We start from the raw sequence: 70,504 nt of genomic DNA, 5'->3' as shown, positions 1-70,504 counted from the left end.
CGCCAGTAGCATAAAACAAGTCACGCGTCTGCGTGACCGACGCGACTGCGTCGATTAACTTAAAGCGCAAGTCGTGCGAACGCGTCACCCATGCGTCTGCGTCACTTGCGCCGCACAGCTTACCCTAAATTGCCAAATATCTTATCTTTCTTTTCTCCCTAATCCTATTTTCTCTTCTCCTTCCTTATCTCTTCCTTCTTCCCTCTTCCTTCTTTCTCACTTTCTACTTTCTCACCACCATTAACAAGGTTTTTCTTTTCTTCTTCCTTCCTTACTTTTCTATGATTCATTTTTATTTTTATGTTTTCTTATTTTCTTTTTACTTTCATTATCCATTTTTTCTTTTTCTTTCTTTCTTTTAATTGGTGTTAGAATTTATTTGAGTCATTATTTCTCATTATATGCTTGTGGATTGTTACAAAATTATTTGGCAATTATATATTATTTTTTTAAGGGGTTGCTTGCATGTTCAAATCATTATTTTCAATAGTTTCTTCGTCATGCATGCTATGTGTTTGTGCAAAAGCCCATATGGCATTATGCATTTTTCTATTCTACTATTCAATGCTTGCTTTTCACAAATTCTCTTTACTATTGTATTAATTGAATTTAATTGTCAATACAAACGTGATGACTAGTTTGTTACGAGTGATAACACATTCGATTAATTAAATGCTTGATCTATGCTACTCATGCCTTTGCCTGCATGCCAATAAACACCTTGCATTTAATTGTCCTCAAATGCACTTGCCATATTTCCATTGGTGAACTTTTCACATGTAGTCATGACCATGTGTTCACGACATCTTCTTTACCGTGCATTGTTTATCACTTATACCATCCCCTTCCTTGCTCTATCTCTTTGAATTTAAGTTACTTTCTCTTCCCCTTTTCAGGATGGCCACCAAGAAAGAAAAAGAGAAAGCTACTCCCAAACCACCAGCAAGAAGAGGAACAAAAAGAGCATTAGTGGCAGAGCCTTCTTCAACTGCAGTCAAGCCCTCAACAAAAAGAATTAAGAGGATTATAAAGGTTGATGAAAAAGAGAAAGCCTTCCCAGCAAAGGACACTGCGCGATTTTCCAATCGCTACTGTGAGCAGATGTTCCCTATCCTGGCAGAACGGAGCTATAACAATGAATACCTTCTTATCCTCCTGCCCAATATTGCTACCTTTGTTGAGCCGCAAATTGAACGAAGACAATGGGGTTTCCTCCAGAGACAGCCAAGGCAGGCTAATCTTTCTTGGGTAGTTGAGTTCTACTCTAATTTCCACCTGCTAACCCTACAGTTTGTCTATGTACGTCAGAAGCAAGTCCCCATTACAGAAGAGGTCATTCAATAAGCTCTAAATCTTTCCCCTGCTCCAGAAGGATTGGACGCCTTTCAAGAAGCCGCACTCAAGTGCCAGATGTACCAATTTGATTGGGACGCCGTTCTCAGAGTTATCGCACTACCTGGCAGCAGATGGATCTACGGATACCACCGTTCTCGTCCTAAGGGAATATCGGCTTCAGCACTTACCTTAGAGGCTCACGTATGGGCACAAATCATGTCCCATTACGTCTTTCCGAGCACTCACGAATCCTCCTTCACTGCAGACATGGCTGTTCTACTATGGTGCATCCTTACAGACTAGCCTCTGAACCTACCAAGACACATCCGGAATGCCATGGGACACGTACAGATTGCGGGCAACTTACCTTTTCCCACCTTGGTCTCAGATATCGTCTCAGCAGCCGGAGTCTCCTACAGAGCTGGGGACACCAAAGCCATGCTTCCACGAGATGATCAATACGTCCCTAACGGGAAATATATTAGACTCCCAGCAGCCACTACTAGCCAGCCTACTGAACCGGCTGAGGACATCCCTCCATCAGCAGCACAAGCACTTACAACAAACCAACTGCTCCATTAGATACTTGAAAAGTTGGATCGGCATGAACAGAAAGCCAAGATGAGAGAGCGCCGTAACAAGCGCCGATTCACATACCTTAAGGAGCTGATTATGGGAAAATTCAAGAACTCAGACACCCCGGACTCCACTTTCTTTACCAGCACAGGGAGCCATGATGGCCCTGACTGTGGAGATACTGCTACTAGCCCACCCCTGTTCCTGACAAATGGCACCGAGGACGGTGCAAAGCCTTAAGTGTGGGGAGGTCGGTCAGTACCTGACTTCCGGAGGTAATTTCTCTTCCCTAACACCAATAAATTAGGATATTTAGTTAGATTTTTCTTTTGTAGAATAGGATAAATTGCACAGTAATAGATTAGTTGCATGCATGTTCTACTTGATTGAAAAGACAATAAGTTTCTTCTAAGACCCTATCTTTGGAACAAAATTTCACTAATTTTAATTAAAACTTTTATGTTAAATTTGCTTGAAGTTGTATTTGGAACATGATTTTTGAGCTAAAGAACACACAACCTATGAGATTTGAGCCTTTATGCATGGTTACATTATTTAACCATAATTATTTTATTCTTGTGTGTTTACTTCTCTATGATTGTAATCTACATTTTGTTTCATCCTATATGTCCAATGTTTAATATATTTATATGTTTGTATATGATTGAGGCCATTATTTGTTTAAACTCACTTATCCAAATTAAGCCTACCCTTTCAATTACCTTTGTTAGCCACTTTGAGCCTTTAAATCCCAATTGTTCTATATTTTACCACATTACTAGCTTTAAGCAGAAAAACAATTATATATCCCAAATTGAATCTTTGGTTAGCTTAAGATAGAATTGTGTGTGTTAAATTAAGTATGGAAAATTGTGGGAACAAAAGATAATGAGGGAATGTGTCATGATAATACAATGGGAATTTGAATACCTACTCATGTGAAACTATAAGAATAAAAAAAAATCTATGTGCATTGATTAGCTATGTTTATTTTTATGTTTATGTTGAAAAAAAATCCAAAAATATTCAATAAATAATTAAGGGGACAAAATTACCCCAAATGATGAGTTAAGAATTCAAGAATCAATGCATGTATGATAAGAAAAAAATTAAATTAAAAAGTTGATACATGAGTATGGAATGTGAAAGAGAAATTTTGGGTAGCGGGTATGAATTTTAAGTTTTATATATATATATATATATATGTGTGTGTGTGTGTGTGTGTGTGTGTGTGTGTGTGTGTGTGTGTGTGTGTGTGTGTGTTGAAGCTTGGGTTAATTAAAGATTCAATTTATAAGCTTACTTGGCCATATATGTATCCTTACCCTTACCTTGGCCCCATTACAACCTTGAAAAGACCTCATGATGTTTGCATTAATATATTAAATGTTGTTGATTGGTTAGGAAAAGAACAAAAATTAGAGAGCATGATTAGAGAAGGATGGAGTGATTACCCTATACACTAGAGAGACTAGAGTGTACATACATCATCAGTGAGGGTTTAATGCTTGAAATTCTGTATTCCCTGCTTTCATGAGCTATCTTCTTGCACTTTTATCTGTTCTTACTGTATAAGAATTGAATTAGTGGAATTTGATTTGTAATTGTTTTGAAGAGCTTATTTACTTTTGATCAAGTGGACAAGAATCATATAGTTGCATTCACATATATAGGTTGCATTGTATTGCATGAGTTTTACATGTTCCTACTCATTTATTTTATCTCCTCCAACTAAGTATGAGGACATGCTAATGTTTAAGTTTGGGGAGGTTGACAAACCATTAATTTATGGTTTATATTGTGTTTAATTGTGTGGTTTTATCAACTCTTTACCCACTTATTCATTAAAAAAAGCATGCATTTATAATTCCTTCCTAAAAATGCTTTATGGTTGAAAACTTGCTTCCTAGAGACTTTTAATTATGTATTTTAATTCTCCTTTATTCCATTCGATGACGTGATCTGTGTGTTAAGTGTTTCAGGCTTTATAGGGCATTAATGAGTTGGATATTGGAAAGGAAGCTTGCAAAAAATGGAAGGAACACAAGAAATTGAGGAGATGACCAGCGAGAAGTGACGCGGACGCATGGCTCACGCGGCCGCGCGATATAGATGAAATTGCAGTGACGCGTACGCATGGCTCACGCGACCGCGCGGATTAGAAACTGCATCAGTGACGCAAAGGCGTGGACGACGCGCACGCGTGGCAAAGCAAACGCTGAATGACGCGTCCGCATGAATGATGCGATCGCGTGATATGCGCGATCTGCATAATCTGCAGAATTCGCTGGGGGCGATTTTGGGCCCTGTTTTGACCCAGTTTTCGGCCCAGAAAAGCAGACTAGAGCCAGGGAACATGCAGAAACGGGAGAGAACATTCATTCTACACAGTTTTAGTTTTTAGATCTAGTTTTACTCCTCCTCTAGGTTTTTCTCTCTACACATTCATAGTTCTTAGGATTTCAATTATTATTGTTTTTGCATTGGGATATTGAGAAAAGTTATTGCCTCAGCAAGACTTCGTCATTCTAGTTCGTTCTCTTTACTTGTCTCTTACTCTTCCATGTCCTTAATTTACTCAATTTTACTATTGGATTATTTTAGAATTTATTAATACAAGAATTACTTTTATTTTTAATTGATTTCTTTGATTATTATTTATCATGTCTTTCTTTAATTCCCTTTCCTATGTTATGAGTTCTACATTCACAATGAGCGAGTAGTTCCATAACTTGGATGGGAGTTGATTGAAAGGAAGACCTTGAGTTGGAATGCTTAAAAGAAAAATTGTAATTGGGTTTATTGTTGGATTGCTCTCTGGTCACTGACACCAATCCTTCCAAGTAAGCGGATTGGGACTTGTGAGTAGAAATAGCTTTCCAACTTGTTTGACTTTTCCTTACCTAGTAAGGGATAACTAAACAGAATAACCCTCGATTATCAATTAATCTTGAGAGTACTCCAACAAGAATAGGGCTTCCAACTAATCTACTCCCAGCCAAGGCTTTCATTTAAAATTACATAAATTCTCTAATTTAATTTCTTGTTATTCAACTCAAACCATTTTTGAAAACATCTGACTAATAAAATAGCACACCTTTCTGCAACTCGTTGGGAGACGACCTGGGATTCATACTCCCAGTATTTTAATTTTAATTTTTGTGACAACCCTTCTAAATTGATAGGCGGATTTCTGGTTGGTTGAGAACTATACTTGCAACGCATATCTTATAACAATTCTTAACTCACCAATTTTCGCCACGTCAATCACCCCTACTAGATAATCACTCATCCCCAACTTATTTATACCTAAGCTCTAACCTAAATTTTTAATGTAAACTAAATCTAATCTTATCTTTTCTAGAAGAATAAAATAAACCTAACAATATTTTAAACTTAAGCAAACACTAATCTTATCTTCTCTAACAATAACTTAAACTAACTGCATTCAAATCTTGAACTATTGAGTGTGTGTGGACCGAGTCAAATGGTCTTGATAAAATTATTAGGCTTGGATTTTTTCGTGTGCGTTGGACACCTCTTCTTTTGTTCCTTATGGGCGTTGGTCTGCATGGCGCTTGGTGTTAGGATTTTTGTTGTTTTTCTGAACTTGGGTGTTGAGAGTTACTCTTTGTTTTTTTTTTCGAAAGTGTTGGATGCCAAGTTTAGGCGCTGGGGGCCAAAACTCTAAGAGTTAAAAAAATTTTGGACATTGGGTGCTGGGCGCCCACTCAATCTTTCTTGCTTGGACACTAGGTGCCCATTCTCTTCTTCATTGCAGGCACTGGGCGCCACAAAGAGGGCGTTGGGCTCTCATTCCTTGGCTGCTTCTATGGGCGCTGGGTGCCATATTATGGTTTTTAAGTACCCAATTTTGTTGCTTCCTGGGTGTTTTTTCTAATTGCTCATCTTTACCTAAATTCTTTAAAAATAACCCAAACACATAAGAATTTTTAAACTCCAAATGACATAGATTAGCGGTAAAATTTTTAATAAAACATAAAAAAAAACCTTTTAAAAAGATGGAAAAAACTACTAAAAATACCAAGAATTCAAAGATCTAATTACCTTATAAATTATAATGAAATTTATTAAAAACTTATTTATTTTATACGTATGTTAAATACTTTATTGTTAATAATAGAAAAAGCAAGCAGTGTGATAAAAATGATACTTAAATTTTTTAAAATAATAAAAATTTATTAGAACTAAAATATCTAATTTGAGATTCGTTCAGAATCAATTTAGATATATTCTAACTATTGTTATTTGTATTTGTTACGATGGGTAATCGAAGATTAGTGAACTGGACTCGTTGGGTTGGCCCAATCGTCTGAAGGAGGAAGCCTCTGACTAGGTTTGGGTTTGGAAGCCTTCGTCTGACTCATGTGTATGAAAGAATGAGGGGTGGTACCTACAAAGACACTCCGATGCTTAAGTTAGCAAGAGTCTAAGCAAGTTTAGAGAGTATTGGAACTTAACAATACCTGAGGGGTGTCAGTGTATTTATAGTGGTGAACCAATAACCACCGTTGGAGTAGTTCCACCTTTTTAGGTGGATAACCGTCCCTTCATCTTAGGGAAGTTGAGATATGGCTCCTGGAAGTGGGTTGAGAGATTTTAGGGGCAGTTACTTATTTGAATGTGTGTTATCTGCTAGCTAATCTGATATCCCGACTTCCTTAGAGCAAGTCGTCATTGGATCCGACTTCTTGAGAGAAGGTCGGTGTCGAGTGAGGCCAACCTTTAGATTGGGCCTTTTATTTAGACGTGGGCCTTAGTATTGGGCCAGGGTATGAACAGTGTCCCTACTCGAGTATAATCTCTCTTCCTTAATAGTTGGATTCGAGTATTTTACCTCGGGCTTGTAGCCGACGTGAAGTGGGAACCGACGTGATTTTTAAAACTGACGTGATTTAAAAATTTCCAACAGTCGCGTCTAATCAAACGTCGCATCCGTTAGGGGCTTCGTATTTACACGTGGGGTGCAGTTACATTGGTAATGACACATCACTTTAATGACCGCGTCGATTTTACCCTTATGCCCCTGGAGTGTTTATAAATATTTTTCCCTCTCTTTCTTTGTTTTCTTTCTGAAAAACTTTTTTCCTACACTCTCTGTTCGAAAGAAACTTCTTCCTTCTTCGAGTGCCTTAGTCGCTGTCGCATCTGCTCTTCTTTGCAAGTAAAGGTCAGTTCTTTCTCTTCTCATCTTTTATTAATGAATGCTTTTTGTTCGCACATTTTGTTTAGAGGAGTGTTCATAGCGATTCTGGCTGTACTGTAGGCCTAGTGCCTCTGTTTTATTGAGGAACTTACTTTGGCCCTATAGAGACCCTGCTTTTGACCCTTCCCTTTTTCTTTGTAGGTCTCGTCACCCTTTTTTTTTTACTAAAAAGATGTCTTCTCTCAAGTCTCTTTCACAATGGGTGGATGTTACTGTTCTAGGGGAAAAACCCTTTGTAGATACTGACTACATTACTGACCTCCGCTCCCACCATAGGATTTGTGGTGATGAGGCTGATGAGCCTAAATATGAGTTAGTTGCCCCGGGTCCTGAAGACTGGATCTGCTTTGGGAGGGCTACCGATGCTGACCCTCATTTCTTTTTTATGTATGAGAGCCTTTTCACCCGTCTGGGGGTTTTTCTACCTTTTACCGAGTTTGAGATAGAGGTTCTAAACCATTACCGAGTTGCCCCTTTTTGATGAATCATTTCATGACTTCAAAAAAATTTTCTTTAAAATTCAAGTTGTGGAGGGTCACCACCCCTTTTTCCTGGATCAAGATTCTTCTCCCCTCTTTCCCCTTTACTAGTTAGAGGCTTCTCCTGTGGATAAGTACGGCCTGGATAACCTGGATGAGGTCGAGGAGGCTGTTGTGGTGTTCCTCCGAGAAGCTTGGGGGAGGGCCCCGTATCTGGACACAAAAAATTTTCTCCAAGGGTCTCCGAGTTTTGTTCGGACCCAATTAGGTAGCTTTAGATAATTTCTGACTTGTTATCTACCGACTTGTTACTTCTGATTTGTTGCTTTCGATTTGTTGCTTTCGACTTGACTTTGTAATTTTACTTTCTATTTTCTTTTTCAGAAATGGTGAAGAAAAGTTCCAGTTCCTCCTACCAGAAGGTCCAAGATGCCAAGAAGAGATCTCGGGCTCGAGTTGATGCCGCAAGAGCTGTTGGCAATCTTCCTCCTCCTCCTCCACCTCCTCCTCCTCATAACTTGGGGTCCTCTTCTCGTCCTATTTTGGTATCCTCTTCTTCTGCTTCTTCTCTTCCTCCTCCTCCGCCCCGATCTTCCCCTGAACCAGAAAAGAAGAAGTGCAAGACTTCAGAGTCTGACTCTTCTTTTGATGGGGAGGCTAAGTTTAATGGTCCCCAATTTGTTCAGAATCATATTTATCCTCATACTCGAATAAATATGGATGATGTTTTCGTTCGAAACCATCTTAACATTCTGGTCCAGGGGAGTGTCCGTGCGGCTGGAGTATGTACCAAACTTCTTAATATTTTGGAGAAGACTTCCCTTAGCTCTTTGGATTCTACCCAAAAGGTTGAGGAGTTAGAGAGGAGGATCTTCCTTTATCAAGAGGAAGAGAAGAGGCTTAAGGAAGACGTCGCCGAGTTGAAGGAGGAAAAAGACCATCTCCTGGAGAGGGAGAAGAGGTTGATGGGCCAGTGTGCCATGGCGGAGGGCCTTGAGGAGAAGGCAGAGCAGAATTGTATAAGGCTTTATGGGGAGAATCTTGATTTGAAGAAGGAGCTGTCAGGATGTCGGGAGGCTTTTCAGGACTTGGAGGATTCTGTGGCTGAAGGTTCCGAGGGTGCTTGGAGGGTCTTTAAGGAATAGGTTGGGGTTATTGCTCCCGACTTGGACCTTTCTCTTCTAGACCCTGACAAGATTGTGGTGGATGGAGCCATTGTTTCCCCTCCCTGACCTGAGACTGACTCCGACCTGAAGACTCGGGGGCAGAGGATAATAGAATCTCCTCCTTGACAAGGTGGTGATCTCCCGTGTTCTTCTGAGGTTCCTTCTCAAGGTCCTGAACAGTCTGCTCCGTCCTCCCTTGTTGCTGCTTCGACTTCTTTCCCTACTGATCCTCCTTCTGGTGGTGGTGACCTTCCTTCCGGTGGTGTAGATCTTCCTTCTAACTGAAATTTGGCTATTGGGGCCCAGCCTGTGGGCCTTTTATTTTTAAACAATTTAATCTTTTGTTTGTTGTTGTGGTAGTTTGCTCTTAACATTTCCTGGCTCTTTGTGGCTGTAAACAAAATTAAAAATACCCTTTTTTGGATAAGGGTTTAGGATATTTTTGGTGTGTGTATGCTTTAGGTTTTAAAAACCTTTTTGATCTTTTTTCTTTGGAAAATGTTTTATCTTGGCTTGCTGTCTTTTGTCTAAGTTATTTTGAATTTTTCAAAGACTTGGGACAGCGTTTGATTTTTGATGGATTCTCTTATCTCCTTTCGTATTCCTTGTACTCAATTTTTGTTTTATTGAGCTTCTGTAACTTAGGTTATTTTCGCGATGCATTTCCATTCTTCTCGGTTTTGCCGACTTGTAAGTCGATAAATTTCTGAGTTTATCATGATCTACTTTTATAACCTCTTTACTTCGACTTGTACCTCGTCGTTTTATCCTAACGACCTTCTAGGTCGGTTCATGAAATTTTCACGTTTTGTCAAGCTTAAGTCGGCGCATTTCATAGAAAGAGTGATAATAACGTAAAAGGAATTTATAAAGAGATGTAGAAAAAAGATCTTTATTTATTCACAAAGGCATTTTTTGCTATTAAGAGGTTTGGCAAATTTGTTGCCCCTTAGCCCTCACTTTGATGCCTCGTTAAAACCCCCTTCAGGAAAATCCTTCTTTTTAGGAAAAAACCATAAAGTCGGGAAAAAGAGTACATCAGGGAATGGAGCTCGCTTTTAACTATAGTACCTTTTCATATTACAAGCATGCCACGACCTGGGTAGCTCGGTGCCATTCAAGTCGGTCACCTTATAGTAGCCTTTTCCTAAGACCTCATTAATTTTGTATGGCCCTTTCCAGTTGGCAACAAGCTTTCCATCCCCAGATTTGTTAACTCCAATGTCGTTTCTGATCAAGACCAAGTGGTCCGGGGCAAAGTCGAATGACTTTTTTGTTGTATCTATTTGTCATCCTTTGCTTTAGCGCTGCTTCTCTTATCTGGGCTTGTTCTCAGACTTTAGGGAGTAGCTCGAGTTCTTCTTTGTGCCCCTATATGTTTCCGACCTCGTTGTAGAAGCTCACCCTTGGACTTTGCTCATTGATTTCAATTGGTATCATGGCTTCTATGCCATAAGCAAGTCAGAAGGGTGTTTCCCCTGTGGCAGACAGAGGTGGTCCGATAAGCCCATAGTACTTGAGGGAGCTCCTCAGCCCATGCTCCCTTGGCTTTTTGTAACCTTTTCTTCAACCCTACCAGTATAACTTTGTTGGCTGCCTCGGCTTGCCCATTTGCTTATGGGTGCTCTATCGAGGTGAACTGATGCTTGATCTTCATACTGGCTACTAGGTTTCTGAAGGTAGAGTCGGTGAACTAGGTGCCATTATCAGTGGTGATGGAGTGAGGTACCCCATACCTTGTGATAATATTCTTGTAGAGGAATTTTCGACTTCTCTGGGCGGTAATGGTGGCCAATGGTTCTACTTCGATCTACTTCGTGAAGTAGTCTACTCCCACTATTAAGTATTTTACTTGTCCAGGCGCTTGGAGAAAGGGTCCTAATAGGTCAAATCCCCATTTCGCAAAAGGTCATGGAGAAGTTATACTTATGAGCACCTCGGGGGGAGCGACGTGGAAGTTTGCATGCATTTGGCATGGCTGACACTTTTTTACGAACTCGATGGCATCTTTCTGCAAAATTGGCCAGTAGAACCCGACTCGGATGACTTTCCCAGCCAGGGACGTTGCTCCGAGATGATTCCCACAGATACCATTGTGGACCTCCTCCAGTACTTCTGTTGTCTTTGAAGTCGGGACGTACTTTAATAATGGTGTTGATATTTCCCTTTTGTAGAGGATATTTTTCACCAAAGTGTAGTTTTGTGCCTCCCTCCGGATTTTCTTGGCCTCTTTTTTCCCTTTAGGTAGGATGTCGAATTTCAGATATTCGACTAGTGGGTTCATCCATCCGAGGTCCAATCCAGATATTTCAAGGACATCTTGTTTGACTTCTGCCTTTGAGACAGAGGGTTCTTGGAAAGTTTCTTGGATCAGGCTTCTATTATTTCTCCCTGGCTTGGTACTTGCTAGCTTGGAAAGGGCGTCTGCTCTGCTGTTAAGATCCCGAGTTATGTGTTTGATCTCGGTCTCCGCAAATCGTCCAAGGTGCTCCAAGGTTTTGTCTAAGTACCGTTTCATATTGGGGTCTTTAGCCTGATACTCTCCATTTATTTGAGAGGTCACCATCTGGGAGTCGCTAAACACAACTACCTTTGTTGCGCTGACTTCCTCTGCCAGTTTTAATCCTGCAATCAAGGCTTCATACTCTGCCTGATTGTTAGAAGCTTTAAATTCAAATTTGTGGGAGACTTCTACTTGAGTTCCCTCCTGGTTAACTAGGATTATGCCTACACCGCTTTCGACTTTATTGGAGGATCCATCCACATATAGCTCCCATGTCGTGGAGGCTTCCTCTTGGTCTCCTGCATATTCTGCCACGAAGTCGGTGAGGCACTAGGCTTTTATTGCCGTCCGAGTTTCGTACTTGAGGTCGAACTCAGATAACTCTATAGCTCATTGAACCATTCTTCCTGCAATATCCGTTTTCTGAAGAATTTGCTTCATGAGTTAGTTCGTTCGAACTCTTATTGTATAAGCTTGAAAATAAGGCCGTAGCCTTCGAGAGGCTACTATTAAGGCGTACGCAAACTTCTCAAGTTTTTTATACCTTAATTCAGGGCTTTGTAGGACTTTGCTGGTGAAGTATACAGGATGTTGTCTGACCTCGTCTTCCCGTATTAGAGCTGATGCTATAGCTTTGTCTGCTACAGACAAATACAGGACAAGTTCTTCCCCAACTTTAGGTTGGGTCAGAATGGGAGGTTGGCTTAAAAACCTTTTGAATTCCTGAAATGCTTATTCGCATTTAGGAGTCCATTCGAACTGGCATCCTTTTCTTAGTAGAGAGAAGAGTGGTAGGGATTTTAATGCTGATCCTGCCAAGAACCTGGCAAGGGCGGCAAGTCGGCCATTTAGCTGCTGGATCTCCTTTAGGCAAGTCGGGCTTTTCATTTCTAGGACTGCTTTACACTTTTCGGGATTGGCTTCGATTCCCCTTTTTGTAAGCATGAATCCTAGAAACTTTCCTGCCTCTACCACGAAGGTACATTTTGCAGGATTTAATCTCATCCCATGCCTCCTTATGGTGCTGAAAACTTGAAAAAGGTCAGTCAGAAGGTCGGCCTTGTCCTTGGTTTTTACTAACATATCGTCTACGTAGACTTCCATCAATCCCCAAGGTGAGGTGTGAACACCTTGTTCATCAGCCTGTGATATGTGGCTCCAGTATTCTTCAGTCCAAAGGGCATGACCACATAGCAATAGTTTGCCCTAGGCGTGATGAATGATGTTTTTTCTTGATCCGGCTTGTACATTGGGATTTGATTGTACCCTGAGTATGCATCCATGAACGACAAGTACTGATACCCTGAGCTAGAGTCTACTAGGATATCAATGCTTGGAAATGGATATGGGTCTTTAGGACACGCCTTGTTCAGGTTGGTGTAATCGACGCACATCCTCGACCTGCCGTTTTATTTTTTGACTAGCACCACATTCGCCAGCCACGTCAGATATTTGACCTCTTTGATGAAGTCGGCTTCCAGGAGGGCTTGTACTTGTTCTTCTACAACGTGAGCTTGCTTTGGTCTGAGCTTCCGTCTTCTTTGTTGAACAGGACACGATCTGGGGTACACTGATAGCTTATGCGACATGAGTTCGGGATCTATCCTAGGCATGTCGGAGGCTTTCCAGGCGAAGAGGTCGGAATTCTCTTGTAGGAGCTTTATAAGTGAAGAACGAATGATTAACGGTTTAGAATTCAGAATAAATTCTCGTTGCAAGTATAGTTTCTAAACCAAGCAATCATCCTTTCTTACAAATGTTTTGGTTGTCACAAGTAACAAACCCAATAAAATTTATAAACCGAAGTATTCAAACCTTGGGTCGTCTTCTCAAGAAATTGCAGGGAGGTGTTCTTATTATTAGTTATGAAAAACAGTGCTTTTGGGTTTTGAAAGGTTTGAACAAGGAAAATAAATTGCAGGAATTAATAAATTAATATCTAAATAAAATTCTTGGTAAGGTATGAAAATTCGGAAGTCCTATCCTAGTTATTCTTATGAGAATTGAAGTTAATCCCACTTAGTTAACCTTTACGAAAGCAAGGGAAAATCAAGTGGACTAATTAGTTAGATCCCCAAGTCCTAGCCAACTCCTAAGGAAAGACTAGAGTTAGTGGAATTCAATTCAATTAGCAGACATAACAATCAATCACGATAAGTTCGATAACCCAAGAGCCTCCAGTTAATCAATTAAAGCCAAAAATAAAAAAAAAACTAAATAAAAATCATAAATCTGAAATACCTCAATTTATATCAAACAAAGAAAATCCTAACATGAATGGTTCATAAGCCAATTTGGCAACATAAGTAACTAAATAAAAGCATTAAGGTATCTGAAAGTAAAAGAGAAATATAAAGTAAAAGGAATATTGAACCTGAGAGGACGTTGAAATCCTTAAATCCTTTAAGAGGAATCCTAATCCTAAAACCTAAGAGAGAGGAGAGAACCTCTCTCTCTAAAAACTACATCTAAACTATGAAAAGTGAATAATTCAATGCCTGTTAATAAATGGATGCATTCCCCCACTTTATAACCTCTAATATGTGTTTTCTGGACTTGGATCTGGGCCAAAAAGGGTTTCAGAAATCGCTGGGGGTGTTTTCTGCAGTTTCTGGTGTGTGGCGTCTGTCACGCGTCCGCGTGGTTCACGCGGTCGCGTCATCTGGGAGTTTTCCTTATCACGCGTTCGCTTCGGTCACGCGTACGCGCCATTTGCGCTCTGCTCAAGACACGCGTCTGCGTCAGTCACGCGTTCGCGTCGCTGCCTTTTCGCGCTAGGCACGCGGCTGCATCGTCCATGCGCTCACGTCGCTGCTCTTTTCTTCAAAACTCCATTTTGTGCTTTTCTTCAATTTTTGTATGTTTCCTTTCCATCCTTTAAGTCATTTATGCCCTATAAGGCCTGAAAGTACTCAACACACAGATCACGATATCAAATGGTAATAAAGGGTAATTAAAATTGATAATTTTTAAGCATAGGAAACATATTTTTCACATACATCACATAATAAGGAAGGGAAAGTAAAACCATGCAATTTACATGAATAAGTGAGTGAAGGATTGAATAAATCACCTAAATTGAGCACAAAATACATCATAAAATATGGGTTTATCAACTTCCCCACACTTAAACAATAGCATGTTCTCATGCTAAATCCAAGAGAAAGAATAAGGTAAGGTTAAAGTGGTGGAATCTCATGCAATGCAATCTATTCTAAATGCAACTTCCTAAATGAATCATGCAATTCTAGTTTTTATTCACTTGCGTATAAAACTTACATGTAGTTAAATTAATTCATATCCTCAAGGAATCATATACATATAGCCAGACCCTAGATAATGTTAAAGCACTTTTACAATTGAGATGGGTAAAAATATTTCACAAACTTGCAAGACAATTAACAATTAAGCAGAGATATATGGTGATGAGCTATTGAACCCTCACTGGAATTTGTGTTTACTCTCTAGTCACTCAGTGTTTATTGGGTTAATCACTCTATTCTTTTTCTATCCTTACTTTCTATAACTTTGTTTTTCATCTAATCAATCAACAATTATAGAATACAGACATACAAAAATCATGAGGTCTTTTTCAAGGTTGTAATGGGGCCAAGGTAAAGGTAAGTGTATATGTATAAGGCTAAGTGAGCTAATAAGTGAATCCTTAATTAGTCCAAGATCTCACCTAACATACATACTTCATATAAATTAGAGTTTCTCAACCTATTTGCCCAAATTTTCCCACTTTGTATTGCAAACTCATACATTTTTGCCCCATGTGTATTGATTCTTTTTATTTTGCAATTGAAAAATTTTTGTATCCCCTTTATTTAAATACTGAAAATATTATTTATATTTTTTATTATTTTTTTTATACACATGGTAATTCAATTGTTTTGATTTCACACGAGCATGCTTCCCAAATTTTGTTTTTGAAACAACTCATTCTTTTTAAATTCCTACTTTGTTTCTGTCATCCCATGTTCCATTAAAATTCCCCACACTTAAATAATACACAATTTCTATCTTAAGCTAACCAAGGTTTCAACTTGGAATTTTTATTTTGTTTTTCTGCTTAAGGCTAGTAATGTGGTTTATAGAACAAGAGGGGATTAAAAAGCTCAAGGGGGCTAACAAGGGTGATGTAAAAGGTAGGCTAATTTTTTAGGATAAGTGAGAAAAAATTCAAATGATGGCCTCAATCATCTCTTGGTATGTATCTATATTCTATATTAGACATATAGATTAAAACAAAGTAAAGAACATCAGAATGAAAAAGAAGGGTAAAACACACAGGAATAAAATTTATGGTTTGAATGTAACCATACAATTAAACTCAAAACTCACAGGTTGTGTGTTCTCCAGCTCAAAAAGCATATATCAGTTATACATGTCATGCAAGTAAAAATCAAGAGTTCCCATTATTCTCAATGTAAAAATTAGGGTGGCCCTTAAAATCTTAGTGTTCTTCCTTGATGAAATGTTGTTAACTAACTAACATGTAATGCTATATATACAAGGTGTGTGGATTGTTTTAATTTACTAAAGTTTCTAGTTTACTCCTTTTATTTTCAATTAAACTAAACTATTATATGCTAAAAGGGTAAACTATACTAATTAATCCACATATTCTATAACTAATAAGTTTAGAATTGCAAACTAAGCTAAATGTCTAAGATATAAACTAAAGTGCAAAATGCGAAAATAAAGTAGAAATACAGCAAAAGAATAATGTATAAGTACTAAAGAATAAAAATAAAAATAAAGATAAAAATATAGAAAAATAAACAAAATAAGATAAAAAAGAGTCTGTAGTGGTTCACCAAAAAGATACGCCAGGGATGGCGACCTCCCCACACTTAAAATATAGCATCATCCTCGATGCTCACTCAAGCTGGGTGTGAAGAAGTGTCATCACCGGAAGGGTGAGCTGCTGGAGTCTCTGAGGTGGAAGCCTGAAGATCTGCAGACTGGATAAGTGTAGGAGGATCTGTCTGCTGCAGGGGAGGTACTGACTGGAGAGGGATCTCTGGGTCTGTGGCCTGAATCTGGTGTGGCTCCTCATGCTGTGGCACAGCCTGCTCTGGTCCTGCCTGCTCAGCCTGGGCATGTGTCTCTTCCGCATGATCGCTCGCCTCCGCCTCAAATGTATCAGAAGGGGTGTCAGGCTCGGAGAGGATGTCGCTGCTGGATCGGATCATCAACTTAAGGTGCTCATAGCGCCGCTTGTTGCGACGCTCTATACGATCTAGGCGGGCGAAGAGTCGATGCACCAAATGATAAATGGGCTCAGGGGCAGGTAGATGGGCAGTGGATGAGGCTGGTGCAGCAGTGGGTGCAGAAGGGGCAGCCGAAGATGTGGCTGCCTCAGCAAAAGCGGTGAGGAATGGGGGTCTGTGGCCTAAAGCCTGAAACTTCCTGCTGTGAGGGATAATCTTCTTGCAGTCTGCAGCAGGTGGCTTCTCATCAGCAAGCTCCCAAGGCACGTCAGCTCGACGGCCTAGCTGGGTGATCAGATAAGGGAAAGGGAGAGTGCCACTGACATAGACCCTGGCCATGTAGTGCCGGATGAATTGTGGCAGATACAGGTCTTTACCCTCCATCACACACCAGATGAGGGTGATCATAGCAGCGGGCAGCTCTGTCTCATGAGTGCTCGGCATCACATAGTTGCTCAGAATCTGGTGCCAGAGCCGAGCCTCATCATTCAGATAAATCAGCTTGATTCCCTTAGGCATCGTTGTGTTCTTTCCCATGACCCAGGGTACAGTAGGGTCAAGGGCTATTCTCTGCTTGACAGCATCCCAGTCAAATCTCATAAAGTACATATCCTCTTTAGCTTTTTGGTAACCATCAGGCTTATTCGATTTAGGCTGAAGGTGGAGGATGTCCTCAATGGCTTCCTCAGTGACCAAAATCTGTTTCCCTCTGAGGTGCACTGCATCCAGGGAAGTCTTGAAATAGTTGTAGTAAAACTCTCTGACACAGGAAGCATTGACCTCTGTCAAGTTTCTTTCCAAGAAGAACCAGCCTCTCTGTTTTATCTGTTCGGAGGTGTACTGCTGTAGTTCTTCTGGAATTTTCAGAGTCCTCTCCAGGTATAGGTTCCTGGAGGTGGCAAACACTGGATACTTCAGCTCACAGTATCTGTTTGCAAATTTAACTGGATCATTGGCAGTGAGGAGCTGGTCAGCCTTCTCCTGCGGGGTAAAGTGCTTTTCCCGTCAGGATTCGTCATGCATAATGTCCAGGATAGACATAGAGGATTCGCCTCTTTTCCGTTTGCCAGTGGTTGCTTTGCCTTTTCCTTTGCGTTGAGGGTCAGACATCCTGAAAAGCAGAAATTGCAAGATATAATTAAAGAACAAAAGCAGAAAAACAAGTAGGCAAATAGGATTTATAGCAATTTAAGCATAAAGGCAATCGAGCAGTAGAATTATGAAATGAGTGAAATATATGTATATTTCGGACTGTATTTGAGTTAAAAAATCTGAAATGAAAAATCACAATCCAAAATATATTATAAGTAGAATACATGTTAATTAGGAAAAACAATAATCATGCCTTGAGTTAGAAAGTTAAAGGAGTTAGTTAAAAAGCAAAGGGAGAAGTTAGAAAGTTATAAGTGGTTAGGAGTGAAAAGCAGTGAGTTAGGAGAAAGAAGGTTAAAGTAAGTAGCATGATAAATGTTTCCTAGGTAACAAGAAATTCCCAAATTTAAAATTAATCAACTCATATCCAAGCAAAAATTTCAATAATGCAATTTACTAGCCAGGGAATCAAAAAGGAATAAGAATGCTATCCCGTGCATTCATGAATTAGTTTGGTAAAAGCTAAGTAATGAAAAATTCAAAATTGCCAAAACCAATACATGAATGAAAATGAAACAATGTACAGAAAATTGGGCAGCATTCCGGCTAAAATTGGATATTCCCGGGTAATAAATAGCAGAAAAATCAGTTCATATAAATTTAAATAAAGCTGCAAAGAGACACAAATAACATGAACATGAAAGAGCAGTGTAACAGCAGCAAGAAACATGGAAGAACAATATATGAACAATATGATCGTCACAGCAAAATCAGAATTGTGAAATAGATAAAACAAGTAGCAAGAATGGCGCAATTATCAGGCCTAAATCCGCTAACACATCCTAGCTACCTAACCACCTAGAATCCACTACAAACATGCAACTCTAACTAGCCTAATTTGAACATAATCTGAGAAATAAGCAAATAACTATAAGTGATAGAGAAATTGGCGTTTGGTGGAACCTGGTATATGTAAGAGCAGAGGTGAGGGCTGAGAGATGGTGGTGGTGATGTGGCAGCGCTAGGAGGGGGCACGGCGGCGCGGTGGCGGAGCAGGGGGGTTAGGGGTTGGGGTTTGGGTTGGGTGATGTGGTAGAGGAAGGAAGAAGGAGGTGAGGGTTGTGGGGGCTGTGGTGGTGGGTTACGGTGGTCGGAGGTTGGCCGCGGTGGGGGGGGACAGTGGCGGAGGAGGGCGCGGTGGGTGAGAGGGAAGGTTGGGAGTGGTGGAGGAAGAAAAGAAAGAAGAGAAGGAGAGAGAGAGGGTGGTTTTCAGCGATTGGGTGTGGTGGTGGGGATGGCGGGGTGGTCGGCGGTGGTGGCTGGAAGTGGTGGTGGTTGGTTGGGGAGAAGAGAGAGAGCAGAGAGGGGTTAAGGGAAGAGAATGGTGACGCGGGAGGGATAGGGTTTCGCGTGGTTGGGGTTAGTGATTTTGAATCCACGCGAACGCGTGGAGCACGCGATCGTGTAATTTGGGGGAAATGGGTGTGACGCGGTCGCGTGATTGACGCGATCGCGTGGGTTGGGTAAAAGATGGATGACGCTGACGCGTGAGGCACGCAGCCGCGTCGCTGGAAATTGTGCTAGACGCACACTTCCAGCGTCATTTCAGGGCAACTCTCTGTCTCCATTTAGGGGCCATAATATCCACGCGACGCGGACGCGTCGCTTACGCTTTCGCGTGGGATGGGTGTTTTGCAAGGGACGCGAACGCGTGGACTGTTTTATGCTAATCGCACACCAGCCGCACGATTCCAGCCCAACTTTCTGGGCGTTGGATCTTTACGCCGATTTCCAGATCACGCGTTCGCATGAGTGACGCGGACGCGTGGGAGGTATTTTTCGCAACTGACGCGAACGCGTTAGCGATGCGGTCGCGTAGAACAATCTGTGCCAAAGGCACGCCTCCAGCCACGCTTTCGCGTGACTTTCTGTTCACTTTCCTTTTCTTCCTAATGCACTTGTGACGCGGACGCGTCAGCGACGCTTACGCGTCGCGTGCATTTATTTATTTTTTTTATAATCAATTATGCAGTATGTAATGCTAATGCAAATGCTACGAATAATATCCAGGTTCAATAAATATAATATAATATAAAAACAGACAACACGAAATAAAAATTAAAAAAGAAATGACCATACCATGGTGGGTTGTCTCCCACCTAGCACTTTTAGTTAAAGTCCTTAAGTTGGACATTGGATGAGCTTCCTGTTATGGTGGCTTATGCTTAAATTCATCCAGAAATCTCCACCAATGTTTGGAATACCAACAGCCTTCGGGGTCCCAAACTAGGCATGTAAAGCTTCTGAGCAGCTTCAAACAGATTCTCAGGCTCTCGGGGTGACGAATGTCAGAATATTTTCCAGGATTCCAAACCTTGCTTTTAGATCCGCCTTTGTCTTGATCTATATTCTTCCATCCGGGCGGTTTAGAAATTGGATTCTCACCAAGATGACCAAACGTTTTCTGAGACCCATTCAATTGAACATGATACCAATCCGTGCACTTCAAATTGAAGCGTGGAATCTTATTGAATCTTGCACACCAGCTCTTAGTACGAGCCATTTCCCTCTTACTCTTAAAGTCGCAGAGAGCTCTAAGCTGGCCATCTGTTTCAAGCAAACCATATTCGAGTGGAAAAGTAAAAATAAAGGTTAAGGATTGTACCCACTTGAAGCTTGTATTAGGTGGTAATGGCCTTGGGATAGGTGTTTCCAGTGGTTCTGTAAGCTTTACTCCCTTGTATTCTTCTGTGAATTTCCCCACTTCTTCGCAAGGTTCTTCAACTGCAACTGCGTCCTGATCAAAGTCTTCTATGTCTTCCTTGTCACTCAGGTCATACGTTGGAGGTTGAGAGAAATCCACTTTGACATCATCTTCGTATTCACTTGGATAAGGTTCTTCAGGCTTATGGAGTTCAGTTGCAGATGCAAGTTCATGACTAGGAGAGCTTGATTCATGATCATCACTGCCTAGGGAATCAATTTTTTGGTCTATTCCGTCCAATTTTTCACAAGGTATATGCTTCGGGGTTGTGCACTATCCTCCTTGGCATCAATTTCGAACTTCTCAGCGGAATTCTTTACAGTTCTCGATTCCCATGGAGGTTCAGCATCTCCTAAATCTTCAACCACTTCTTCCTCTACAACTATCATGGCTTCCTTCACTTGTTCCAATACAAAGCCATGCTCCTCATTGCCCACCGAAGTTTCTAGTGTCTCCTTCATGCTACACTCTTCTTTTGATCCTCCACATGTAGCCATGGGATTACTTTGAGTGCTCAGATGTAGGGAAGCTATTATATTTACTACCTCGGTTAAGGCAGTAGTGAGTTCCAGTATGTCCCTTTGCATCTTCGCTTGCCCTTGAAGAAGAACACGAAGTTTGTCGTCCATAGGAGGTTGGGGTGGGTATGAGGGTTCATTGGTTGGGAGAGAGGGTTCATAATAAGAATGTGGTGGTTCCTGGGAGTAATTGGATTGGGATTGTGGTGGATAAGGGTCATACGGTGGTGAATAGTGAAAAGGAACTTGTGAGTGTGGTGGTCCAAAGCTACGTTGAGAGGATGGTCTATAAGCACGGGGTGGGACTTGTTGGTAAATACAAAGGGGTCCACCATATCTATCAGCTTGGTATGCATTGTTGAGTGGTCCTTGCCCATGATATCTTGGAGGGTGTTGTTGCCTAAAGGGTTGATCAGATTCTCTTGGCTCAATCCATCTTTGATTGCTTAGACCTTGATGCATATTCCTGTTATAGTTTCCACTCCTTTCAATAAATTCAGAACCAAACTCAAAGCAAGAGGGGTGAGAATTCATAGTAGCTAATAGAAATAAAAGGGAAAAACAAAAACAAATAAACAAGTAAAAGAAAAATATTTACAATAACCAATAATAAGGCACACGTTTTCAATTCTCCGGCAATGGCGCCATTTTGAAGAACGAATGATTGACGGTTTAGAATTCAGAATAAATTCCCATTGCAAGTATAGTTTCTAAACCAAGCAATCATCCTTTCTTACAAACGTTTTGGTTGTCACAAGTAACAAACCCAATAAAATTTATAAACCGAAGTATTCAAATCTCGGGTCGTCTTCTCAAGGAATTGCAGGAAGGTGTTCTTATTATTAGTTATGGAAAACAGTGCTTTTGGGTTTTGAAAGGTTTGAACAAGGAAAATAAATTATAGGAATTAATAAATTAATATCTAAATAAAATTCTTGGCAAGGTATGAAAATTTGAAAGTCCTATCCTAGTTATTCTTATGAGAATTGAAGTTAATCCCACTTAGTTAACCTTTACGAAAGCAAGGGAAAGTCAAGTGGACTAATTAGTTAGATCCCCAAGTCCTAGCCAACTCCTAAGGAAAGACTAGAGTTAGTGGAATTCAATTCAATTAGCAGACATAACAATCAATCACGATAAGTTCGATAACTCAAGAGCCTCCAGTTAATCAATTAAAGCCAAGAATATAAAGAAAAACTAAATAAGAATCATAAATCTGAAATACCTCAATTTATATCAAACAAAGAAAATCCTAACATGAATGGTTCATAAGCCAATTTGGCAACATAAGTAACTAAATAAAAGCATTAAGGTATCTAAAAGTAAAAGAAAAATATAAAGTAAAAGGAATATTGAACCTGAGAGGACGTTGAAATCCTTAAATCCTTTAAGAGGAATCCTAATCCTAAAACCTAAGAGAGAGGAGAGAACCTCTCTCTCTAAAAACTACATCTAAACTATGAAAAGTGAATAATTCAATGCCTGTTAATAAATGGATGCATTCCCCTACTTTATAACCTCTAATCTGTGTTTTCTGGACGTGGATCTGGGCCAAAAAGGGTTTCAGAAATCGCTGGGGGCATTTTCTGCAGTTTCTGGTCTGTGGCGTTTGTCACGCGTCCGCGTGGTTCACGCGGTCGCGTCATCTGGGAGTTTTTCTTATCAGCGTTCGCTTCGGTCACGCATACACGTCATTTGCGCTCTGCTCAAGGCACGCGTCTGCGTTAGTCACGCGTTCGCATCGCTGCCTTTTCGCGCTAGGCACGCGGCCGCATCGTCCATGCGCTCTCGTCGCTGCCCTTTTCTTCAAAACTCCATTTTGTGCTTTTCTTCCATTTTTGTATGTTTTCTTTCCATCCTTTAAGTCATTTCTGCCCTATAAGGCTTGAAAGTACTCAACACACAGATCACGGCATCGAATGGTAATAAAGGGTAATTAAAATTGATAATTTTAAGCATAGGAAACATATTTTTCACATACATCACATAATAAGGAATGGAAAGTAAAACCATGCAATTTACATGAATAAGTGAGTGAAGGATTGAATAAATCACCTAAATTGAGCACAAAATACATCATAAAATATGGGTTTATCAATAAGCTTCTGCTTCAAATCTTCTTTTAGGTTGGCTCTTATGTTGGTGTTTTTCCGTCCTCTTTTTCGACCTGTACCTCTTCAGTCTTTCTCCCTGATTGTGGTCACATCTCCTCCTTAGCACTGACTCCTCCGAGCTCAATTGTGTGCACCTCCTTGCCTTTTCCTCTCAGGTTCAAGCTTTCATTGTAGCATTTCCTTACCAATTTATGATCTCCCCTAATGGTTGCTATTCCCTCTGATGTTGGGAATTTCATGCAAAGGTGGGGAGTGGATACCACTGCTCCGAGCCGATTTAGGGTAGTTCTGCCGATTAGGGCATTGTAGGCTGACCCCACATCGACGACTATGAAGTCGATGCTCAGAGTTTTGGATTTCGCCCCTTTTCCAAAAGTTGTATGAAGAGGTATGAATCCTAGTGGTTTTATTGGTGTATCCCCCAGCCCATACAGGGTGTCAGGGTAAGCTCTTAATTCCTTTACATCCAATCCCAGCTTATCAAATGCTGGTTTGAAGAGGATGTCGACTGAGCTCCCCTGATCTACCAGGGTTCTGTGGAGATGGGCATTGGTAAGGATCATAGTTATCATCATAGTTATCACCACTGGATCATCATATCCAGGAATGATTCCTTGCCCATCTTCTTTAGTAAATGAGATGGTTGAGAGGTCGGGAGCTTCGCCCCCGACCTGATAGACTTCTTTCAAGTGTCTCTTGCGAGACGACTTTGTGAGGCCACCTCCACCGAATCCTCCCAAGATCATGTGTATATGTCTTTCCGGGGTTTGTGGTGGTGGATCTCTTCGGTCCTCGTCATCTCGCTTCCTTTTCCCATGATGGTCCGACCTTGAGATATCTATCAAGCCGACCTTCTCTGGCCAGCTTTTCTATCACATTCTTAAGGTCATAACAATCATTCGTTGAGTGACCATATATCTTATGGTACTCACAGTAGTCGCCACGACTCTCCCTCCCCCCCCCCCTTTTTATTTTTGATGGGCCTAGGGAGAGGTAGCCTTTCAGTATGACAAATTTTCCTGTAAACATCGACCAGTGAAACTCGTAGAGGGGTATAGGAGTGATATCTCCTAGGCCTTTCAGGGTCGACTTCCTCTTTTTTCTTGGGCTCTCTTTCTTTCTCTTTTGATGAGTGAGAGTGCCCCGGTCGCCAACTCGGTTCTCGAAGTCTAGCATTTTCCTCCATGTTGATGTACTTCTCAGCTCTCTCTTGTACATCACTTAGAGAAGTCGGGTGTCTTTTCGAGATGGACTGGGAGAAGGGACCTTCTCGAAGTCCATTTACTAGGCCCATAATCACTGCCTCTGTGGGCAGGTCTTGAATCTCGAAGCACGCTTTATTGAACCTCTCCATGTAGTCCCTTAAAGGTTCTGAGACCTCCTGCTTTACTCCCAAGAGGCTTATTGCGTGCTTGACTTTGTCCTTCTGAATGGAGAAGCGCATTAGGAACTTTCGCGAGAGGTCGTCGAAACTGGTGACCGACCTAGGGGGAAGACTATTGAACCACTTCATCGCTGCTTTCGTCAAGGTTGTCGGGAAAGCCTTCCAGCAAGTAGCATCAGAAGCATCGGCCAGATACATCCGACTTTTGAAGTTGCTCAAATGATGCTTTGGATCGGTGGTTCTGTCGTAGAGGTCCATATCAGGGCTTTTGAAGTTCCTTGGAACTTTTGCCCTCATAATGTTCTCGCTGAATGGGTCTTCTCCTCCCAAGGAAAAATCTTCTCGGTCACTGCGGGAGCTTCGACTTTTAAGAGCAGACTCCAACTTTGAGAGCTTTTCTTCTAGCTCTTTTCGCCGCTCAATCTCGTTACTCAAGTTTCTTTCTGCCTCTCGCTGTCGTTCCAACTCTTGCTCCAACTGTTCCAGGCGCCCTTGGTGACCGTGGAACAATCCCATGAAATCAGCTGCGTGGGTTGTCCCTCCTTTCCTGATTCGCGCCCTTCAGAGGAGTTTGCTTTTGGGTTTTTTAACCTTGAGGTGCCTTCTCTATGTTGATTGGTCACCCCTTGGTGAGTGTCGATGTCGTCATTGTTGTTTCCAACGTCCTGATTTTTCTGCTCGGAATCGGACGCTATGTAGCCATCTTCGTGTAAGTCATCCGCCATTACTGGTTGATCTCTCGGTTCCCCAACAACAGCGCCAATGTTACGATGGGTAACCAGAGATTAGTGGGTTGGACTCGTTGGGTTGGCCTAATCGTCCGAAGGAGGAAGCCTCTGACTAGGTTTGGGTTTGGAAGCCTCTGTCCGACTCGTGTGTATGAAAGAATGGGGGGTGGTACCTGCAAAGACACTCCGGTGCTTAAGTCAGCAAGGGTCTAAGCAAGTTTAGAGAGTATTGGAACTTAGCAATACCTGAGGGGTGTCAGTGTATTTATAGTGGTGAACCAATAACCACCGTTAGAGTAGTTCCACCTTTTTAGGTGGATAACCGTCCTTTCATCTTAGGGAAGTTGAGATATGGCTCCTGAAAGTGGGTTGAGAGATTTTAAGGGAAGTTACTTATTTGAATGTGTGTTATTTGCCAGCTAATCTGATATCCCAACTTCCTTAGAGCAAATCATCATTGGATCCGACTTCTTGAGAGAAGGTCGGTGTCAAGTGAGGGCCAACCTTTAGATTGGGCCTTTTATTTAGACTTGAATCTTAGTGTTGGGACATAATATGAACAGTATTATAAAGTAAATGAAGAAAAGAATTAAAAATATTGAGGGTAAATCATCAAAATATAATAAAAAATTTATTATGATTACAAAAATAATACAAAAAAAAATATGAACGATAAATAAATCTGTAATAATTTAAAAATATGGAAAATATAAAAAATATCAATTTTTTTTATAGATGACAAAAAAATTTGTATTTGGTAAACCTTATGCATTTGATTCAATTTTTTTTAAATATTTAAATAATTATTTAAAAAATACATGCCAAAAGTTAAAACAAATTTATTTTTATATTATCTTAATATGAAATTATCAAATTTTAAAATTAAAAAATCACAAACTTTAAATAATAATTACAAACATAATATTAAAATCTAATTTTTAAATTTTAAAATATATATTTAATATTTAGTTATTTTATCATATTATTATGATTATTTTTGTTCAACTATATAAATTTTAGGATACAATTTTCATAACATGACGTAACCAATGGCAAACTGGCAATTCATACTCCGACAGTCTTTTACTACTTTATTTATTTATTTATCTTTTTTGTCTTAATCGATCATCACATATATTCACATCATCACATGTCATAAACTCATAGCTCATAAGACTGACTTTTCAAATATTACTTGTTATATTTATATATTTCTCTTTATTCTTTGAAGTCTTTTGTAAGCTTTACAGCTCTAATTTTTTATGGTATTCTTTGAAGTCATAAATGTGTTCAGTTCAGACTTCAATTCCTCTTTGTCTTCCAAGCAACTCTCTCAGAGGAGAACCTCTTCTACAGTTATCAACAAGCTCTTAAAAATGAACTTTTTCATCGCTTAATTTCGTGCTGGCTGATTCAAAAATCCTCTTCCTAACAGGTCTTAGTACTACTCTTTCTATGTTTACATTGTCTTTTTGGTTGGTTTTTTTTTTTTTTTTTTTTGGTTGGTATTATTATTATTATTATTATTATTATTATTATTATTATTATTATTATTTGGTTGCTGTTGCCCATTTAGGATATAAGCCTGATTCCATGTAGACGAGTTGTGTTTGTTTCAGAAACTAGAGATTGGATTATGTATGTATTCATTGCAATTAGATATATGATTAGGGTTTGTTTTTGCTTTGTTTCTCTCAAAGCTTTCATAGGATTTGTTATGAGGGAGTTCATTACTTCTTTCTTAATACGTGATCCATTTTAATGATTAAGAGGGGAATCCAAACCTACAAGGATGCATTCAAGTATTCAAACCCATCATAGATTTACTCTTTTTAATTTCAAAACAAGCACTCCTTGGAATAACTTCTTATTCTCAATGTTTCTGTTTTATAGTTATAAAAATGTGATAGTTCTTCGTCTTTGAAAAGAAAATTTGCAGCCAATTTGAGTTTCGGTAAAGATTAATAATATGAGTATATGACTAATACATGCAACTATGGAGAAAATCGTATCTTTAGGTAGTAATGATAAGCTATGCGAAATTGGGGACAGACAGATTTTCTTATAATATTTTATAGGGTTCAGCTGCTATGGCCACATGTTAAGGTTATGTAGAATTTAAATTTTTAATGTATTTGTTATTTATTTATTAAAGCAAAATGTTAAGAAACTTCTATTAATAGTAATTTTGAACACATACTACATCCTATTTGGGTTTATATTATGTGTAAGGATTTAAAAAAAAAATACTAATTTTTAAACGGTCTCATCTCCAAATTTGAAATTATTACCAAACACACTTTTATCTCCATTTTTGTCTCCGCTATTTTCTGTATTTGGACTAATAAAGCCTTATGACACAGTCACTAGTTTCTTATAGTTTTATTATTTATTTATATTCTCCTACTTCAAGTTTCCAAAATTAAGATAACTTACATGATACATAGGTTATGTATTCAGTGGCAGGTTAATTTGGGAAGAAATTACAGAACTGGAAAGGAACCATGGCTAGTCTTAAAAATGATGAGCTGCCAATGCTGTCGAGAAAGGAATCAAAGGATGAAGAACAATATGATGAGACCCTGAATTCCAAATTGCAGAGATTCTTATCCAGGACACAAAGTTCAATTGCAATTCCTATGAGCACCCTGGAGTCATATGATAGCGAAACTAGTCTTGTTGGACACACTGGTCCACTGAAGAGTGAGAGAAAAACCCCCTTTCCACAAATGAGCGGTCCACTATATGCTGCCGGAACTGGAAGTCATTTACAGCAGAGGATGGTTGGTACAGGAAGAAAAGAAGATGAAAGAAAGACAGAAAAATTTGATGCTTTCCGTGGCACCGGTTCGAATAACTGGCATAATAACCATGATAAGGAAAATCAACACTTAATGAGGTCTGGACAACTTGGAATGTGTAATGATCCTTATTGCACTACTTGCCCGACATACTTCAAGTCTTCTCAACATAAAAATTCAAAATCTTCGACAATATTTGATCCCAAGGTAGCATCATAGTTGAAAATTTAATGGTACATAGCCTTTCATGGTATAGATCTTGATTCTAAATGCAAGTATAGCCTTCTAGATGTTTGATGAATTGACTTATGTGATTCTCAAGTAGCCTATATAATTTTCATAATTATTCATATCTTTTTTTTACCTTTTACATTGTTTCTATTGTCAGTTGCTTCAATAGATATACTTTAGTATCTATCTTGTAATCTGTATCATCGTAATATTTATATAATTTAGTATTTATTTTGTGTTATACATCAAGATGATGACTGGTATTTCTGTGAAAAGCACTTTCGATTGGTATTTACCTAGATCTGCATTCATAATAACAGGAAAACGGTATTAACCAAAAGGAACTAAATGTATCTTGACCAAAACCCTTTTAGTTACTCAAGCTGCGCCAATGCATCTTGTTCTCCTGACTGCTGAAATTACTTTTGTTGTTGCTATCACTGTTCACTTTGAGTTATTGTCACATGGGTACTTCAAGCTGTCTCATTGTTTATCAATAGTCAATAGAAATTTTTCTAAGACTATTCGAAGCTGAACCGTATCATTATTCTTTATCTTCATTTTATTGTAGATATTTATCATGTATTATCGGTCTATAACTTTTGCATAATGTAAGCTACTTTTGTTCATATTCTGAATGCCTGCAGTTCCACAATGCTCTCTATGGGGACGCCAAGGGATTTGCAACAAAGTTTTATTCCCTTTGTCGTTCGTACATTCCTGGAGTTATAAATCCTCACACTAAAGTCATACAACAATGGAACAAGATTTTGGCCATTTTTTGCTTGGTTGCTATTTTTGTGGATCCATTATTTTTCTTTGTATTTTATGCACGAGAGGTATGATTGTTTCTGATAATATTTAATTGCAACATCTTGGAAGCTGCAGTCTCTTATTTTTCCTTGATACTATGCCTAAGGTTACTCTGCACCTTTTTTCTTTTCACTGGTTGTAGGATCATAATTGTGTTGTTATCGACTGGTCAATGACAACAACACTTGTTATTGTTCGAAGCTTGAATGATTTGGTATATTTCTTTAACATTCTTCTCCAGGTATGTTCTCTATAACTACCATTTTAAAAAGGTTCCTTTGCACTCCTTCTAATTTATACAAATCAATATATGGTTGTGGAACATTACTGCATTGATAATACAAGTGGAGGATTTTCTGATATCTTGTTGAGTCACTCAACACAATCTTAGCCTCAATTCATCTGAAATTGTTCCATATATCTTTGAATCATAGATGTTTTTTCTGTTCCAATCCACAAACCTTAGACTTCAGAGTATTGATGTTTTTATCTTTTTTCCCCGTTGTTAAAGGATATTTGTTATTTACTGAAGTTAATATGACATACAGTAAATAACCTTGTTAAGGGGAATAGAGAAGAAAAATAACTATGCATTATGTTATGAATTCTAAGCATGGATGTTAAGTTTTCTCGTCTAGTTTCCAACTTTCTGTTATTAAAGGCTTACATATGCAACCAAATTGCCACTTTGCAGTTCAAATTGGCTTATGTTTCTCCTGAGTCAAGGGTGGTTGGTACTGGAGATTTAGAGGACCATCCGAAGGAAATCGCACTTCATTACCTTCGGGGTTATTTTTTTCTTGACTTATTTGTTGTATTTCCTCTTCCTCAGGTAGATGTCTTCCCATCTCCCTTTCTTTGCTTGTCATGTTTTTTCAATTTTCAAATACCCATTTTTTCATGATGTCTTCCCATCTCCCTTTCACCATGAATACTTTCAGACTCTATTTTTTATTTTTTATGAAGGCAATGAGATCCAAAAATGTATATTTTTCTAATATATAATGTATGTTCTTGCACAGTTAGGATTTTAGTTGCCATACATCTTTGATAAAAAAAGGAAAACACAAAGTTCGTTGGTGCTTCCATTATATTGAGATTGTCATTGATTAGTTTGACTTTATTGGAATTTTGTATTTCAACTTATTTGAAATTTAGCCATTTTGTAACCATACTCCTTTCCATGACATATATAGTGAAATATGTGCAGATAATGATATTGTTTGTCTTGCCAAAATCCCTTGGGGGAGCAAATTATGCTAAGAATCTTCTGCGTGCAGCGATCCTTGTGCAGTACATCCCCAGATTGTTTAGATTTCTGCCTATGCTAATTGGCCAGTCTCCATCAGGATTTATATTTGAGTCAGCCTGGGCAAATTTTATAATAAACCTTCTAATTTTTATGCTATCTGGACATGTTGTTGGCTCTTGCTGGTACCTCTTTGGTCTGCAGGTGAGTGAAAACAGCATTCGAAGCTTGTTTTCCTTTAAATATATAAAAAAATATGATACGCTGTGATTTGTCGCCCTCTGTTCAAGAGGTGGCAAGCTCTTGTTATTATAGGTTTCAGTATTAGAAGCTACCAACTGAATGCCTAACCTCAAACTATGATAAGAGTGAAAGAGAAAAAAAAAAAGCATAAAAGTAATGTATGATCAACTTGAAGACACACTTTAATGTCACAATGCCAGTTATATTATCATATGTAATGAGATTTAGGCTCAAGAACTAGAATTTTCACCTGAATTTGCTTATCCCAATAATGCTTTATACTTGTTGATTCTTGATGCCTTGATGGATAAGTCCTTCACATCATATCCTATTGAACAATTGTATTAAATAATTCTGATTATTTGTTTTGGGTTATGTAAGTATCATGTCCTCATAAATCTGATCCTTCTAATTAGCACTGCAATACTGGTAGTGAAATTCAGACTATCACAGTTATTATGTTTCCTTCAATAATTTAATAGATGGCTAAACTAGAATTGAAGTATAATTGATGTTTTATTTGCTAACTTTTTCCTTTTCTACTGTTTTCTTTCTTCGAGAGGGTTAACCAATGTTTGCGAGATGCCTGCCACAATTCTAAGATCCCCGGATGCATGGTATTCATTGATTGTGGGCATGGTCATGATGGAATCTTTCAGCTTGACCAAACATCAAATCAGTGGAACAACAATACTGATGCTGTTGCTTGCTTGAATCCCCCATCTAATGGTGGTTTTTCTTATGGGATATATCAAAATGTTGTACCTCTTACTACAGAAACTAATGTGATCAACAAATACATCTATTCTTTGTTTTGGGGATTCCAGGTGAGCTGTTACCTTTTTCTTTTTCCTATCCCCCCCCCCCCTCCCTCCCCCTTCTTTCTCATGCACACATTCAGTAGCTAGTTGTGAAAATGATTTTAGTTAATTTCACAAAAGGAATGTATAATCCATTGACTGCCTGAACAATATAAATTGAAGTATAGATGTATAATATATCAAAACTAAAATCTAATTAATATTATGTTAATCTAACATAACTTTTAGACTACTTGCCAAGTGAAGATACATAAATGATTTTGATGTATGTAAGAGTAACAATGATACCCTATGATGATATTTGTGCAGCAAATCAGTACTTTGGCTGGTAATCTAGTCCCTAGCACTTTTGTGTGGGAAGTCCTTTTCACTATGGCCATTATAGGATCTGGACTCTTGCTTTTTGCTATTCTCATTGGTAACATACAGAATTTTCTTCAAGCTCTTGGGCGGAGGTAGAACTTACCTAATGCTGAAAGTTGGTTGTAATTAAACTTTGACAGCCTTATTCTAATATATTATCTTTTGCAATATGGTTGAAATCTATTTCTTCCATCCATTTTTTAGGAGGCTAGAAATGCAACTCAGGGGACGTGACGTGGAGCAATGGATGAGCCATCGACGCTTACCAGAAAATCTAAGAAGGTATAAATTCCTCATTTTCTGTAGTTTACATGCACATTTAATGACAAGTGACATGATGACTTATTTCAGATTTTAAAGAGATGCAAATTATAACTTGAAGTTTCTCCTTGCATCTACTTCTATCTGCCTGCAAATATGTTTATGTTCCTGTATGTGCAACTAGTAAATCTGATTTATAGTCACCAAAAGAAATAAGTATGAATATGTTTTATCACTATGTACCTTAAAAGTGCACATAATCCTGCAATGGATGTGAAATAATTGTTGAGATCGTGTTATTTGGCATCGTTTTGAATTAAGTTATTAGCGCTAAAAATGGTTGTGATATAGAAATATACACATAAGAGAAGTTAGTGATAGACCTGAACTTAATAAGTCAATATTAAGAAAATAGAATGTCCTCTATTTGTCATTTTTGTTTAGGTTTGGTGTTGCATGAAACTTTTTACTCACATAATGTATAACTCAGATAGTACATCTACATTGTAGGAGAGTACGACAGGCTGAACGTTATTCTTGGGCTGCAACAAGGGGAGTTAACGAAGAAATGCTTATGGAAAATTTACCAGAAGATCTACAGAGAGACATAAGGCGTCATCTCTTCAAATTTATTAAGAAAGTATGCACTGGTATCATGCTTATAACAAGTTATCATGATAGAATTGAATACAAGTTTAAACACGAGTTGTATAAACAGCCAAATTATTGTCAAATCATACTAAAAGTGGCCTTTGATGAAGACTTTGCTTTCATTCTTAATGGAATTTGTGCCCAACATTTGCAGGTTCGAATTTTTGCTTTGATGGATGAACCTATCCTAGATGCCATTTGTGAGAGATTAAGACAAAGGACATACATAAAAGGAAGTATTATATTGAGTATGGGTTGTCTGGTAGATAAGATGGTATTCGTGGTGCGAGGAAAGCTCGAGAGTGTCGGAGAAGATGGAATAAGACTTCCGTTATCCGAAGGGGATGCCTGTGGCGAAGAACTTCTAACATGGTATTTAGAACATTCTTCTGTCAGCACAGGTATATTAGCAAACCTGAAAAAACCATGCTTATTAAAGAGTAGATTTCATTAGGAATTGCAATAATCAACAACTTTTCTAGTAAATTCATGGATTAATGTATATGAATACAAAGGGTTTGTTTCTAAGATAAGAATTTTTTTTAATTGATAATTTAAAATTATCTTTTGAAAAAGTAAGAGTAAATATATCATGAAAAAATATTTTTTTTTATCTATGAATTATGTTTGAATATAATAATATAAAAATATTATTTTTTTAGTAAAAGAATCTTTTTAAATTTGATGTAAATTGTAGTTTTCAAATTTTTTATTTTTAAAATATTTTTATTTTTAGTAGTAAAAATTTATCAAATCTACTAAAAATTCATTAACATTCTTTTTAACAGCCATCCAAACAAGCTCAGATTTCATCTAGGTACTTTGACTTATGAATGTTGTATCAATATGATTTTCCATGCAGATGGTAGAAAAGTAAGGCTTCCTGGACAAAGGTTGCTTAGCAACAGAACAGTGAGGTGCTTAACAAATGTAGAGTCATTTTCGCTCCGCGCCGCAGATCTTGAAGAAGTCACAATCCTTTTCACAAGATTCTTGCGGAGTCCGCGTGTTCAAGGAGCCCTAAGGTCACTTCTCTTTTCTCCATTAAATTTGTATCAAGCTTCAATTTAGGAATTCAAATCCATGATTCATTCGGTAACAGTGTTGCTATTGTAGGTATGAATCACCTTATTGGAGATCCTTAGCTGCAATTCGTATTCAAGTTGCATGGAGATACAGGAAGAAACGTCTAAGTCGTGCTGATTCTGCTGTTTAAAATTTAAAATTAAAATTAAAATATAGTGTGAGTATCGTTATTCGTTACCATATACAAACGCGTAATTGTGTAAATAATAAAGGACAAGATTGTAGTCTGAAAATTTTCAATAAGAAAATTATTGTAACTAGTAAATGCCCAAAAAATGAATCAGATTGGTGAATGGCTGACGCGGACGTTATCATTTTCGCAACACGCAGGGTGCGTGTTGCAGGTACGGTCGCTTTTAGGTTTCTCGCAGTTTGTGTTTTGCAGGTGCGGGGGCTTTTAGGGTTTTGATAGAAATTTTATATATTATAGAATGCACTAGCTGGGAGGAGAACTTCTTCATAGTTCATATATCTAAATCTGTAATTGTCAGAGAGAGAGAGCGAAGAGAGAAAGAAGCAGCGGCGAATACGATGAGGAATTTCTTCGGTGACGCCTGAGTATATATCATCACGGTTGGTTCAAACAGCACTGTCTTCTTTATTTATTTATTTTGCCATATTTATTTTTTTTTGTCTTTATTTACTTGTTTTTTTTTCGGTCTTTATTTATTTAAATATTTTTTGTCAGGCTTTATTTTGTTTGAATCTTCTGTATTTATGTATTCTTTATTTTTGAGTTGAGTTATCCATAAAAGCATGAAGAAAAAAATAAAAACAATGGATGCTCGAACGAAAAATAGAAAGTAGGGTTAGATCACGAAGAGTACTACAATTGTGAGATTGTACAAAATACATAGTGTGAGATTTGATTGTGAGATTTTGTCAAGGTATAGTATCTCATTCTTAGGAGGGCCACTGGTAGAAAATTTTTTTGAAATTAAATAAAAAAGTATTTATTCTGAAACAAATTAATCCAACTTTGTTTAATACCCACCGATTTTAGAGCAGAATCGGGATAACTTGCACGGATCTGTATGCAAATCGGGAAAAATCACCACTGGTAGAAAATTATTTTGAAATAAAATAAAAAAGTATTTATTCTGAAACAAATTAATCCAACTTTGTTTAATATATAACTTTGTTTAATACCCACCGATGTTAGAGCAGAATCGGGATAACTTGCACGGATCTGTATGCAAATCGGGAAAAATCACTTGATCCGGGAGAAAACACAGATTAGAAGAGTGGAACGGGGTGGCAGAGGCATTGCAGTATTGCACCAATGGCCAATATGTTGGCCTCATAGAAGCCACATCCCAGGTTTGAATCTCAGTTATGGCTGAATAGTAATGGAACCTTTAGTGTTTGTGAGTGTATGACCAAAAGGAAAAAAAAAAAGTGGAACTGGATTTTCTTTATTTTAAATTTGGAATAAATGACCATTTGTACGCATAAAAGATAAAAATGCTGACATATCATTTTAAATTTGAAATAAATAACCATTTGTACGCATAAAAGATGAAAACGCTGACATATGTACTCACATTACATCAAAACTAAATTTGTATCCACGCAAGATGCCTTCTATGTGACAAAAGTACTCTACATGGCACTCCAACCCTCTAAAGACATGATACTTTTGTGACACGAAGAACATCTTGCATGGGTACAAGTTTAATTTCAATTTAGTGTGGGTACATATGTCAGCGTTGTTATCTTTTATGAGTACAAATGGTCATTTATTCTGTAATTTTCCTGTCACTTACCCTATCTTTTTCGGTTGAGTTGAGATGACAACTCTATGGTCATTTCTTTTTAATTTGTATTTTTAATTTTTTATTTTAAATTAATACAATTTTTAATTTCTTTTAATACAAAACAATTTTTTAGGGGTTAATTTTTTTTATATGAAAAAAATGTTGGTATTTTTACTAGAAATAGAATTATTTGGTATCATTTCAGATGGATAGATGTTGCAGGTAGAGCAGAATGAACACATAGGGGACGTGTTTGGTTAGCACGCGAGACACGTGTTAGTCACATGGCAACATCTAAGGCAACACGCAGGGGCATGTTGGGTGTTCTGTCTATATAAGGCGACGCTCATTTCCATTTTACTTAATTGCGAAGAAGAAAGTTGTTTGTGTGTTGGTGGTGTGATGGAGGGTACCGCAAAGATAGTGGTGTATCACAACGGTAAAATTATACGAAATACTCAAGAGGGGGTGAGTTTTGAGTGTGAAAATTCGTTTTTGCTTGTGGTTCCGTACACCATGACGTTCGCAGAGTTACAGTACAGCCTCTGTCAAAATATAGAGAGTGATATCTTAAAGAGAGTGAGCAATATTCTATATCGGAATCCCGTTATTATATTTGGTAGCTTAATATAGTTTGATACTATGTCGATCATTGATGATGCAAATATGCAGCGTATGTTCCTTATTCACCGACAGACTCAGGTGCAACAGACAAAGATTGAGTTGTATGTTGAGTATGAAAATATAGATGCTGGTGAGATTCAAAATGATTCAGATATGAAAGATGATAGAGCTGAAGTGTACGAAGGAATGAACAGTGATAGCGAAAAGGACTTTGAAGCTACCTACGAAGCTGGTGAGAAGGATGAGAATGGTGATATGAGAGGTGAGGCAATAATAAAAAATGTGGTGGTTTCACCTGCAGTCAGTCAACCGATGGACGTTTTACCTTTTATGCGTAGCTTGGATCTTGACACCATACATGTACCGAAATTTCCTGAATATGCAAACATAGGTATGTGATGAATGAGTAATACATTTTCCTTAATTTATATTTTGGATAGATCAATGAGTGACAATCTATTTTTTCTATAGGTGTTGTTGATTCTGAGGAAGGAGAATTTAGGATCGGAATGGAGTACAGTTCTAGAAAGTCGATTGTCGAGGCAATTAGGAGCTATACTATTTCTAGAGGAGTCGATTACACTGTTTATAAGTCCGAGCCACATACATTTTATGCAAAATGCAAGATGTATGGCCATGGGTGCGATTGGCTTATCCGAACCAGCTTGATACAGAAGAAAGGTTGTTGGGAGATACGGAGATACAACGGGAGGCACACGTGCACCATAGGAACAGTTTCACAAGATCATTCCAAGTTAGACTCAGACATGGTTGCTGAGGCTATAAGGCCATTGGTTGAAACCGACCCATCCATGAAGGTGAAATCTATAATTGCAGAAGTCCAATCAAGGTTCAACTATACCATTAGTTACCGAAAGGCTTGGTTGGCAAAGCAGAAGTCGATAGCCAGAGTTTTTGGTGGTTGGAAATTATCTTATGAAGCTTTGTCGTGGTGGTTCTTAGCAATGGTTCAGAAGATGTCTGGCTCAACTGTCCAAATAGAAACACGACCCTTATGTAACGGGAGTGAAGAGGCGGACGGTGTCAGGATACTTCAGCGGGTATTCTGGAGTTTCAATTCATGCTATAAAGCGTTCCGGCATTGCAAGCCTTTAGTTCAAGTTGATGGCACACACCTTTACGGAAAATATAAAGGTGCCTTTTTGGTTGCAGTTGCACAAGATGGGAACCAAAACATTGTGCCGATTGCTTTTGCCATCGTGGAAGGGTTGACCGCTGATACGTGGTACTTTTTTCTCAGTAATTTAAGAAGGCATGTTGTTAGAAAAGTCGGTGTGGGAATAATCTCTGATCGACATGAGTCAATACGGGCAGCAATAAATCGTAACAACGGTGATTGGAAACCTCCAAGAGCATGGTGGATGTTTTGCATTAGACACATCAGTTGCAACTTCTTAAGGGCATTCAAGGACCCGTACTTGCAGAAGCTTGTTGTCAATATAGGTATTTGACGCTACTGTTATTTCTATTTATGATGGTTGGTAGTGCCTAATATGACAATGTACGGTGTGATTTACAGGTTATTCAAGAACAGTGGACGAGTACAACATCAACTACAAGAAGTTGCAAGAGCGAAGTGAGGGATATGCCCGATGGTGTGACAATCTCGAACTTCACCAGTGGGTATTGGCATTTGACGAGGGACATCGATGGGGTCACATGACGACAAACCTAGTCGAGTGCCTAAATTCATTGTTGGAAGGTGTCCGAAATGTTCCTGTGTTGGCCCTTGTCTGAGCAACATATTATCGCTTGGACCAGCTCTTTACGCAAAAGAGTGCTGAGGCTCACGAGCACAAGCGTGCTGGATTTACCTACTCTGAATTTGCCACTCAACACATAGAAGAAAATATGCAACGTGCAAAAAATTTAGTTGTGCATCGGTTTGATGGAAGAAATGAGGTGTTCACGATGCGCGAAATGCCTAGTGGAAAAGTGTTAGTTGTTGATCTTGCGCGGCGGGTGTGTGACTGTGGGCACTTTCAAGTGAAACGACTACCTTGTTGCCACGTTATTGCTTGTTATGTTAACCAGCGACTCGATTGGCAGGTGTATGTTAATGATGTATACAAGATGTCAGAGATTCGCAAGGTCTACAGAGTGGAGTTTGTCCCAGTAGGCGATCCTGAGACATGGCCTGGTTACTCGGAACCGACGTTGGTTGCTAATCCTACCTTGAGGCGAACGTCGAAAGGTCAACCCAAAGGTCCTCGAATATGCCATCTCTGCGGTAAACAGGGTCATTGCCGTAGTCGATGTCTTCAGTATGTTGGACCGAGTGGGGTTGGTAGCAGTGGTGGTTCATAGGTCTTTGTTGGTCGTTGTATTTGTATTTTAAAGTTAATTTTATAAATTAATGTATTTAAATTTATCTGTTAACTTTTTGAATTAGTATAGTTGAAAGTTTCTGTTAATTTTACAGCTGAATACAACTAAATATGACAAAACACAACTTTTAATGAGCAAAGTACTTCTATTATTAATAAAAAATCTAATACAATAAACTTATACAAAAAATTAAAATATGATACAATAAACTTACAAAAATTAACTTAAAAATACAAATAAACTTACACAAAAATCTAATATAATAAACTTACACAACTTTTTTATGAACACCCGCTTACTTTTTTCCGAACATCCACTTCATCCCCTTGCTCATTAACCCCTTATCAAACCCCGATGGAATAAACTTATATGGTAGATTTCTCTCCATCCGTAGGTTATATAGATGATCCTGACCTAAAACACTGACATTGGTCATAGTCAACCCACCTGTCCCTCTCTCGGGCGTACCCAACCCAACTGCCTCTCCCAAAGTAGATGCACCAAGGTTGTACTCGTCACAACCCCTTGTTGTACCACGTTCAAGTCAGGATTGTTCGGCCTAGTTAGTGGTAGATCAACACAAGCTGTATCGAATAAAATATGAGAAGCGATGCTACCACTCCCTCGGGAATCAACCGACATATGACTTGAAGTGTGGTTAGAAGTAGTCTCCCTTCGACGAGAGGCCACATCGACCGACACCCGATGTAGTTGAGACAACCCCTATTATGGCTCAAATATGGTCCAATTCGAAAAACTACCCACACTGGTGTTAACCCATTGCTGGATATGATCATCCCCAACAAAAGGCATTTGCGATGGGATTGGGGAGAACTCTAAGTATAGAGGACTGTAGTTCGCGCTCTTGTTTAATGTTTGTGGTGGTGGCTGTGATAGCTGTGATAGCTGTGGTGGTTGTACTGTAGTTGTTGTGGTGGCTGTGGGCGGTAATAAGGAAATGGTTGAGATACTACATACTAAGGAAATTGTTGCTAAGTCGGTGGCTGAGGTGGTTGCTGAGAAACTCCCTTTAATAATCTCAAGTCATACTTTGAATAAACCCAAGTATCAATCATGGTAATTAGCAGCTGGTCTAAAATCTCAAATTGGAAGGGGATGTTGTTCTCGCAATCGAGTGTTGCACGGTTGCCCAATCCTCTGTCAATCCCGCATGTATCACCCTTCACTCATGAAGTTGTACTTTGCGAAAAGTAATGCAATGGTCTTCCACTCTAATGACTTTTTCAGGCTTAAGGGCAGGTTGTACATACCCAAATTGGCGCATCACTCGATTCGTAGAGTGCCATTCGATACACTCGAATGATAACAATGATACCACTGTATCATACACTTTAAGGTGTCCATACAAACTGTAACATATTAGAAAATTAAAAAATTATGATCGTGTTAAATATTAACATACACCAAGCACAAACACTAATCTCTGCCATGTAGTCTATTAAAGAGGAGGCAAGCTCTTGTTGTTATAGGTTTTAGTATCAGAAGGTACCAACTGAATGCCTAACCTCAAACTATAATAAGAGTGAAAGAAGGAAAAAAAAGCATGAAAGTAATGTATGATCAACTCGAAGACAACTGTAATGTCATAGTGCCAGTTATGTTGTCATATGTAATGAGATTTAGGCTCGAACTAGAATTTTCACCTGAATATGCTTATCCCAATAATGCTTTATACTTTTTTATTCTCGATGGATAAGTCCTTCATATCATATCTTATTGAACAACTGTATTAAATAATTCTGATTATTGTCTTGGATTATGTAAATATCATGTCCTCATAAATCTAATAACATGGTCATGATGGAATCTTTCAACCTGACCAGACATCAAATCAATGGAACAATAATACTGATGCTGTTGCATGCTTAAATCCCCCATCTCAGGATAGTTTTGTTTATGGGATATATCAAAATGTTGAACCTCTTGTTACAGAAACTAATGTGATCAACAAATACATCTATTCTTTGTTTTGGAGATTCCAGGTGAGCTATTACTTTTTTCTTTTTCCTTTTTTCTTCCTCTCTCACACGTTAAGTAGTTCTTGTGAAAATGATATTTTAATTAATTTCACAAAAGGAACGTATAATCCATTCACTTTCTAAGCAATATAAATTGAAGTATAGATGTATAGTATACTAAAATTAAACTCTAATATTATGTTAATCTAACATAGCTTTTAGAGATTCTATGAAAAACATTTATATATGCTTGAAATATCAGTTGGTTGAGTTTTCTGTATTTATTTAAAAACTATTCTATATGTATCCAAAATCTTGGATGCAATTGATTTGATATCTATAAGAGTAACAATTATACCCTATGATATTTGTGCAGCAAATTAGTACTTTGGCTGGTAATCTGGTCCCTAGCACTTTTGTATGGGAAGTCCTTTTCAGTATGCCATTATAGGATTTGGACTCTTGCTTTTTTCTATTCCCATTGCTCACATACAGAATTTTCTTCAAGCTCTTGGATAGAGGTAGAACTTATCAATTGCTGAAAGTTAGTTGTAATTAAACTTTGACAGCCTTATTCCAATATGCTATTTTTGCAACATAGTTGAAATCCTTTTCTTCCATCCACTTTTAAGGAGGCTAGAAATGCAAACTCAGTGGCTGTGACGTGGAGCAATGGATGAGCCATTGACGCTTACCAGAAAATATAAGGAGGTCATTTATGTGGTATACATGCACATTTAATGACAAGTGAGATGAAGACTTATTTCAGATTTTAAAGAGATACAAATTATAATTTTAAAATTTCTTCTTGCATCTATTTTTTGTCTGCGAATGTGTTTAGATTTCTGTATGTGTAATTACTGATTAGTAAATGTGATTCATAATAACTAAAAAATCAGTCATTGATCTACCAGGGTGGTGTGAGAAATTAAAAAAGAAATTGTTGCTTCAATGGCTGAACCTATCCTAGATGCCGTTTGTGAGAGATTAAGACAAAATAGATACATAAAAGGAAGTAGAATATTGAGTATGGGTGGTTCTAGTAGATAAGATGGTATTCGCAGTGCGAGAAAAGCTCGAGAGTATATGGGAATATGGAACAAGACTTTCGTTATCTGAAGGAGATGTTTGTGGCAAAGAAATTTTTACATGGTATCTAGAACATTCTTTTGTTAACACAGGTATAATAACAATAGGACTGTCAAAATGAGCTAAACTCATCAGGTCAGTCCGTTTACCTGTTTAAATGGGCGGATTTTGTCTCTAAAATTAAACCTGTTTAAATATTGGGCTAAACGAACTGAGCCCGATTAACCCAAAAAAAATGACGGATTAAATGGGCTAGCCCACGGACTAAACGGGTGGCCCGTTTAATTTTTTTTAACATTTTTTTTAAAAAGTAGCACTTTTAGTTAATATTTCTCCCGATCTGACCCGAAAATCCGACCCATCAACAAAAATATATTTTTTTAATGGTTTTTGACCTAAAAATGATATTTTTTTGTTAAAATATTTTTCAAAAAATAAAATAAAATAATAAACGGACTGACCCGTTTAATCCATCGGGCTGACCATAAACAGTCCGGACTAAAAATTCTGTCCCACGAATAAAGCGGGTTTAAACGGATCAACCCGTTTAACCCGCAGACTTAACGAGCCGGATCTAAATGGACCGGACTAACTCATTTCACGGCCCTAAATAACAAACCTGAAAAGAATATTTTTATTAAAGAGTAGATTTTATTAGAAATTGCAATAATTAACAACGTTTCTAGTAAACTCATAGATTGATGTATATGAATACAAAGAGCCTGTTTCTAAGAGAAGATTTTTTTTAGTTGATATTTTTTAAAATGATCTTTCAAAAAAATAAGTAGAGTAATTTGATATTTAGATACTTTATGTAAAAATAATTTTTTCATTTATTAATTGTATTTGGGTAGTGTTGTAACCGGACCGATTTGGACGGTCAGAGGTCGCTCAATGGCTTCAAATTGGCCCCAGGACCAGACAACGTGCATAATCGGTGCGAACTGGTTTGAGCTGGGAGGTTTTCACCAAAACCGGGGAACTGACAGTTTTCAAAAACCCGGATCGGTTCGCTTTTATCTTTTAAAATTTAAACCACCCCCCCCCCCCCCCGGCGGGGGGTGCGACATCGTTTCATATTAAGAAAAAGTAAAACCCTAATTTCTAATTTGGACGGCACCCCCTTCTCTTCCCCAACCTCATGCTCTCACACTTTCGTTCAGTCACAGAGCTCTCAACCTCTCACTCTGACCGGTCTATGCTCGCCTCTCTCTCGCCGGTGCTCGCCTCTCACTCTCGACGGTCTGTACTCTTCTCTAGCCGGCTCATCTGCTCGTCTCCGTGTGTGCTGCTCTGCTCACCTCCGTCTGTCGCCTTCATTGCCCCACCTCGTGACTCGTCTGTCCCTGCAGTGTGCTTTGACGTGCCTCCACCTTCTCTGCTGTGACTTGGGTTCTGCTTCTGCAGTATAGATGTGAGCTTTTGATTTTTTTTTTTTAGTTACTTTATATTAATTTTTAATAGTTGATTGTTTTTGTTTTAATGTAGGTTTAGAATAGAAAATTGAAAATGTTTATAATGTTTTAATGCTTCTGCTTCTGTTTTAATTTCTGTTCATTCATTGAAAATGCTGCTCTTTGATGCTGTGAAAATGCCGGAATGCTGTTTTAATTTCCTCATAGTTGAATATGAGAAATGCTGTGATGTTGTAGTGCTGTTTAAATTTTCTCATAGCCGAATATGGCCAGGGAGAATTCCAACTTCTAGATTTTTAATGCATCTGTTTTAATTTTCTAGATGTTTTAATGCTTCTGCTGCTGCTGTTTTTACACTTTTTTTTGTACACACATTTATAGGAGGGAGAATTAGAACATGATATGATGATGATGAATAAGCAATTACTAAATCTCTGGGTAGCTAGCTACGATATCCATGACTGACCATGAGTATCCATATAGTAAACCTAACAATTCTTATAAAACACAATATACAACAATAATTTTTCTGTAAAATTCATGACAAGATACTGCTATAAAATTTTTGTTATTGTTATATCTCAAATTCTCAAATGAATTCTATTTTGTGATATATCATTATCAAATTTCAGCTCCTTCAAATTCTCAAATGAACTGATTCATTCAACTAATATATACTAAATGAGTGAAATATAGATAATCAGTGATCAGTTCAATTTTGTTCAAAAGACAGTGACATTTCTTTAGATAAAACAAAAGTGTTACTACCAAGAAGTATATTATATAATCATCCATCAAGTTCAAATTCACAAACATAAAGGCTAACCATTGCCACACGCTGAATGAACATTCAAAGTAGCAGTAATAGGCAATCATCAAATTACATAAGTGCCAGAGCACATGATAACTCCAAAACCTGTGGCATCAATAAATCAAAATTAATTTTTGGCTGCTACAAACATCCAAACATGAATAATTATCTTCCAAATATAACCCTACTTTTAGCTCAATCTGACACATTCTGTTCTATTCCATAGCATCACAAAATACTCACACCAAGTTAAATACATCACAATCAAACAAAATAGAGAACCTAACAAGCTACCTTCAAATTATATTGGGTATACATAAAAAAATTGTCTCTGGTACAAGAAAATTAAGGCTCTAGAATGTTAAGTAGTTCATTCTTTCATAAAGTAACAAGGTTTAATCATACACAAGCAAATTAGTCAAATTAAGGCTCTCTTTGCGCAGAACATATCAAAGAGATTAAAAGGAAGAAGACGAAGATGACGAATGCTGAGCTGACCTTGAAGAAGAAGCTGTGATCGGTGAGAGTGAACAGGGGTTGGAGCTTTGGAGCATGCCGACAGGACAAAGAGGGAAGCTCCTGAGTGCGATGGATGGCTGCAGTGTCCCACTCCTTGCGGTGGCAGTGGTGGAGGCTAGATGGCTATGGTTTTTTTTTGGTAGAGGGTAGTGCAAGGTTCTGAATTGTGAAGGAAAGAAAAGGAGAGAGGGGCTGGGTCACTGGAACAAGGAAGGAATCAGATTGCTTTTCCTTTTTTTTCAAAACGAAGCATAAAACGACATTTCATGTAAACTGGCTGGTTCAACGATTTTTATATGGTTTTTGTCTTTTTGAAATGGTAGTTTCTCCTGATGGACTGAACCGCAAAGGCTTCCGGTTCTAATTGGTTTGGTTCGACAGGCCAGTCCAGTTTTTAGAACCATGGTTGGAATGCTTCTGTTTTAATTCCAACTTCTTGCGCAATTCTACTAATAGGTTATGCGATAGTGTGATTAGATAATAGGCTTTGTGAATCGATTGAATTTTTTTGTTTTCTTACAGGATTTTAAGGTGGTGTCATGACTTTCATCATGTACACCATTTTAAGATTTTTTTTTTATTGTGTGATTATATTTTCATTTAAGTGGGATTGAGTCAACTAGTTCAACTTGTGATCCCCTAGTTGAACTAGTAACCTAGTGATCTAATAACTTAATTAATTGAATTACTGTTTCGATTCTAACAACTATATATTTGGGTATAAAAATATAAAAATATTTATTTATTATTTTAAAATAATTTTTAAAAGTATGATTTTGGTCCTAAAGGTTTTCAGTCAGAATCGAAATAGTCCCTCGTCTAATTTTCGATTTAGAATCATCCTTAACGTTTTTTTTCGTATTAAAATCGTCTTTTTTATTTTTTTAGACAAAAACACCCTCACCACTACCAACACAATTACATCCTCCACCACCAACACCACCGCCACAACCTCCACCAACACCAACACCACCACCAGCACCACCACCAACACCACCACCAATGCCGCCGCTGTCCCCCTCCCCCCTTTCCCCTTTACCTTTCCCCCCTCCGCCTCCCCCTTCCCCCACCCCGCCCCGCGTCCCCTCCCCCTCCCCGTCTCCCCCTTCCCCCACCCCGCGTCCCCACCCGTCCCCTCCCTTCCCCTCCCCTCCCCTCCCCCTCCCCCCACCCCCACCCCCACGTCCCCTCCCCCTCCCCGTCTTCCCTTCCCCCACCCCCACCCCGCACCTCCACCTCCACCTCCACACAGAGAAGCAGAAACAGAAAATCAACAAATTCAAGCACAAATTTAACACAAACAGAAAGAGAAAGCAACAAATCAACAAATCAGCAACAATAATATTCCACAACAAATTTCACAAAAAATCCAGAAATTTCACAAAAAATCCAATTTACAGAATTCACAGAAGAAGAAGAAGAAGAAGAAGAAGAAGAAGAAGAAGAAGAAGAAGCGGCGGGTGGCGGTGGGTCGGCGGTAAGAAGAAGAAGAAGAAGAAGAAACGGGCGGCGGTGCGGCGGCGGGAAGAAGAAGCGGGCGGCAGTGGGGCGGCGGGAAGAAGAAGAAACAGGCGGCGTGCGGTGGCGGAAAGAAGAAGAAGAAGAAGCGGCGGGCGGCGGTGGAGTCGGCGGTAAGAAGAAGAAGAAGCGGCGGGCGGCGGCATGGCGTCCCCCTTCTCCCCCCTCCCCCCCTCTTTTCTTTCTTTTCCCACCCACCCCGCTTCTCGGTATCCCCCTTTCTTTCCTTTTTTTTTTGATTTTATATTTATTTTATTTTAAAATATTAGTTTTTTTTATTAAAATAGGGGTAGTTTAGAAATTAAATTAAAAATTTTATTTAAAAGGACGATTTTAATACAAAAAAAAACGTTAAGGATGATTCTAAATCGAAAATTAGATGATGGACGGTTTCGATTCTGGCTGAAAATCTTTGGGACCAAAACCATATTTATCCCTAAAAAGATCTATGTAAAAATAATGTAAACTGTAATTTAAAAAAATATTAATATTTTTATTTTTACAATTAAAAAATTTATTAAGCACATTAAAAAAGATAATTTTTTTTATATAAAATTTTTAAACAGCTCAATTGCAGCATCCAAACAAGCTCAAATTTCATCTAGGTACTTTGATTTATGAGTGTATGAAGAAAATTAAGACGATTTAACAAATAACAATAGATTAGTGGGAATAATTAGCAGCATGTTTTATCAATATGATTTTCCAGTAAGGCTTCCAGGACAAAGGCTGCTTAGCAACAGAACAGTGAGGTGCTTAACAAATGTCGAGTCATTTTAGCCATGGCCTCCGGCCTTGAAGAAGTCACATTCCTTTTCACAAGATTCTTGCGGAGTCCGCTTCAAGGAGCCTTAAGGTCACATCTCTTTTCTCCATTAAATTTGTATCAAGCTTCAATTTATGAATTCAAATCCATGGTTCATTTTCTAACGGTGTTGTTACTTTAGGTATGAATCACCTTATTGGGGATCCTTAGCTGCAATTCGTATTCAAGTTGCATGGAGATACAGGAAGAAACGTCTAAGTCGTGCTGATTCTGCTGTTTAAAATTTAAAATTAAAATAGAGTGCGAGTATCATTACCACATACAAACGTGTAATTGTGTAAATAATAAAGGGACAAAATTGTAGTCTGAAAATTTTCAATATGGAAGACAACTGTTGTAACTTGTAAATGAATAGCTGACGTGGATGTTATGCAATTTCGCAAAACGCAGGTTGCGTTTTGCAGGTACGGTCGCTTTTTGGGTTTCTCGCAGGTTGCGTTTTGTAGGTGCGGTGGCTTTTAGGGTTTTGATAGAAATTTTACATATTATATAATGCACTAGCTGGGAGGAGAAGTACTTCATAGATCTAGATCTGTAATTGAGAGAGATAGAGAGAAAGAACGAAAGAAGCAGCGGCGAAGACGATGAGGAATTTCTTCGGTGACCACTGAGTATATATCATCACGGTTGGTTCAAACACCACTGCCTTCTTTATTTATTTACTATTATTTATTTTGTTGTTTTTGTTTTGGGTCTGTTTTTTTTATCGGTCTTTATTTATTTAATTTTTTTGTCAGACTTATTTTGTTCGAATCTTCTATGTTCTTTATTTTTGAGTTGAGTTATCCATAAAAGCATTAAAAAAAAAAACAGTGGGTGCTCCGAATGAAAAATGGAAAGTAGGGTTAGATTACAAAGTGTACTATAATTGTGAGATTATCTGAGATTTGATTGCGAGACTTTGTCAAGGTATAGTAGTAGCTCATTCTGACGAGGGTTAGTGGTAGAAATTTTTTTTTGAAATAAAATAAATAAATTTATTTATTCCTGAAATAAATTAATACAACTTTGTCTATAAATATACAATTTTTTATTATGGTGGGTACTCCTATGAAGATGTTATAATTGTCTTCATATAATGATTTTTCTTTTTGACCCTTAGAGGATGGATTGTAGGGTTAGATTTTGATATGTTATAAAAGTGTTGTTTTTATTTGAAGTGTGGCCAAATTAATAAATCACACTTTTATACAAAGCATCTTCATAAAAAGATATTTTTTGTATCTTCATTTGAGTAGCTCCGTTTTATTATTGTGTCATCGTAGATCAGGGTATTACCAACCCATTTTAGAGCAAAATCACGATAACCGGCACCGATCTGTATGCAAATCGGAAAAATATCACTGGATCCGGTAGAAAACACACAGATCCGAAGAGTGGAACTGGATTTTCCCCTCAGCCAGCCCGTTGCTGACCGGCCTGACCCCATCTTCGGCCGAGTTGAGATGACAACTCCATGGTCATTGTTTTTTTTTTTTTTTCTAATTTGTATCTTTATTTTAAATTAATACAAATTTTAGTTTTTTTTTATTTTTAAATACAAAAAGATTTTTTTATGACTCCATTATTGTGATTACTCACTAACATATAAGTTTAAATTTTAATGACGTCAATAACATTTAATATTAAATTTTAGTGAAGTCACAACATTTTGAATTTTATTATTTCAATTTGTTAATTTATTTTTTGAATGAATACAACTTTTTATTTTTAACTACAAAAGATTATTTGTTGACTCATATTACTCATTAACATATAATTTTAGATTTTAATAAAGTCAATAACAATTAATTTTTAATTTAATTCTAACATATAATTTTATTTTTTATTTAATTTTTTTCCGAAATCAAGTGAATACTTTCTTGATTTGCATGCAGATCGGTGTCAGCTATCCCCATTTTGCTCTAAACTTGGTGGGAGTCCTCTCACTTTATCTCTAATTACCTACATTTCCTGAATCAAAATTAACATCATAATCCAACCCTCACCCATACCCATTTTACCATCGCCCTCACTTCCTCATCTTCAACCTCTATGGTGATCCTTTTCAGCCTCTACAGACGAGTCAATAGTTAGTGAAAGTTATTTGACCACAATATTTGTACCACATGCGAGACATAAGTGGATCTCCAACATATATTATAAGTACCTTTTGTCAGATTATATAATTAATTTTATGGTATCTTATTTTAACTTGGTAACTTATTTCCTATATATATTAACAATTTTTCCTGTTTATTATAACTATAATACTTTAAACCAAATAATAGGGCTTAATTTTCTTTCATATAGTATTTGGTGATACATGTCCAAATGAGTCTGCATGGGATAATTGCTTGCATATGGTGTTAGGGAAATTAAATGTTGCGTTTTCCATGTTTTTTAATTTTTTTTTCCTGTAATTCACGAGTTGCGTTTTTCATATTTTTTTTAATTACAAAATGCAGGTTGTTTTTTTTAGCAGCTTTTTATTTTGTTGACAAAATGCAGGTGTCATTCTTTCTTTTAATCGGTTGGTTTATGCAAAACGTAAGCTGTGTTTTGATTATTTTACATGTTTAAATTGGGAGGTTTGACGATAAAAGCTGTTCTCCATTCTTTCTCGAGCATCGTGAGTTTTTGGTAAGTATCGGTGGTGTAAAATTTTAGGAGAGTGAGTTTAAGGAGAAGGAAAAGTTGAGGCTTTTGGAAGCAATGGAAGGTACGGCAAATTTGCGAGTGTATTATAATAGTGAAATTATACCACATACACATGAGGGTGAGATTATACCACATCCGTTTTCCCTTGTTATTCCATGCACCATGACGTTTGCGGAGTTACAAAACAATCTTTGTAGAAGCATACAAAGTCATATTTCAAAGAGAGTGAACAATATTTTATACAGAAATCCGGTCATCTTATTTGGCAAGCTAATGCAGTTTCATATAATGTCCATTACTGATGACACAAATATGCAGCAAATGTTTCATATTTATCAACAGAGTCGATTTCAAGTGACAATGATAGAATTGTATGTCGAGTTTGAACATCTTGGTACAGATGCGATTGACCACGAGTCAGACATGGATGAAGTTAGGGATATAGTTTGGGAAGAAGATAACAGTGATAGTGAAGATGACTTCGAAGCCAACTATGAAGTCAATGACGAAAACGAAGATGAGAATGAGTATGCAAATATAGGTATGTTTATTCAATATAGTTACCATTTGTTTATTTACCCATGACTAACTAATGATAGTTCACATTTGTTTTGTGAAGGCGTTGTGGCGGCCAATGATGGTGAGTTTAGTATTAGAATGGAATTTAGTTCTAAAGAGTCAGTGATCTCCGCAATCAAGAATTATACTATCTCTAGAGGAGTCGCTTACACGATGTACGCGTTTCAGCCTATGACGTTATATGCAAAATGTAAAAGGCATGACAAAGGTTGTGATTGGCTTATTCGAGCTAGTTTGAATAGAAAGAAAGGCTATTGGGAGATTCGGAGTTACAATGGCAGACACACGTGTACCACTGGAACGATTTCACAAAATCATTTCAAGTTAGACTCAAATATGATTGTAGATGCTATCAGGCCATTAGTTGAAGTTAACCCATCGTTAAAGGTGAAATCTATAATTGCAGAAGTTCAATCTAAGTTCAACTATACTGTAAGTTATCGTAAGGCTTGGTTGGCAAAGCAGAAGTGTGTTGCAAAAATCTTTGGTGATTGGAAAATTTCTTACCGGACTCTGCCATGGTGGTGCATGGCAATGTGTGCCAAGATGCCAGGCTCACGAGTTCGAATAGAGACTCTACCTATTTATCGTGGGAGTGAAGAGGTAAATGACATAAGGATACTTCGGCGGGTATTTTGGAGTTTCTCTCCCTGTATTAGAGCATTCAGACATTGCAAGCCATTAGTCCAAGTTGACAGCACACGGCTTTATGGAAAATTTAAAGGTACACTTTTGGTTGCGATTGCACAAGATGGGAACCAAAACATTGTGCCGATTGCTTTTGCCATCGTAGAGAGTGAGACCGCCGATGAGTGGGACTTTTTTCTTCATCAATTGCGAAAAAATGTTGTTACTCAAGATGGTGTGGGTATTATCTCTAATTGCCATGAGTCCATCCAGGCAGCAATAGCTCGTAGTGACGGTGCTTGGGCACCGCCAAGAGCACGACACATGTTTTGCATTAGGCACATTGGAGCTAATTTCTTAAAGAGATTCAAGACCCCACACTTGCATAAACTTGTTATTAACATAGGTATTTGAAACTACTTTTAGTCCAATTGATAATAAATTTATAGTGCCTACTTATGATAATATGGTGTTTTGTAGGCTATTCTAGAACAAAGCAGGAGTACAATATAAACTATGAGAGGCTTCGGGAGCGAGGCGAGGCATACACTAATTGGTGTGATGAGATCGGTCTTCAGCGTTGGGTATTGGCATTTGACGAGGGTTATCGTTGGGGTCATATGACGACAAATATGGTAGAGTGCATAAATTCGGCCCTGAAGGGTGCACGCAACCTTCCTGTAAATGCGGTACTTAGAGCTACATGTTATTGGCTGAATAAGTTGTTTACTCGGAAGAGTGATGAGGCTCACGAGCGTATTCGTAATGGATTTACTTATTCAGAGTTTGCCACTCGACGGGTTAAAGAAAATCTTCATCGTGCGGGAAACATAGTGGTAAACCGATTCGACAGGCACAATGAAGTGTTTGAGGTCCATGAAATGGACAACGGTTCAATATTCACCGTTAATCTTGCGCAACGAGTTTGTGATTGTGGTCATTTTCAAGTGGAGCGACTTCCATGTCGCCACGTGCTTGCTTGTTGTGCTAACCAACGTCTTGATTGGCAAGTATATGTAAATGACGTGTACAAGATGTCTGAAATTCGTAAGGTTTACAGTGCAAAATTTGCACCACTAGGCGACCCAGATACATGGCCTAAATATAAAGGTCCAAAGGTAATCGGTAATCCATCACTGATGAAAGTGGCAAAAGGACAACCCAAATCAACCCCTACGTGAGTGAAATGGATTCGCGAAAAATGCGTGGTGCTTGGCAGTGTACTCTATGCGGAGAAAAGAGTGATAGCTCTAGTCGATGCCCTCAGCATGCTGGTTCAAGTTCAGGTGGTATTGGTAGAGGTCTGTAGGACAGTAGGAGTATTGATGGTTTTTTTTTTTTTCACCTTTTTGTATATCACCTTTTTGTAATTTTTGTTTTCAGAAGATAGCTCTACTGAGAAGAGAAAACCCTTTCACTCACGATGTATGTGAGAACCCTCGAACACCCTTCATCACTAAGAACTCATCACTGAGAAGTGAGAACCCTCTCTCCCAGCCTTCTATCGCACCCTCTATCACAAGCCTCCTCCTCAGATTCGCAACCCTCGCACCCTCTCTCGCAACCCTCCATCGAAGCTGCCTCTGTCGGCGTGCCCTCCGTCAGCACGCCATCTGTCAGCGCGCCCTCCATTGGTGCGCCCTCCCTCGGCAATCACTCTATCTCGCAAACCCTACCACTATCTTTGCTGCCTCTCTCTCGCTCTTCCCTCAATCGTCGCTGCCTCCCCCTTAATCGGTGCTCAACCCTCACCATAAACACTTCAAGGTACGTATTTATTCCCTCATTGTTTCTTTGTTCCTATGTGATAAGGTTCATTATTTTGGTTCCCTCACTGTTTTGCTGTTTCTCGATGTTGTAGTGATGTGGAATGGAAGTGAAGCGAATGTTCATTACATGGGAGTTTTACTCCTGTTTGAATTTTAGCATACTAATTTTGATGCTCCTGATGAATTTATTGTCATGGAAAATAAACAGTGGATGCGTTTTAATTTTTTTTCTTTAAATTATTTTTCTACTTAGTGTTTCAATGAAAAAGTGTGTGTGTGGTAGTATGATGCATTGGGCTAGTTAATCTATCCAGTGGACATTATTGACCTTAATTTCATTTACCAATATTGATTCATAGAAAAATTGGCTCTGTACCATTAGATGCTATTTAGAGATCTTTGAAAGGCCAACATTCGAAGGAAGATGAAATATGATTTTAAACTGATGTCAATGGCTCAATTCTAGTAATGTTTTTAAGATCATCAACTTCTGAAAGGGATAAGTCTTTTATGACGTCTAATAATATTTATATGTCTCCCTCCTATAATCCTATTGACCCTAAGAAAATTAAGCAGTAAAACAAATAGAATTATGTGAACTTAAGTTCACCTGTAAACACTACTTTTACATTTTATATGTACTTAAATTCGTCTTGTAACATTTATTTTACATTTTATTTGTTCAGCCTTAAGTATGGGTTGAACATTCTGCAGGGCATTAAAGGTGAAAACAAGAATTCAAAGAAATTGCTGAAGGTAATATAATCACTGATTTTCAACTCTTTTGTTGTCCTTGTTACTATTTGAATCAAATCTTCAGCACCCATGGCCAACTGTAATTGAATTTTGCATTGTAGCCTCTTAAACATATTTTTTAGATGGAACTTCAATTACTTGTTTTGATGGTGGTTCTTTACTGAAATATATGGGGACTATTCTTTAATTCTCAGTATATATTGTTGTTTTACTTTTTCCCCTCCCCATTTTGCTCAAGATGTGGTTATTGAGAATGAATTTGAGAAAGAGCTACTTGCTGATGTGATTCCTCCAAGTGATATTGGGGTCACTTTTGATGATATTGGGGTTTTAGAAAATGTGAAGGACACCTTGAAGGAGTTGGTCATGCTTCCTCTACGGAGACCTGAACTTTTTAGCAAAGGACAGTTGGCTAAGGTGGGGGCTTCTATCTTTTCTGTCTTTTCTCTAGCCAGCAAGATTGCCCCAAGTGTTATTTTTGTTGATGAGGTTAGTATCATATTTATGTGTTTTCCTTTTCTGTTATCTTTTTCTGTATTTTTTCCTGGTTTAATATTTTGTGTGTCAGGTCGACAGTATGTTAGGAAGACGTGAAACTCCTGGCAAACATGAGACTATGCGTAAAATGAAGAATGAGTTCATGATGAATTGGGATGGTCTGCAAACAAAAGATAAAGAGCGTGTATTTGTTCTCGCTGCTACAAATAGGCCCTTTAATCTTGATGAGGCTGTTATTAGGCGGCTTCTAAGAAGGTAAACATACTATTTCAATATCTTATTCTAAGTGCTAACATCAGCCATTGGTTCAAATTTTCAATGGCTATGATTCATAGGGAACCTTGGATCATCAAGAACCAAAGTATAGTTTGCCCCATTAAAGAAAAGCTCTTGTTATTCTACATAATATTGTACAGGTTGTGTACTAATTGGTAGTCTTTTATCTTTAAACATGCAGATTTATCGTTTCCCCTTTCTTTCAGGCACTCTATTAATCGAGTTACTAAGTTTTGTGAATACTTGTATTAAGCTTAAAAATGGTTTTATCATTGCTATTGTGTACATTTTCTGTATGAGAAAGGCCTTTCATTTTTAGAGGGTTAAATAGCAATCCTTGAAAGTTCATGGTTTATCGCTGGCATGCATTTATATTGATGTTGCTGATTGTCAAAAACCATGGGTTTCTTTGTGTTTGAAGATGTCATTCCTATGCTAATATGTAATAAACTTAGTATGCAAGTTGGTATCAATTTGATTTGCTCTTTTGCAGGTAGAATATGGCAAGAAAACCAACACTTGCATTGAGGGCTATACTTGTGGAATGGTCGCAGCATTCGCTCAAATAGCCGACGCAATGAAGGCTGCAGGTGGTGTAAAAATGGGTGCAGCTATGGCTGCAATGATAGTAGTAGCAACTGCAGCTGTGATAGGATCAAAACAAGAACAAAAGATGCTCCTCAACAGTCTCCAAAATAACGTATCTTTATCTGTTTTTGGATTTCTTTATGTAGATTAGTTGAATCTTTTCCAAGTTTTATGGTAACACAGAGAGCCATTTGCGGATTGTGATATTGACAGCTGGTGAATATAATGACCACTTCAAATGTTCTGTTAGATATAGAATCATGAAGTCTTAGATGAAGCTGTACATTCAACTGAGTAGTGTGTTTTAGATATTATAAAATTTATTTTGCAAAGTAATGACTTTGTAGTGAATTTATTTTCTTTTTTTTCTTTTCAATTTTCCTGTGCCAGTTTATGATTGTATTTTTATATAAAGTTTATTTTGATAACATGATTTAGTTTTTGCATAATGATTAATTATTTAATCTTGATTATGCTAGCTTCCACAATGTTGAAAGTAGTGTGGAGTGGCCTAGTGAAGGGTTTATGTAGCTATTGGCAGGCTTTAAAAGCGTGGTTATAGGGTTATCCATACCACCATGTTTTTAAGCATGGCAATAGATGAAAGCACGACAAAAATAAAGTGTACCAATAGATCGACAAAAGCGTGGCAATAGAGCAACCAGCACCCTTGGGAATGTGACCCTTTTAAAAGCATGTCGATAGCTCAAAAAGTGTGGTGAAAAGTTATTGTCACGCTTTTTTGTACTTTTTGGCACACTTTAAAAGCGTGGCAAAAAACTGATTTTCTTGTAGTGCATCATTGAAGAAGAGAAGATTTGGTGATGATGAGGATTACCTTGAGCAAACAGAGAAGGAGAAGGAAAAGAAAAAGGACAATTCTCAACAAAAAAGGTTAACGTGACTTTCTTAAAATTTGATTATCAATGTACCATGTTATGTTGTTTTCTTATTTAGTTATTTATTTGATTTTGTTATTCTTATTCATTTGCATTTGCTATTTTTCATTATGAACATATATGGGAAATTATTTATGAGAGGTGGGAAAGCTAACTACATAGGCCATTGTATGCTGCTGTGTATTATCTTAATCCTTATTACCTCTATGAACCTAATTTCATGGTATAGTTGTATGATAAAATTGGTTCCTAACCAAGAAGAAAGGAGTAAGATTGGTCTTCAACTTCCTGAATTCAACATGCTAGGGGCCTCTTTGGCAATAAAACTACAAAGAGTAGTAGAAAGACCATGTTACCTACTGAGTTGTGGGACTTTTATAGAGATAGTTGTCCATAACTAAAAAAGTTTGCTATCCGTGTTCTAAGCTTGTAGCTCTTTTGGATGTGAGCGTAACTGGAGTGCATTTGAAATGGTGATTTCCAAAATTATTCTTCATTCATTTTATTTTTTATTTTTGTATACATATTAACTATTGGTATTATATGTTTTGAGGTTCATACAAAGAGAAAAAGTCAGATTGTATCAAAAGAAAGTGAATGACTTAGTGTATGTGATGTACAATTCGAAGTTAAAGAGTAAGCATATTAGAAAAATTTCGAAACTTGAATTTGAGGCAGTACATTCTGATGATGAGTGGATAACTTAAGAGATTGATGAGAATTTTGCTAAACGTGTTGAGCATTCTCACCCACCAACGCATGACAATACTAATGATGACCCTATTATTGAATTTGCTATTCCAAGTATGAATAGTAATAAGCTTAACATAGGTGAGGGAGGTGAGTGTGAGTTTATTGGGGATCCAAATAAAAATTAATGGAAGAACATGAACATGTGAATGATGATGATTTTGTTGATCATGTCAAACTTGAACCTGAAAGAAATGACGTTTCTGAAGAAGATGGTGAAGATGAAGATGTTGATGGAAGATGAAAATATCAGAGGATTTCAATTTTAGACTTTTAATTTATTAGAACATTTAATTGTTTTTTTTTTCGATTGTGTTATATTAACCTTCGATTGTGTGTGTTCTATGTTGAACCAGATACATACTTGTGAAGGATTTGAATATGTGTTCTAAAGTATTTGTTATAATTGTAGTATTATTTTAATTTATTATGTGTTTTGAGGTTGAACTTGTTAATTTTGAATGCATATATATATATATATATATAGTGTGATTTTAATTTTAACAACACTTGCATAGCCACTATAACCACCATAAGCATAGACATAGTAGAATCCATCATATATATACACACACACACACCCCTTAAGTTAGAAATCCTTCCCTAGCCTTCAGTGCCTCACCCTAATGACCTCACCTCCTTCTTCCTCTCAAAGTCACAAAGTTTCCTTCAGTAGCGTCGTTGGCAAGCATCCAACCGCTCCCACCCAGTTCCCTCCCAGGCTCTCACACACCTTCCTTCGTCTCACTCATCTCCTTGGGTATTCATGTAATTTTATATTCACGATATTATACAGATACCCACGGGGTAGATATTACTCCCCTTGCCCTACCCCATTTATTAATCGGGTACTTGTAGTCATCACCCACAGAAAAAATACTCCCTAAATTTGCTCCCCAGCGGGTAAATCTCCGCGAATACTCGACCTGCCGAGAGAATTTGTCATCTCTATAAATGACAACTCTATATATGTGAATCCAAAGGGGGAAAAGGAATAGTAGGTGTAGCAAAGATAAATTGGGCCCACTCAATCATAAAAGCATTCATGTTCCCAACAAGTTTGAATTTCAAATATTTGGGTAAAAAACCCTAATGAGCCAAGTCAAGAATCATGTAACGTAAATATGCCAAAGTGAAATTCGTTTCAGCAATAAGCCAAACCATATTTTTATATAATTCGAACCAAGGTGGTTCGAACTCCATTTGTTAATAATTCGAACCAGGGTGGTTCGAATTACAGAGAGAGAAAATGGGTCAAGTAAATCGAACCAAGCTGGTTCGAATTACAGAGAAAGAAGCTGCTTCATATAATTCGAACCATGCTGGTTCGAATTATAGGAAGAGATGCTGCTTCAAGTAATTCGAACCAAGCTGGTTCGAATTACACAAATCCTAATTCGAACAACCATGGTTCGATTTAGTGGTATACAGAGCAGTATATATAGGGTTGTAAACGTGAGTTGCTCTCATTAGAGGGTGTAAGATGGCTAGTGAGGAGAGTTTTGTTGTTTTGGTTCACCACAGAGGATCCATTAAAAGGAAAACTCGTTCCGGTTTGAAGTTCACACATAAGGATCCTCTCTGTATTGTCGTGAATCCAACGACAAGCTATGATGACCTTGTTAGATCTGTGCTGACGAAACTTGGTCTGGAAGGTGCGAAGCGGGTTAAGAAGTTTTTCTATCGCATTCCAGTCACGGTCCTGCAGGATACCGTGAAGTATGATTGTTTCACGATTGGTAGTGATGAGGACCTGCAAGTCATGTTTCTTTGTCGGAGGCAGTTTCCGGAGGTGATGACACCAGAATTGTTGGCAAAGCTGGTTGATGTGGTATCCAGCTCAGGGGGTTCGAACCGGAATACCACCACTATGGCCACGGCAGCCGGTTCCAGTTCCAGGCCTGCCGTTGCTTCTTCGTCCGTCCCTGTGTACGAGCCAGCGGTCCAACCTGTAGCCTCCCCGTCTTTTGCTGTTGATCTCAATGACGGAGTAGGCGACGTGGTAGGATCATTTGATATTCTGCCGAACGCTTTACAGGGCGTTCCACCGGATGGCGTCGGAGACGGATTGTTGGGTGATGCAGAGGAGGACGACGTCGAGCGAAAAGTCATCGGCTCCCTCGGGGCACTCACCAAAAGTCTCCTGAAACCAGCTGCAGTTCACTGCGTACTTCTGAACCTGGCTAGGAGGAGGTATCACTCCAAGCAACTCTTGGAACCACTCCCAGGCTGGACGCCCACCCTGGATGTATATATGGAACTCTGATAGGCAGCTGCTAACGTAACGCCCATCCACTGGCAAACCCAACTGGTATGCCACGTCCTGGAGTGTGATCGTGCACTTTCCGAACGGCATATGAAACGTGTGCGTTTCCGGACGCCATCGCTCGACGAATGCACTGACAAGGGCCTCGTCTAGCCGGAACCATCTATCGTTCAGCCTTGCAAGATGGTATAGACCAGCCATCTGCAAGTACGGAACGTATCTGTCATCCAGTCGCATGCCCTGTTGCCGCCGCATGCTCCTGATGCATCGCTGAGGCTGCGCATGAAATGCACCGCAATGTTAAAACCAGCTTTATAAACAACGACAAACACCACCAACACGATAAATCATCAACAAAACATTATACTAAGTAAAACCGCATAAAAATACATCACCAAGAACCACATGCAAAACAAACCAATAGACCGCACAACTAAACCGCTAACATAGAACAGCTTAAGTAGAACCACTAACATAAAACCCCTAACATAAACCACTAACATAAACTACTAACATAAACCACTAACATAAATCTCCTACATAAACCACCATCTAACCCGCATGCAAAACCACTAAGTCACATATACCGCTAGCACGAAGTTATTTCTGTACTAACCTCGTCGTTGATGACCTCGGCTATATGAGCAACTCCGTCCAAGCGATATAACCGTGCCGGATCGTCCCCCATCAGCAGAGTATTCCGTTCAGGTCTTCGTCGGAGAGAATCTGGGTCGTTTTCTCTGGGATTTGGTGGGGTAGGGCAAAGGAAGAATGGTTCGAATGAGGCTGATTCGAACTCCTTATATAGCCAAAACACGAGTAATTCGAACCAGGTAGGTTCGAATTACTAAGGAGCCACTTCAAGAGTAATTCGAACGAGGTTGGTTCGAATTACATGGGTTGATTTCGAATGCATAATTCGAACTACCTTGGTTCGAATTACGTTGATTTTGAGTTTGAACCACCTTGGTTCGAATTACGTTCAACGTTTCTCTCACCTTAATTCGAACTATCCTGGTTCGAATTATTAACGAATGGAGTTCGAACCACCTTGGTTCGAATTATATAAAAATATGGTTTGACTTATTGCTGAAACGATTTTCGCTTTGGCGTATTTACGTTACATGATTCTTGACTTGGCTTATTAGGGTTTTTTACCCCAAATATTTTGTAGATTTTTTTTTGTCAAGCTTTTCATTTTCATTTTAATACTTCAAGCAAAATCATTTTGCTTCGTGGTATCCGCTGCGAATTGGTGATGCAGATTTTGGGATCTATTTTTTTATCCGTGCGTATTTTGGGAGATAATATTTTTTTTTGTTTATTTCAATAAAAAATCCTCATATATACATGTGCTATAATGCATTAAGTATTTTGTATTTTCTTTCCTTGTATTAGAGCACTGCAAACCATTTGTTCAGGTTAATAGCAACCCAGCCTTTATGGAAAATACAAGGGAACTTTGTTAGTTCCAGTTGCACAAGATGACAATAAAAATATTGTGCTAGTTGGATTTGCTATAGTTGAGGATGAGACCGTTGATGCATGGTGCTTTTCCTTGATAATTTGCAGAAGAATGTTGTTACTCAAGATAGCATTGGTTATTTCTAATCATCAAGCATCTATCAAGTCCGCGATAACTTATAGTAATAGTAAGTGGAATCCTCCGATATCATTCTATCTATTTTATGTAAGGCACATTGTATTGAACTTCATAAAGAGATTCAAGACACTACACTTGAGCAAACTTGTAATCAACATAGGTAAGTCACACATTTATATTTATTATTTACCACTTTTTAATTTTGTTTTGATTGTTGAATATGTCATGTGTAATATAATCCCGTGTTGTTTCATGCAAGTTGTTCTAGGACAAAACATGAATATAACATATATTACTAGCGGTTGTGTTAGCGTGACAAGGCATACAATAGGATTGCACGCGTGAAAAGTGGGTTTTGGCATTTATCGATTGATATCTTTGGTGTCAAATGACCAAGAACCTAATTGAGTGCATCAATTATGTGTTGAAGGTAGTATGCGATCTTCTAGTTACAGAAATAGTCCAAGCAAGTTTTTTTTATCAATTGAATGCGTTATTTATCCATAGGAGTGTCAAAGTTCGTATGCAACTAAATGCTGGATTTGCTTTCTTAGAATTTGCCGCTAGGCGGCTTCATGCAAATCAACAAGCATCTGTAAACATGCAAGTTAGTCGATTTGAAGAGTGCAATGAGGTATTCGAGGTGCATGAAATTCCTAGTGGCACATGCATAATACATGGTTAATCTCATGAAGAGAGTTTGTGACTGTCTTAATTTTCAAATAGATCGAGTTTCATGCCGTCATGTCTTTGCTTGTTGTTCCAACTATCATTTTGATTGGAAGGTATATGTTAATGATTTTACAAGATGGATGAAATTCAAACAATGCATCCAGTGGAGATTGTACCATTAATTAGGTAATCCAAGAGTATGACCTGTATATATAGGATCGTACCAGAGTTAATTTCTAATCCCACCTTGAATCATTTGGTGAAGGGCAAGCCTTGATCAACTCATTACTTAAACGAAGTGGACACAAATGAGATGAATGGTTCTCGTTGTTGCAAGCTTTGTGAAACGAGGGTCATAGTGTGTTGGTTCAAGTTCGAGTGGTCATATTCCAACTTCTTAGTGTGCAGCTGGTGTTCTCCTGAATTTAATCTTTTGTATTGTTTATTCCGTATTATTGTACTATACTTTTGCATTTAATTTTTTTATGTTAGGTGCCTATGTACTTTCTTTGAACATGGAATTTTATGTTGTGTGGTGTTACAATAAACTTGCTGGAAAATTTAAAGTGATAAAATATGCAAAGTTCATAAACTAAGTCTACGATGCAATGTTAAAACAAACTTGCATTAAATTCAATGTAATGAAACTATTTCCAGAGTAAAATATTACAACAAGCTTCCATTAAATTCAAAGTAAAGAAACATGAATCTAATGAAACTAACATTTTTCACGATACAACAAATATGATGTTACTCCAAAATAATAACCTTATATTACCAATAATATTTCATTAAATTCAAAGTAAGCCTATATTTGTCATTGCCAAAATATGATGTTAGTCCAAAATAATGATAACTCGGGAAAAATTTAAAGTTATTGATGATGGAGTCAATATTGAAATTTAGTAGTTTGATATTGTTACGATGGGTATTCATACGCGGGGATTAGTTACATTGGGAACGGTGCATCTCTTTAAATGACGGCCTCCGTTTTTACCATTATGCCCCTAACGTATTTATAAATACTTTCACTCTCTTTCTTTGCTTCGTTTATGAAAACTTTCGTACTTCGTCTCTTCTGTTCGAATGAAGCTTCTTGTTCGAAGGGATTCTTCTTTCTCTGAGCCTTCTACTGCCCTATCCTTTTTCAAGCAAAGGTTAGTTCTTTTTCTCTACTCTCTTTTCACGAAATGCTTTTGTTTGCATGTTTTTATTTTGAGAGGAGGGTTAGCTTATAGGCTTCTAGTGACTCTGTTTGATTCCAGGCCCCTTAGAGACCCTGTTTTTTTATCTTTTATCTTTTTCCTTTGTAGGTTTCGCTATCCCTTTCTAGGAAAAATGTCTTCTGTAGAATCCCTTGCTCAATGGGTGGATGTCACGGTTCTGGGAGAAGAACCTCTCGTAGATACCGACTTCATCACCAACCTTCGTACTCATCATAGAATTTGTGCTTCTGATGAGGATGAGCCGAAGTATGAGTTGGTCGCCCCGGGTCTGGAAGACCGGGTTTGCTTCGGAAGGACTTCTGAAGAGGACCCTATTTCTTTTTTATGTACGAGAGTTTTTTCACTCGGCTGGGGGTGTTTCTGCCCTTTTCTGCTTTTGAGGTTTCTGTTTTGCGTCACTGTCGAGTTGCTCCTACTCAGCTTCACCCCAATTCTTGGGGTTTTTTGAAAATTTATCAGCTTATCAGTCAGGCCTTAGAGTTTTTGACTTCTCTGAGGATTTTCTTTTATCTATTTCACATGACTAAGCCCTTCAGTGGGCAAAATAATAAACAACAGTGGGTGTCTTTCCGGGCCATTCAGGGTCGAAAAGTCTTCAATCTTTTTGACGAGTCCTTCCATGATTTCAAAAATTTCTTCTTCAAAGTTCGAGCTGTAGAGGGTCACCACCCCTTTTTTCTAGATGAGAATTCTGCTCCCCGTTTTTCTTTATACTGGCTGGAGGCTTCTCCTGTGGAGAAGTATGGTTTGGATGACCTAAATGAGGTCGAGGAGGTTGTCGTGGGATTCCTCCGAGAAGTTTGGGTGAGGGCCCCTTATTTGGATACGAAAAAGTTTCTCCAGGGGTCTCCGACCTTTGTACAGACTCAATTAGGTAGATATGGTTTTTTTTTGTTTTGTTCCGACCTGTTTTCTAATTCTGAAATTCCGACTTCTTTGTGAATTGACTTTTTGTTTTCTTTTCAGAAATGGTGAAGAAAGCTTCTGCCTCCTCCTACCAGAAAGTCCAGGATGCCAAAAAAAGATTTCGGGCGCGGGTGGACGCTGCGAGGGCTACTGGCGATCTTCCCCCTCCTCCTCCTCCTCGCAATTTTGGGACTTCCTCTCGTCCCATTATGGTATCCTCCTCCTCTACTTCTTCTCTTCCTTCTCCCTCCCCCCCTCTGCCCCAACCTTCCCCTGAACCCGAGAAGAAGAAACGGAAAACTTCTGGCTCTTCTTCCGGGGTTGGTTTTGATGGTCCTCAATTTGTCCGAACCCATCTTTTTTCTCATTCAACTATTAGTATGGATGATGCTATGGTTCGGAACCATCTAAACCTCATAGTTCAGGGAAGTGTTCGGGCAACTGGGGTTTGTACAAAACTCCTAGATATTTTTGAACATACTCCCCTCAGTTCTTTGAGTTCTACCCCAAGGGTTGAAGAACTGGAGGGGAGGATTTCTTTATATCAGGAGGAGGAGAAGAGGTTGAAAGAGGAGGTCGCCAGGTTAAAGGAGGAGAAGGATAAGGTTCGGGAGCGGGAGAAGAAACTGATGGACCAGTGTGCCATGGCGGAGGGCCTTAAGGAGAAGGCGGAGTAAAATTACGTCAGGCTTTTTACGGAGAATTTGGACCTGAAGAAGGAGCTCTCTGGGTGTCGGGACGCTTTCCAAGACTTGGAGGACTCCATTGCTGAGGGAGCGGAGGAGGCGTGGAGGATCTTTAAGGAGCAGGTCGGGGTCATTGCTCCTGACCTGGACCTTTCTCCCTTAGATCTTGATAAAATTGTGGTGAATGGCGAGATTGTCTCTCCTCCCCGACATGAAACTGACTCCGAGTTAAAGACTCGGGGACAGTGGATAATGGAGTCTCCTCCTCGGGGTGATATTACGAGCTCTTTGGGGGTCCCTCCTGAGGTCCTTTCCCAGCCTGCTCTGACTTCTACTGATGCCGCTCCGACTTCTGGTGCTCTGACTCCTGGTGGTGACCTTCCTGCTTCAAGTTGAATTATTATGGCTATATGGGGGCCCGGCCTATGGGTCCCCCTTTTTTAAACAATTTCTATGTTTCTACTTATGGTGGTGATTTGCTTTGACAATTTGGTGGCCTTTTTTTGGCCGTAAACAAAATTAAAAATACCCTTTTTTTTTTGATAAGGGTTTAGGTTACCTTTCTCTGTCTGCTGTGCGCATGCTTTTCTGTTTTAGGTTTCGAAAAACCTTTTTGATCCTTCCTTTGTAAAACCTTCATCTTGGCTGACTGTCCCTTCTTCTAAGTTTTCTCTTAAAATTTTCTCAAGGACTTGGGACAGCCATTTAATAGGTTTTCTTATCTCTTTTTGGTATCCCTGGTACTCAATTTTTTTCTATTGAGTTTTTATGACTTAGATTATTTTTGCGATGTATTTCTTTCTTCTCGGTTTTTCCGACTTGTAAGTCAGATAATTTCTGAGTTTGCCACGATCTACTTTTATAACCTCTTTACACCGACTTGTACCTCGTCGTTTTATCCTGACGACCATCTAGGTCGGTTCATGGGATTTTCACGCTTTGTCGAGCTTAAGTCGGCGCGTTTCGTAGAAAGAAAGAAAAGCGAGAAGGAATTTATAAGAGATATTGTAAAAGATCTTTATTTATTTGTAAAGTAACTTTATTGCTACTAAGGGTTTTCGATAATTTGTAGCCCCTTAGTCTCTACTTTGATGCCTCATTAAAAACCCCCCTCCAGGAAAACCCTTTCTTTTTTGGGAAAAAACCATGAAGTTGGGAAAAGACTACATCAGGGAGTAAAGTTCGCTTTTAACTGTAGTACCTTTTCATATTACAAACATGCCATGACCTTGGTAACTCGGTGCCATTTAAGTCGGTCACCTTATAATAACCTTTTCCTAAGACCTCACTAATCTTGTATGGTCCCTTCCAATTAGCAACGAGCTTCCCCTCCCCAGATTTGTTGACTCCAATGTCATTTCTGATTAAGACCAAGTCGTCTGGGGTGAAACTCCTTTGAATGACTTTTTTGTTGTATTTGGTAGTCATCCTTTGCTTCAATGCCGCTTCTCTTATCTGAGCTTGCTCTCGGACTTCAGGGAGCAATTCAAGTTCCTCTTTGTGCCCCTGTATGTTCCGACCTCATCATGGAAGATCACCCTTGGACTTTGCTTGTCGATTTCTACTGGTATCATGGCTTCCACGCCATAGACAAGTCGGAAGGGTGTTTCCCCTGTGGTAGATTGTGGCGCCGTTCGATAATCCCATAATACTTGGGGGAGCTCCTCAGCCCAAGCTCCTTTTGCATCTTGTAGCCTTTTCTTCAATCCTGTCAGTATGACCTTGTTAACTGCCTTAGCTTGTCCATTTGCTTGTGGATGTTCCACCGAGGTGAACTGGTGTTTGATCTTCATACTGGCTACCAGGCCTCTGAATGTAGAGTCGATGAACTGAGTTCCATTATCCGTGGTGATGGAATGAGGTATCCCATACCTTGAGATAATATTTTTGTAGAGGAACCTCCGACTTCTCTGGGCCGTGATGGTGGCTAATGGTTCTGCTTCTATCCACTTTGTGAAGTAGTCTATTCCCACAATTAAGTATTTGACTTGTTCTGGGGTTTGGGGAAAAGGTCCTAACAGATCCATCCCCCATTTTGCGAAAGGCCATGGAGAAGTTATACTGATGAGCTCCTCGGGGGGGGGGGGAGCTACATGGAAATTTGTGTGCATTTGGCATGGCTGGCACTTCTTAACAAATTCTGTGGCATCCTTTTGCAAGGTCGGCCAATAGAACCCAGCTCGGATTATCTTTCTGGCTAGCGACCTGGCTCCGAGATGGTTTCCGCAGATTCCATTATGAACCTCCTCTAACACTTCAATTGTCCTTGAGGTCGGGACGCACTTTAGCAGTTGTGTTGATATTCCTCTTTTATAGAGGATATTTTTTTACCAGAGTGTAGTGTTGTGCTTCTCTTCGAATTTTCTTGGCCTCTTTTTCCTCTTTAGGGAGGATGTCGAATTTTAAGTATTCGACCAAGGGGTTCATCCATCCAAGGTTTAGCCCGGTTACTTCAAGGACGTCTTGCTTGGCCTCTGTTTTAACTACAGAGGGTTCTTGGAGGATTTCCTGGATCAAGCTTTTATTATTTCCCCTGGTTTGGTACTTACTAACTTGGAGAGGGCGTCTGCTCTGCTATTAAGATCTCGGGTGATGTGTCTAACCTCAGTTTCTGCAAAGCGTCTAAGGTACTCCAAAGTTTTATCCAAGTATCTCTTCATATTTGGATCTTTGGCCTGATACTCTCCATTTTTTTGGGAGGTTACTACTTGAGAGTCGCTGAATATCATTACTTTTGTCGCGCCGACCTCTTCTGCCAACCTTAAACCCGCGATTAGAGCTTCATATTCTGCCTGGTTATTGGAAGCTAGGAATTCAAATTTGAGGAAAACCTCTATTTGTGTTCCCCCTTCATTAGCTAGTATTATGCCTGCACCGCTACCTGTCTTGTTTGAGGATCCATCTACATATAATTCCCATGTAGTTGGCTTTTCCTCCTGATCTCCCGCATACTCTGCTATGAAGTCGGTGAGGCATTGGGCTTTAATTGCCGTTCGGGTTTCGTACTTTAAGTCGAACTCGGAGAGCTCTATTGCCCACTGAACCATTCTCCCCGCAACATCTATCTTTTGGAGGATTTGCTTCATTGGTTGGTTCGTTCAGACTCTTATTGTGTGAGCTTGGAAGTAAGGTCGTAACCTTCGTGAGGCTATTACTAGGGAGTAAGCGAACTTCTCTAGTTTGTGGTACCTTAGTTCAGGGCCTTGTAGAACTTTGCTGGTGAAGTACACAGGATGTTGCCCGACTTCATCTTCTCGGATCAGGGCTGATGCTATAGCTTTGTCTGCTACGGACAAATAGAGGACGAGCTCTTCCCCAATTAGAGGTTGGGTCAGGATTGGGGGTTGGCTTAAGAACCTTTTGAACTCCTGGAATGCTTCTTTGCATTCTGGAGTCCATTCGAACTGGCATCCTTTTCGTAGTAGAGAGAATAGTGGAAGGGATCTCAATGCTGATCCTGCCAAGAACCTGGAGAGGGCTGCAAGTTGGCCATTCAGTTGTTGAACCTCTCTTAAGCAAGTTGGGCTTTTCATTTCTAAGATGGCTTTGCACTTGTCGGGATTTGCTTCGATCCCCCTTTGGGTTAGCATAAACCCTAGAAACTTTCCAGCCTCCACCGCGAAGGTGCATTTTGCAGGATTTAGTCTCATCCCATGCAACCTTATGGTGTTGAAAACTTGCGAGAGGTCTGTCAAGAGGTCGGCTTCTTCCTTAGTTTTCACCAGCATGTCGTCTACGTAGACTTTCATTAAGTTCCCGAGGTGGGGAGCAAACACCTTATTCATCAGCCTTTGATATGTGGTCCCGGCATTCTTTAATCCGAACGGCATGACCACGTAGTAGTAGTTCACTCTAGGCGTGATGAATGATGTTTTTTCTTGGTCCGGCTTATACATCGGGATTCGGTTGTATCCCGAGTAAGCGTCCATGAACGACAAGTATTTATACCCCGAGCTGGAGTCTACTAGAGTATCAATGCTCGAAAGTGGATAAGGATCTTTGGGACATGCTTTATTCAAGTCGGTATAGTCAATGCACATCCTCCACTTGCTGTTTTGCTTTTTGACTAGCACTACGTTTGCTAGCCATGTCAGATACTTGACCTCCCTGATGAAGCCGGCCTCTAAGAGCGCTTGTACCTGTTCTTCCACTGCTTGAGCCCTTTCTGGACCGAGCTTACGCCTTCGCTGCTGTACAGGTCGCGATCCAGGTTATACTGAGAGCCTGTGGGACATGAGCTCAGGGTTTATCCCTGGCATGTCGGAGGCTTTCCAGGCAAAGAGGTCGGAATTGTCCCGTAATAGCTTTGTCAACCTTTGCTTTAGGTTTTCTTCTAGGCTGGCTCCTATGTTGGTATTTTTTCCTTCATCCTCACCGACCTGTATTTCTTCAGTTTTTCTCCCCGGGTGCGGCCGCAGCTCTTCTTTGGCTCTTGCTCCGCCAAGCTCTATGGTGTGAACTTCCTTGCCCTTTCCTCTCAGGTTCAGGCTTTCATTGTAGCATTTTCTTGCCAATTTCTGGTCTTCCCATATCGTTGCTATCCTCGCATATGTTGGGAATTTCATGCAAAGGTGAGGGGTAGACACTACCACTCCGAGCCGATTCAGGGTAGTTCTGCCAATCAAGGCATTATATGCTGACCCGACGTCGATGACTATAAACTCTATGCTCAGAGTTTTGGATTTTCCCCCTTTCCAAAAGTCGTGTGGAGGGGTAGGAATCCTAGTGGTTTTATTGGAGTGTCTTTTTGATATGGACTGGGAGAAGCGACCTTCTCTAAGTCCATTTACTAGCCCCATGATGACTGCCTCTGTGGGCAGGTCTTGAATCTCCAAGCACGCTTTGTTGAACCTTTTCATGTAGTCTCGTGAAGGTTCTTCGACCTCCTGCTTTACTCCCAGGAGGCTTGGTGTGTGCTTTACTTTATCTTTCTGGATGGAGAACCTCATTAAAAACTTTCGCGAGAGGTCCTCAAAACTGGTGACCGACCTTGGAGGGAGGCTGTCGAACCACTTCATCACCGCCTTTGACAAGGTGGTCGGGAAGGCTTTGCAACGAGTAGCATTAGAAGCATCAGCCAGGTACATCCGACTTTTGAAGTTGCTTAATTGATGCTTTGGGTCTGTGGTTCCATCATAAAGGTTCATATCAGGACTTTTGAAGTTTCTTGGAACTTTTGCCCTCATTATGTCCTCGCTGAATGGGTCCTCTCCTCCTAGGGGTGACTCTTCTCGGTCGCCGCGGGAGTTCCGACTTCTAAGGGAGGATTCTAGTTTCAAGAGTTTTTTCTCTAACTCTTTTCGTCGCTCTATCTCATCTCTTAGGTTTCTCTTCGCCTCTCGTTGTCGCTCTAATTCCTGCTCCAGCTGTTCTAAACGACCTTGGTAGGCGTGGACTAACCCCATTAGCTCGGCTTCATGGGGTGGTCCTTCCTTTCCTAACTTGCGCCCCTCCGAGGAGTTCACCTTCGAATTTTTCAACCCTGAGGTGCCTTCTCTGTGCTGGTCGTTCGCTCCTTGGTGGAGGGTCATATCTGCGTCATTATTTCCGGTATCCAGATTCTCTTGTTCTGAATTGGACGTCGTATGACCATCTTCTGGTGAATTATCCGCCATCACTGGCTGATCTCTCGGGTCCTCGGCAACGGCACCAATATTACGATAGGTAACCGGAGATTAATGGGTTAGACTCACTGGGCTGACCCAATCGTCTGAGGAAGGAAGCCTTCGAGCGGGTTCGCGTCTTTGGGGCCTCCGTCCGACTTGTGAGTGTGAGGGAGTGGGAGTGGTACCTGCAAAGACACTCCAATGCCTAAGTCAGCAAGGGTGTAAGCAGGTCTAGAGAGTATTGTGACTTAGTAATACCTGAGGGGTGCCAGTGTATTTATAGTGGTGAACCAATAACCACCGTTGGAGTAGATCCACCTTTAAAGGGGGAATAACCGTCCCTTTATTTTAGAGAAGTTGGGATATGGCTCCTGGAAGTGGGTTGAGAGATTTTAGGGGCAGTTATTCATTTGAATGAGTGTTATCTGCCAGCTGATCTTCGTCCCCGACTTTTTTAAAACAAGTCGTGATAAGAACCGACTTCTTTGGAGGGAAGGTCGGTACAGAGTGAGAGTCAATCCTTTGGATTGGGCCTCTCATTGGATCCTGGGCCTTAGCATTGGGTCAGGGTATAAACATATATATTTTTCAAACTTTTGATTTTAGCGAAATGTGCAGGATAGCAATTTCCTTCTGCTTTTGGAATCTCTTTGATTTGATTTAAACGTGATTTCATGCTTTGTTTTTATATGATTCGCACTTGGTTTATATTTATATATTAATTACAAATTGCAAATATATTTACTATCACCTCAAACTTATTTGATCCTTTTTATGACTATCCAATAATTCAATTTCTGTGAAGAACTACAAAAACTAATAACTACTCATTAAGATGTTTATGTTGTGAGAAACTAAGAATGAAAAGTCTGGAAGTATTTTGTTAGTTATAAGGTATTTTTTCCTGGTTTATATTGGCTAATTTACTTGGATTATAATTATATTTCTTTTTTTTTAGGTTGATGATATCACTCAACTCTCAGCAATTATTATTTCAAACGTTATTATGAATATTGCGTATGTATTCCTATATTTTTTAACTACATTAAACTAATATTTTTAAATAATAATTTGACACCGTTTTTTCATGAATTAAGAGATAACATAATTTTATTTGAATATAATATTGCACATACTTTAATTAGGATGTTAAAGATCTAATATAATAATGCATCTTGATATTTGATTTTGTTATAGTTTCATCTATTTTTTTTTTTTTACATTAAACTCATTTAGATAAGGATATTTGTTTTTTAACACTGTATTTAATATTTTTATTACTAAGGATACTAAGATTAATGATCAAATTAGTCCCAAAAAAATAAGCTATTCATCAATTCATTTTCGAATAATTTTTTCAAACTGAAAGATTTAAATTTAATCATGTTTGTCCTCTATCAATGGATTAACAGTTTCTGTTAATAGTTTTCCGCTTCCGTAACAACAATATCACCAAAACTTTCTCTTCCAAGATCGCCGCTTCTCTTGCTCCAATAACAACTTCTCATGACTAAGGGCCTCTCAGGTGATGATTCCGCCATCCGCCACCAAATCTCTCCAAGACACTACTCTAGCCTCCAATCAGACTCACTATTTTCAGCATCCACAGGTTCAATATTATTAAAAATATGCTACTACTACTACTA

At 38.8% G+C, this 70,504-nt stretch overlaps 4 protein-coding genes and 2 long non-coding RNA genes across 17 annotated transcripts; all 6 read left to right on the top strand.

The window, feature by feature from the left end:
• Positions 1-26,268: 26,268 nt before the first annotated feature.
• Positions 26,269-33,889, top strand: LOC112750838 (probable cyclic nucleotide-gated ion channel 20, chloroplastic). 3 transcript variants are annotated; one of them, XM_025799714.3, is made up of 13 exons: positions 26,269-26,540; positions 27,566-28,113; positions 28,785-28,976; positions 29,093-29,191; positions 29,645-29,782; positions 30,161-30,403; positions 31,003-31,269; positions 31,573-31,718; positions 31,831-31,908; positions 32,398-32,527; positions 32,693-32,939; positions 33,401-33,563; positions 33,655-33,889. In XM_025799714.3, exons 2-13 carry the CDS (start codon positions 27,610-27,612, stop codon positions 33,752-33,754), a joined length of 2,307 nt encoding a protein of 768 aa, XP_025655499.1. In that variant the 5' UTR covers positions 26,269-26,540; positions 27,566-27,609; the 3' UTR covers positions 33,755-33,889. The 3 variants fall into 3 exon arrangements, with proteins under 3 accessions (XP_025655499.1, XP_025655500.1, XP_025655498.1); XM_025799715.3 differs by having other exon boundaries at positions 33,641-33,889; XM_025799713.3 differs by having other exon boundaries at positions 26,336-26,540; positions 27,553-28,113.
• A 905-nt stretch (positions 33,890-34,794) lies between these two features.
• On the top strand, positions 34,795-38,493 carry LOC112750843 (uncharacterized). Of its 2 annotated transcripts, none has more exons than XM_072216863.1 (4): positions 34,795-34,944; positions 35,604-36,396; positions 36,477-37,469; positions 37,546-38,493. In XM_072216863.1, exons 2-4 carry the CDS (start codon positions 36,024-36,026, stop codon positions 37,761-37,763), a joined length of 1,584 nt encoding a protein of 527 aa, XP_072072964.1. In that variant the 5' UTR covers positions 34,795-34,944; positions 35,604-36,023; the 3' UTR covers positions 37,764-38,493. The 2 variants fall into 2 exon arrangements, with proteins under 2 accessions (XP_072072964.1, XP_025655515.2); XM_025799730.3 differs by having other exon boundaries at positions 34,827-34,944; positions 35,587-36,396.
• LOC112749010 (uncharacterized) lies at positions 37,938-38,333 on the top strand. The gene has a single exon (XM_025797268.1). The coding sequence runs from the start codon at positions 37,938-37,940 to the stop codon at positions 38,331-38,333; it is 396 nt and encodes a 131-aa protein (XP_025653053.1).
• A 1,746-nt stretch (positions 38,494-40,239) lies between the features above and the next one.
• On the top strand, positions 40,240-41,244 carry LOC140178987 (uncharacterized). The gene is made up of 3 exons (XR_011872303.1): positions 40,240-40,357; positions 40,710-40,854; positions 40,966-41,244. It is a non-coding gene; the product is annotated as an uncharacterized lncRNA (long non-coding RNA).
• Positions 41,245-42,358: 1,114 nt separating this feature from the next.
• Positions 42,359-44,682, top strand: LOC140178986 (uncharacterized). The gene is made up of 2 exons (XR_011872302.1): positions 42,359-42,836; positions 44,092-44,682. It is a non-coding gene; the product is annotated as an uncharacterized lncRNA (long non-coding RNA).
• Positions 44,683-47,031: 2,349 nt separating this feature from the next.
• LOC112750842 (uncharacterized) lies at positions 47,032-54,674 on the top strand. 9 transcript variants are annotated; one of them, XM_072216862.1, is made up of 9 exons: positions 47,032-47,137; positions 49,002-49,692; positions 49,771-50,763; positions 50,838-51,658; positions 51,741-52,124; positions 52,841-52,882; positions 53,228-53,371; positions 53,451-53,635; positions 54,150-54,674. In XM_072216862.1, exons 2-4 carry the CDS (start codon positions 49,206-49,208, stop codon positions 51,536-51,538), a joined length of 2,181 nt encoding a protein of 726 aa, XP_072072963.1. In that variant the 5' UTR covers positions 47,032-47,137; positions 49,002-49,205; the 3' UTR covers positions 51,539-51,658; positions 51,741-52,124; positions 52,841-52,882; positions 53,228-53,371; positions 53,451-53,635; positions 54,150-54,674. The 9 variants fall into 9 exon arrangements, with proteins under 9 accessions (XP_072072963.1, XP_072072962.1, XP_025655508.1 ...); XM_072216861.1 differs by having other exon boundaries at positions 53,217-53,371; XM_025799723.3 differs by having other exon boundaries at positions 52,813-52,882; positions 53,217-53,371.
• Positions 54,675-70,504: the final 15,830 nt, after the last annotated feature.

Source organism: Arachis hypogaea, chromosome 15 (genome assembly GCF_003086295.3).
Source record: "Arachis hypogaea cultivar Tifrunner chromosome 15, arahy.Tifrunner.gnm2.J5K5, whole genome shotgun sequence".
Lineage (NCBI taxonomy): Eukaryota > Viridiplantae > Streptophyta > Magnoliopsida > Fabales > Fabaceae > Arachis > Arachis hypogaea.
This window is presented reverse-complemented; position numbering and strand designations above follow the sequence as displayed.

What these genes read in the sequence shown, in the direction of transcription:
- LOC112750838 (XM_025799714.3), top strand. Translation starts at nt 27,610, where the DNA reads ATGGCTAGTCTTAAAAATGATGAGCTGCCAATGCTGTCGAGAAAGGAA. An exon ending in TCTTTAACATTCTTCTCCAG is followed by an intron (nt 29,192 to 29,644) that starts GTATGTTCTCTA and finishes GCCACTTTGCAG; the next exon opens with TTCAAATTGGCTTATGTTTC. An exon ending in TTACCAGAAAATCTAAGAAG is followed by an intron (nt 31,909 to 32,397) that starts GTATAAATTCCT and finishes TCTACATTGTAG; the next exon opens with GAGAGTACGACAGGCTGAAC.
- LOC112750843 (XM_072216863.1), top strand. Translation starts at nt 36,024, where the DNA reads ATGTCGATCATTGATGATGCAAATATGCAGCGTATGTTCCTTATTCAC. An exon ending in TCCTGAATATGCAAACATAG is followed by an intron (nt 36,397 to 36,476) that starts GTATGTGATGAA and finishes TTTTTTCTATAG; the next exon opens with GTGTTGTTGATTCTGAGGAA. An exon ending in GAAGCTTGTTGTCAATATAG is followed by an intron (nt 37,470 to 37,545) that starts GTATTTGACGCT and finishes TGTGATTTACAG; the next exon opens with GTTATTCAAGAACAGTGGAC.
- LOC112749010 (XM_025797268.1), top strand. Translation starts at nt 37,938, where the DNA reads ATGCGCGAAATGCCTAGTGGAAAAGTGTTAGTTGTTGATCTTGCGCGG.
- LOC112750842 (XM_072216862.1), top strand. Translation starts at nt 49,206, where the DNA reads ATGGAAGGTACGGCAAATTTGCGAGTGTATTATAATAGTGAAATTATA. An exon ending in GAATGAGTATGCAAATATAG is followed by an intron (nt 49,693 to 49,770) that starts GTATGTTTATTC and finishes TGTTTTGTGAAG; the next exon opens with GCGTTGTGGCGGCCAATGAT. An exon ending in TAAACTTGTTATTAACATAG is followed by an intron (nt 50,764 to 50,837) that starts GTATTTGAAACT and finishes GGTGTTTTGTAG; the next exon opens with GCTATTCTAGAACAAAGCAG.